General features: G+C 48.4%; 2 protein-coding genes across 2 annotated transcripts in view; both read right to left on the bottom strand.

Moving 5' to 3' along the window:
• POU2F3 (POU class 2 homeobox 3) overlaps positions 1-34,568 on the bottom strand; it is a 43,574-nt gene extending 9,006 nt beyond the window's left edge. Inside the window, exons 1-6 of the mRNA XM_062594639.1 lie at positions 34,283-34,568; positions 29,916-29,969; positions 29,031-29,099; positions 17,824-17,858; positions 4,150-4,254; positions 1,470-1,572 (exon numbers count right to left, since the gene is read on the bottom strand). Coding sequence (XP_062450623.1) covers positions 1,470-1,572; positions 4,150-4,254; positions 17,824-17,858; positions 29,031-29,099; positions 29,916-29,969; positions 34,283-34,568 — 652 coding nt within the window. The remainder of the gene's footprint in view (positions 1-1,469; positions 1,573-4,149; positions 4,255-17,823; positions 17,859-29,030; positions 29,100-29,915; positions 29,970-34,282) is intronic.
• A 4,395-nt stretch (positions 34,569-38,963) lies between these two features.
• OAF (out at first homolog) lies at positions 38,964-51,878 on the bottom strand. The gene is made up of 4 exons (XM_062594569.1): positions 51,651-51,878; positions 41,907-42,041; positions 41,162-41,342; positions 38,964-40,634 (listed from the first exon to the last, which is right to left on the bottom strand). Exons 1-4 carry the CDS (start codon positions 51,876-51,878, stop codon positions 40,360-40,362), a joined length of 819 nt encoding a protein of 272 aa, XP_062450553.1. The 3' UTR covers positions 38,964-40,359.
• Positions 51,879-70,844: the final 18,966 nt, after the last annotated feature.

The following is a 70,844-nucleotide window of genomic DNA, read 5'->3' as shown; positions in this document are numbered from 1 at the left end:
ACAGCACACGGCCATTAAAACTTGACAGTCATCTATTCAAATGGAAGCACTCTTGTACAAAGAGCTGGCTACTCTCCAGAATATCCATTCTTTATTAAGTCTGGAAGCAAAAAAGATTTTGTCCAAACAAGTGACCGTTTGTTGGAGGCATTATAACTACCAAAGGAAGTCACTTAGAAAAGAGTATAACTAAAAAAGGAAGTAAGTTCTGTTTTCTAGCATAATGTTTCCTATTACACATGAATAAACAAGGTGTTTAGCAATAGATTATCCTGACCGTGCCAGTTCAAAGAAGCTAAATCCTGGATTATTGTTAAATATATATCAAGTAGTTTCTTGATGCATGACTCAGCACCATTTGGCAGAGAGAAGAGTTTATGTATGTATGTCAATACATAATGGATTTTCCACTGAACTTGCCTAAATTATAGTGCTTTTCTTTCAGAACATATATACCATTGCATTCAAGGTGGAGATATTTTATTGTCTTAATTCTGAATTTTGGTCAGAATTTGGTCAGCAAGACCTTTGTCCCTGAACAAATCAAGGGCATGATCAAAGGACCCAAGTCCCTTTTCATCTATCAAGTTATGAGATCAAGATCTGGTTGTCCTACCACAAGCAGGCATAAAACTTCCTTAAGGGCATGCTTGTGTCTCAGTGGTTTGAGAAATACCATAAGAAATGTTACATGTAAAAACAGAAACATGAGGACTTTCTTTGACATGGGATTCAGTGTTCTCTACCCTCTTATCCTTTTCATGAAGCTGGTTATACTCCATTTCTAAAGTAGTTAAGCCTCTCATCCTCTTCAACCCCATGAATTGGTGTGAGATTTAAGAACAACCACTGGCAGTTTCAAACCTCTTGATTCATTCCCAACCCCAGGTTGCTCCTGGCTAGGTTAGACCTGTTGTTCTGGTGCTAGCACCATTCTTTCCCCTGAGCAGCTGAACTCCTTCCCTGGGTTTACTCTCCCTCTAAAGTACTTAGATCAACTCAACCACTCCTTAGCTGTCTGGAATAAATGAACATAGCGTTAACCTAATGAGGCTGGACCACTGGGCATGCTTCACCCACTCCCAAGGAGCAAGCTCCATGCTGGTTTGCTGAAACCCAGTTGGATACTGTCCTGAATTTCAGAGGTGGATGCCCTACCAGGCCTGCAAAGACTGGCCCCAAGGTGGCACTCTTGACATACATAAGCCACAAATGCCAGGAGCATCTCCGGAGCTGGATCTATCCTGCAGCATCTACTTGAGCAGGAGTTCATCCCAGGTTGAGGAACCAGCATAGGGAGAAGAATGGGGCGGGAGTGTGGAAATGGGTCTGGTAACAGCATAACAGACACAGTAATGCCAGGAAAATTGTAGCAAATCAGATTCAGAGCAACAGCCATGAATAAGGAGGTTCTTGCTAGATGCATATCTACTTATAATGATACCTCTTTCAGCTCTTATTGCTCTTACCTTGTTGCCCTGCTTGGGACTGAGAGAGAAGAAATTGGGGAACTGACTGCATATGACCAGGAAGTAATACAAGCTGCTGCAAGGTGTGAAGAGAGCTCATATCCTATAGGGAAAAGCAAAAGCAACAACAAAGCTCAAAAATGTCTGCTCTTTGCACAGCATTACCTCTCCAATAAAGTTCCCCTACTCCATTCTCTTTAATACCATCCCTGATCCCATTCCCACTTTTCCTTTAAACGCCAATAAACTGTGTATGTGTAATTTGTCCACTGGTGAGCTACAGACCCAGATTACTCCAGAATCAGTTTTCAGCTGTATATATATACATATATATATATGGAGAGCTGGGTGGAGAGGAACCTCAACAAGGGCAAGTGCAGAGTCCTGCACCTAGGGAGGAATAACCCTAGGCACCAGTACAAGCTGGGAGCTGACCTGCTAGAGAGCAGCTCTGCAGAGAAGGACCTGGGAGTGCTGGTGGATGACAAGATGACTGTGAGCCAGCAATGTGCCCTTGTGGCCAAGAAGGCCAATAGTATCCTTGGGTGCATTAGGAAGACTGTTGCCAGCAGGTCGAGGGAGGTGATCCCGTCCCTCTGCTCAGCCCTGGTGAGGCCTCATCTCGAGTACTGGGTCTGGTTCTGGGCTCCCCAGGACAAGAGAGACGTGGAGCTACTGGAGAGAGTCCAGTGTAGGGCTACGAGGATGATCAGAGGGCTGGAGCACCTGCCCTGCGAGGAACGGCTGTGAGAGCTGGGCCTGTTCAGCCTGGGGAAGAGAAGACTGAGGGGGGGATCTTATCAATGTCTACAAGTACCTGAAGGGAGGGTGTTGAGGGGATGGGGACAAGCTCTTTTCAGTTGCCTCATGTGACAGGACAAGAGGCAATGGGCAGAAATTGAAGCACAGGAAGTTCCGCCTGAGCGTGAGGGGGGAATTTCTTCCCTGTGAGAGTGACAGAGCACTGGCACAGGTTGCCCAGAGAGGTTGTGGAGTCTCCTTCTCTGGAGATCTTCAAGGCCTGCCTGGATGCAACCTTGTCTAACATGCTCTAGGTGACCCTGCTGAGCAGGGAGGTTGGACTAGATGATCTTCAGAGGTCCCTTCCAACCTTACTGATTCTATGATTCTATGATATATATATATATATATATATATATCATAGAATATATATGTATATATATATATGTAAATCTGTGCACACACAGACATCAACATGAAGAATTGTCTCATTTCATCTGAAATAAAAAGTTAATCCTTGAAAATGACATTTTTGATGGACTGGCAATCAAGATCTGGTTGTTGGAAATAAGAACAATATCACAGGTTTAGCTCAGTTGGTTAGAGAGTGGTGTTAACAATGCCAGGGTCGCGGGTTCGATCCCTGTACGGGCCACTCGTTTGAGGGTTGGACTAGATGATCTCCAGAGATCCCTTCCAACCTCAGTGATTCTATGATTCTATGGTCATTTGGATCTCAATTTCTTCAAGACAGACTGATTTTAGAGGGCAGAAATTAAACCGAAAAGATGCAGGTGACCTATCTTGCAAGCACTGAGAGACTGCTTTCTGCACAGTGCTGATTTTCCAGTTAGGGGTGTGCTGAGATAGGAAAGAAGCAAGGCCCATTAGCACCTGACTCTCTTCACCAGCAGCAAATGGGCTGCAGTGTACCCAGCCACCATCAAGTGGGTCCTAAATGGCAAGCATATCCAACACCTCTTGCTCTTCACCACGTAGTTGCCGAGAATTCCCCACTCTCAGTTCAGCAGTGCAGGCAATAGGTACTGAGAGACAAGGACTGCCTCCTAGCGCTCTTTCCCTTTACCGGAGATAACAGCCCTGGGTCTTTTGTTGGGGTTAAGGAATAACAGTTTGCATTCACTTGGGATGGACAGCAAAACGCCCCAATTAAACCCACTCTCTTTAGAGCTACTTTTTTTTATGGAGTTCATTACTCAGTTAGATGAGCTCTCTGAGCTTTTCAAGCAGTGTTGTGAAGCCTTGGGGAAGTTCAGCCATCCCTGCACTGTGTAAGGGATCTGAATACTCCATGCCAGAATGAAGGAAGGGATAAATGAGCATCCAAGTCTCACAGGAATTTAACAAGGCTTAGGTGCTAAACTCCAATTTTTTATATATAGTTAAAAAAAAAATCCTACGAGGAACAAATTTCTTCGCTGGTGTAACTCAGCTGAATCTAACAGAGTTAAGGATGGTTCAGATCAAGAGCTAATCTAGCCTAGGATGCTATCTCCAACAATGGCATTAATCAGACATTCAGGAAAGAGGAAGACCATGGCAAGCATATCCAACACCTCCAATTATTTCAGCTCAAGGGATTTCCTGACCATGGTGTGGTTTGCCTACTTAGTAGCCCTCAAAGAAAATCTCTTCCAAGGATGTGTCCAGTCTGCCTCTGAACCTATGTTAAACATTCTTCATCCAGTGGCAAGGCATTACACAAAGTCTACAGGCTGCTGAGGAGTTGTCTGACTTTTTGCAGTACAGATTCACCTTTTCTGATTTAGGGTCCATCATATCCTCAAGTCTCCTTTTGTCACTGTCAAAAGGTTTATTGACTGTAGCAAGTGTCTCTCAAAAACTACCTTTCATCTGGAGATTCATTGACCAGTGCCATTTAGGACTTCTGGATTCCTGGGTTTGCACCATCACTTACCCCTGCTATTTGGCTTCCAGGCATCATTGATGATCCCTGTACAAGATGACCTGACCTAGTGGGGATGGTAGGTTGCAAGGAGTCACTGAGGTCTTCAGTTTTAATCTGAAAAAGAGCAAAAAGTAATGTAGTGTTAGGGAACTGACAGAAAAAAGGAGATATGGGAAGTTGGGACAGTCTTAGAGGGTGGAAGAGAGAGACAACCCTTTTTAGCAAAATGTTAGAGGTCAGGGCTTGCTGAATCCATCTCTGGCTTTGCAGAAAGGCACAGGTCATTTGGGATTTCTGCTGCCTAGGCTATAATACGGGCATATTTTTTCTGCTCTGCCAAACCAAGAGAGAGCCTGCAGTTTGCTCAATTCAAGCATGTTAATTAAAGTTAATTAACCAAGTTCCAGTGACCTAAGAGCTTTTAATTTATGTATGTGAATGCTCTTCTCAGGCAACGCACTGACAATTCCACATTTTGTGGAAAGATAGAATGCAATTCACCTTTATAAATTACTATTTACATCCTGTGGTGGGGTTGATGACCTCTCATTTTGTTCAGTAGGTAAGTGAGGGATATAAGGGAATAGGAAAGGAAAGATCGTGAAGTAAAAGACCTCGAAAGGTAGCATAATATTCCAGACTTGGAAATGAACCACCCCATATTCTCTCAGCTTTTACCAGAAAATTACAAAAAATATGAAAACTAATTAAGTGTACTAATCTGGCAAGGAAAAATCTTTTTCCTTAGCTAGAAGGCTCTGTGGAGAAAAATTTGGTGAACTTTACAGGCATCAGTCCTTTGTCCAATGGCCACTTTGCCCTATTTTAATGTTCAAGAAAGATATCTCTCTACAAAAATCAGGATTTATGAGTCCACATTCTTAAGAGCAACACTTACCCAGAGATCAGAACTAAATCTTTGAATCTAGTTTATTTCATATTCTCCATGTTCATTTTTAACATTGCTGCTATGTAATAAACCTGTTATATCACTTTACACTAGCTAGTGTCTTGATAAAGATGACTGAAACAGGAGAGAGGGGTCAGGAAACCTGTCTGGGAGATTTTAAAAGCTTTTTAATCAGTTCAAGAAAATTCAAGAAACTGAAGAGTTTCTGTTCTCAGATGCCACTCAGGAGACAGAAAGGTCTTATGCATCTCTTCTAACAAGTCTTCTCTAAGAAAGGATCGAAGAAAACAATTTCCAGTCTTAGACTCAACTTATTCTCAAGCCTGAGAATGCCTGGAACAAGGTTTAAATCAGTGGTCCCACACCTAGTCTAAGCCTTTCCAGTGTGAGAAGATGGAACATCTTCAACCAACTGGAAAAAACAGGAAGGCACCAGAATGGACAGGTCTTAAAAATGCTGTCCATGGGCTCAGCATCAGTGACTCTTACTATCTGGACTAAACCTCAGCACCTCCCATCAAATAACTATCAAATAACAGAGTGCAGTATCCCCAGAGAGACCAGTGGCCCTATTTGCTGGTGTTTTGTGGTGCTGGTGTGGAGTTTAGGTCACACAGCCTCCTACCAGCAGAAGGGGACAAGAAATTCACCGATTAGAAATAATCAACCAAGTGAAAGTTATTGGCCAAAGGAGTTTTTATTTCAATTTGAGTAAAGCAAACAAAAGCAAAAGTCTCCACAAAGAGATATATGAAAGAAAGAAAGGGAGCATGAGAGGATCAGAGTTGCCATGCAAGGAGCTGGCCCTGTAAACATTAATCTCTGTGTTGCAGAAGGTGCTGTGCAGACAGAAGAGAATTACAACATCTCCTTTCATTACAGCTACAGCTCTGGACACTGCCGAAACTATTTTTGCAATAATACTAGCTCCTTGCAACAAGACTTATACATGCTATGAATTCCAGTTCTTTCCTACCTTTCACGTTGGTATGATCATCACTCTTAGCTTGATGAAAAAAAATCAGATGGAAAGAACTTCTTGATCACTATCAATGTGGATAGTGTTTAAGTTACTAAATGTTAGATGAACAGCTCAAGAAAAAACACCGTTACGCCTGAGCCATCCAATCACTGCTGACAAATGGTTTCATGCATACTTTTCTTTCCAGGGGTGCATCTAAAAAAAAGTCACCCAAGTCAAAAAGTAAAAATAAATAAATAAATTACCCTTGCTTGCAATTCATGTGTGTCTGCCTCATACAAAGCAGTCATCCAAGTCTAAACAGCCCCCCAAAGAAAAGATAACAGCATCTTAGAGAACAAGCTACTTGATCTCGCCTGAGTTAAGATCCCAATAGCAGCGGAGTGTTGAAGAAGCACGAGCCATTTCCAAACCGAAATCAATTTTTACAGCTGCCAAACAGAATGTTTTGGAAGCGTTCCAGGCTGAAAGGGGTGTGTAGCTAGATCCCAGCATCGCACAAAATGAGAACGAGAGGTGGGTTTGGCAAAGGACTGGTTCCCAATCTAAAAACAACAACATCTCCCATTGCTCCTTCCCCCGTTCCTGGAATTCTCTGGCTTTTGCTTGTGCAGTAGGCAGGAACCTGGATGTTCCCAACAAATCCTTCTCCTCTGCACATTTTTCTTTGGTTTTAGACACAAATATACTTCTCCCTCCTCTTCCTCTCCCCAAGAGGCCTGAAGCTGGCTAATTGTTCATTACTGTGAGTTCAGGATATACCCCAAACCCAACATTTGGGATGGTTAATGCAATTCCTACACTTTCATTTTTTCCCTGGCTAGACCAGCATTATTACCAACTGTATGTTAAAAAACCCAAAACTCACTCCCCCCCCCACCAAACAACACATATTGTGGGTGAGACTGCTTAGTATCATGAGACTACTTTAAAATAATGTAAATTACATATTAATAAAACAAGAGGAAAAGTTGCCTCCCTATTTCTCTGTGCATCTGAGTCACATTTGCAGGCAATTTCTACAAACGCAAGAGAAAATTTTCATTACAGACACCAAACAAGCTGAAACTGTCATAGAATGACCTCACATAGGTATATCATGAGACCCATGATAAAACCCTGCAAGTGAGCAAGAGTGATTTAGTTAACCAAATCCTACTGTCCAGGACCTTGGCTTTCACTCACAGCAGGAGAGAGGCACAGAGCCTATACTGTCAGCTGAAATTCTGCAGGCATCTGCCCCTTGCGCTGCAGGGCAGTCTCCAGGTAGGGTTGGGAGCAGTTTAAAGCTCCTCTTGAGGAGGTAACAGCAGGTGGCGGCACCAGAATGCAAAGCTACGGAGGGCTTCTCCGGGATAGAAAAGGAATCACACTGGCAAATCTCAGGTGGATGTTTCCACAGCCTTAAAATAGGGTTAGCTGCCCCCAAGCAAACAAAGTGAAAAACACTGGAAGGTTGACTGGAGAGGGAAATAGCATCCCTTGCTTCGTTGGCTAGAGCATCTGCTGGGCCTGGCCAGCGATGGATTGTTTCTTATCTATCTCTGGCCTAAAAACAAAAACAAAAAGCAAAACAAACTAAGAAACATATTGAGGGCGATGGAAAATGATCAAAGCTCTTCAGCTTACTTGCGTAACTGATTTGTGGAAGGTGTTTCATAAACATTTCATAAGAAGGAGAATTACGAAGAAAACATCTCCCAACCTGCCTGCAATTACTGCCCAAACTCTTCCTTACCAGTAGGAAGAAAGGGAGGAAAAAAAAGTACATCTGTTTTGTAACTGATCTGTGAACTTTTGGCAAACATTAGGCTCGTGAAAACATCCTGCAGACATATTGCAAAGCTGTGAAAAAACAGCATTACATGAGGAAGTTGGAAAAATTCATGTTAGCAGCTCCTATCTCACCATGTAGAAGGCTATACCCTTCTGAGACAGACCGACTGACTGGCCGACCGACCCACATTTGATCCAATGAACTGGCAGCTGGATGCCATTGGTCGGACAAGACTTTGGCTGCAACCTTCTTGAATCAACTCAGCTCCACTGCCTGGGTTGGCTTTAGGTACTTCGTGAACCGCCTATGTTTAAGAGATCAATGAGCAATTCAAGAAGTAAACCAAGTATCTCCAGCTGAATGGGTCACTACTCACTGGCAATCTAAATTGCTCTTTATTGGCTGTTAGACACCAAAGCTGGCAGCTTGAATACAGCCCCAAGCCACCTCCTTTAGATGAGCTCTTCTGATGTAATGTTAGCATCAATCTGTCATCCTTGTCATCCTCATCAAAGGTGGGACCAATCGACTGATCCAACACCCAACTTGGATGCTTTCTCCAAAGCTCGATAACAGTTTCCCCTACCCTGCCAGAGTGAGGCTATTAAAGCCATGTCAGCCTTTGCCCTTACCAGTTATTACATAGGATCTGTAACTATCCCTGCAAGGATGAACTCTGGGTACAGAAGACAATCATGCTTCTTGTGTAGTTTCTATTTAGATGGTAACTTCTTTGAAACAGATATTTATCTACCATCACATCTGGCTCATCTCACAGTCAGCAACTCACAATTGTTTAAGAATTTGACTTACTCATTTCCCTCCCGGTATGACTCTTTCACTGGATAGAAGAGAATCCAGTGCACAGAGAATTAAGAGGGTCTGAATTAATTTCCCCTCACCAAGAAAGAACAGCAGCGTTCTCACTTGGCTGAAATTGTTCCCAGAGTGCTATTTAACACAACAGGGTTGTCTGAAATTGTCCCAAAGTGATTTGCCTGGAGTCAAGGAAGGAAGTTTTATGATAGAAACAGGCTTCAGAACTGGATCCAAGGCTACTGCAGTTAACTAAGTCTTCCCAACTTCTAGTGAATTCTCTGTGAATTGCCTGCACATCCAGGCACCATAAAATAAAAAAATACACCAATAAGAAATTATAGAATAATAATAATAATGGGCTTGCAATTACTATATCCACATGTACTATCCTGCACGTACAGTAAGGCTTAATAGACATCCAGGAAAAAGGCAGAAACCCCTTATGTCAACACAATGAGGTTCACCTATAAATTTGATATCCTTTTACACTGAGGGGTGGGATTTTCAAAAACTGTCTGGATGACAGAAGTAGAAGTAATCCCACACTGAATGCCAAACAGACTACATCCAGCGCACTGAAAAATTAAAATGTAATCCCTAACCTCAACACACCTGCATCATAGCTTTATGAGCCCTTTGAGTTTATTAGTTGAGGCCTGCTCTGATATGCTTTATCCTCTGAGCTCCAGCCCAGGATGTTAACAGTTGTGCCTCAGCTCCAGCGAGAGTGGGGGTGGCAAATCAAAACTTTAAGTGCAACCGAGCTACATGCTTCACAAAGGAAAACAAACAGAACCACACTCGGCTTTGCAAACATAGGCTTTCTGATACAGCATTCCCCTGGTGTTTTTGCTTTGAAAAATACAACAGAAGAAAGAAAGAAGTCATTTCTCTCTCTAATGTACTGAATGACAAATCTAGAATAACCACATGTAGCCCAACAAGTTTCAAAAGCAGGAGCTGATCAAGAGAGAGAAGAAACAAAAATGGAGGTGTGGAGAACATCTGCTCCAAACGGCTATGCTCATGTTGAGTGAATGCTCAGATAGACACATTCTGACTAAGTGTGGCTCTGCACTGAAGACTGCCATGCCTGTCAGATCCTCACAGAAGCTAGCAAGAGCTTTCATATGGCAATCCATGTTCACAGAGCACAGAATTGGTGAAAAGATACTGAAAAACAACAATTTTCAGTATCTTCAGTGTTACTCTTTGTACTCAAGCATGTGGTACACTCTCTGCCGAGGTCTGTGGACATGCCAAATTGGAAATATTTAAAAAATGAGGAGGAAAAGATGCCATTTTCTTTGACAGATTGGTGAGAACGTCCAAACAAAGCATGAAAAACAATTTCACCACCACAAAGCCTCTGATTTCTCCCACAGCTCCATTGCAGGACTCTCCCTTCCCTAGCCGTCCCCAGCCTGGAGGTCCTGCCCTTCTGCCCCAGCCTTCTCGTATGTTGCAGTACTGCTTCCTGCATCTCTCAATTTCACTTGCCCAACTTCCAAAGCTCTCCAGAACTCCACCTCTGCCTACACCTTTGTGCTTATCTACTCTGCTCCCACCCTGGGCTGCATCCCTGCCCCTTTCCTTATCAATCCGATTTCACGCACAGTAGGCTTCATGGCTTCTCTTATACCTTCTTGCATGCTCGCACAGGTTCCTTGGAGCCTAATCATGTTCCTGTTGAAGTCAGCAGCAAAGCTGCCTTACTGAGCTTTGCTGGGGACAGGATCAGCCCCTTAAATGTTCTCCAAATTCCCAACATGAAGATTTTCCCCTTTCCATGGATCTCTGGGTAGCAGGAGCAGACTAGGCTTGCTCTGTGTTCTCTAAATACCTGGCACTGTCTCCTTGCTGCACAGTACCGATGTTCCTGGGTCAGTCATCCATGAGGAGGCAGAGTAGTGCCTGCCGGCAAGACACAGGAATCGCGGCGCAGGTACCCCTTGGTAGCAAGGCCCTTTCCACCACATCCCACATGGGAAAGGAATTAACTTGGAGTCAGTTGGCTCCCGTGACTGGGGCTGGCTTTCTCCCAGCTCTGCAAGTTTCTTTGATTGGTTCAGGGTAGTTTTGGCATCCATTGCCATGCCCCAGGGGACTGGGACACAAGAAGAGCAGCTAGAGGGTTTGCATTAAACACACGTAAGTAATATAATTTAAAAAGAAAGGGAGAGTGATAGAAAAGGAGTGAGAGAAGATCAACTTTGCTGGAGAATTTTGCATAGTCTTTCATTTCAAGTGGAGGGAATAAAGTCTAGTGATTGAGGGGAAGAGGGAGCTCAAATCCAGTTCTCAGCTTCCACCTCTGGCTCTGGGCAACTTCCATGTGCTGGGGAAGTAGGGCAAGAGGGTTTCTCATTAGGAAAAACCAATGTCTGCTTCCTAAGGGGATGGGCAGCTCTGGTTCAGCCCACTGCTTTCACATGGAGCACCAGCAGATTAGCACCTCTGGGAAGGGAGAAAGTGCACACTGATGTCAGGCTTCCAAAATTAGAGGCCTTGCTTGAAACCCCATCACCTTCACCTTTTTATGCTATGACTTGCCCTTCTGCAAAATGGGTGCAGGGCCCCACCCTTGCTGGGTGGTGCAGGCTTTTGATTGAATTCTTGGAGCTCACCAGATGAAAGGCCTTCAAGAATTCAGAGTTCTCTCCTTATTACCAATGAGCAATTCTCCAGTAGGCAGAGGAGTCATATCCATGCACTGCAGTTCATGAAACTCAGCACATAAAAAAGTGCCGATCACTCAAATAGTGGCTTGGCAGTGACAACCATGCCTTAAGCTGAGTTTTTATCGTGGAAACATTTGTTACATCCCCACAGATAGCTCCACAAAACCAGGGCTTGTCCCCTGCAAGCTCAGAAAACATTTAGCAGAACAACCTAGTTTGAAGAAGAGGTTCCTCTACATATCTGTCATAGGCAAAACAGTGCCATATACAGAGACAGAGGACTTCCTCAAGCCGGATAAATGACAGGAGGCCAGCTGGAGTAAGGAATTTGCATCCGCAAATGTGTCCTCTGGTGAGAGACCTGTCTGTCTCTCCATCATCTTTAAGACAGCTGTGAAACAGCTGGCTCCTGCGCAAGATATATTGCTACTGGACCAAGGCAGCAAGTGTAGGAAATAACTTAGAAATACAGGTTGATCTTTAGAAGCTTTCCTGAAGGAGGAAAGCGGGATTTTTTTCAATGGGCTGCAGTTGGATCTGGAAGAGTAGGTGGAATCCAGTCAACTCAGCAGTGATGCTGGTTTGTTGTCAACTGTTACCGGCTAACATAAAAATAATTCAGTCCATCAATTAGGATAAAAGCTCAAATCCTTCCTCCTACTTTAACCTCCCCCTCCCCTATTACCTACATCACAAACTCACTGATGTTATAGAATTTGTTCCCAGTAATCTTATCTGAGGCCCTCTGTAAGGCTCCAGAAAAAGCTAGCTTGAAAAAGAGGTTTCTCTACGTATCTGTCCTAAGCAAAACAGTGACATATGTAGAAACAGAGGACTTTCCCTCAAGCCAGAGCTTTCTCTGATGCTTTCCCAAAGAGCTGCATTTAAATGAAAAACCAATGCACAAAAACAAATTTATGCAATCAGCCTATCCCTAGGACAGAGCAAGGGAACTTCAGAAGGGAAAGGCCAATGAGGTGTTCAGCTTAGATCCAATGTCAGTCAAGGCAGATATGGACAGCTGGGCCTATTTCCAGTCAGTGAAGGCTCAAGAGATGAAAAGTAGATGCAAGATTTAGGCTGATACCTTGAGGCAAAGCAGAGAAGAAGAGAGAGCGAGATCTGAATTGATCCTGAGGGGAGAAGGAAGTAGGATGTGAACCTCTCCTTGAGAGGAGGGCAAAACAGGACTGCGATGGAAATCTGAGGGGCAAACTGAAGCCTGAGCTACCCACAGGGGAAAGTCAAGCAGGAATAGAAATGACATGGGGAACACATGAGATTAGGGGAGGTGGGAACACAAAATGGAATGAAAAACTATGAGAAAAGAACCCAGAGGGAAGGGAAGCCCTGACTGAGCAAAATTAAATCTGCAAGGAGTTTTGCATCCCAGATATTAATAATAAACTACCTAACGAGTCGGTCCCTTCTTTCCACCTTCAAAAGGATAGAGGGGAGGAAGAACTTGTCTGTGGTTGAGCACAAGACTATGAATCAGAGAATCTGAGTCCGTATCCCAGCTCTACCATGGAGCAAGTCCCAGGATTACAATATGCCTCAGTGTCCACAGGCAACTGTCCTATAAAGTGATTTTGACTGCAATCACAGTGCTCAGCATCTTTGGAAAAAGCCAGGCAGTCAGTCTCTACCTGCTTGATATGTAAGACACGGTTAAACACCTCCCTGCCTTCTGGAGTCACTGGGATGCTAAATTCATTAGCAAAATACCTTCAGACGTGTGGGTGGAAAGTACCAAACAAGGTCAAAGTGTTACTAATGACACTGAAAAATACCACTGGTGATTTTAGATCTCAGGTGCAGTTTGCCCATTTTCCTTTCTTGCATCTTATGTCTACTGACATCAACTAGGAAAACCTGAGACAGTTTTCACTCTCTCCCTCAAAACAACCAGTGAAAACCCCAAGTAAAACTCAAAAATCTAAGTTTCCTTGGACAATGACTCTGTCAGACATGAACAGGGCTGGGAGATGACCTGGGGGCTAACCAGCTCCTGAGGGAGCCTCCCCTTTGGCACTACTTGCAGGAGGCAGGGGATCCTAACATGCAGGATCCTTCACTCAGATTGAGAAAGGAGAAATTTTTCAGAAGCCCTAGCCTCTCACTGCTCTTTTGGGAAACAATAGCAGACACACTCAATTGGCCAGAAAATCTATGCACTTCCTACTGACATGGAGTCTTCAGCAGCTCAATTATTTACTGCTGACTGAGCGCTGGAACAGAGGAGTTTTGAAATGTGTCCCTTACAATCATATGCAACAGTTAGAAAGGCAATGTGCAGGTCCTGATGTGCACATTTAAGCATTGAGTTAATGTGTGTGTGAAATACCAGGCCACTTCTAACACAAACTGTGTTTCTCTGTTTTACTCTGTACACTTTCCTTTATTCTCTGAAGATCTTTCCTGCACCCGCAATACACCTCCAAGTCACCTCCTTTTCCCAGCTGAAGCTTCCCCCAAACCTATTTCTGGAAGGCTTGTAGGAAAGGGATACATCCTTATGACGTCCCTTGATGTGTGTGAAAGAAAATAAAGTGATAGGAGTAAAGAACCCACTGGAAAATTCAAGTTGTACTCAGTACTGGGCTGCTCAAGCACACTAATGCTCTGCTTGTCTGTCTTAAATACTGCAAGGTCTCACAGCAGGATCACATTTATATTGGTACAAATATCAAACCTGTCATTATCATTAAGCAAATGACAGCCTGTCTGCTGGATTTACCTTTTGCTGGAACAAAACTTCATGTCATACTTGCATACAGAGCATGCACAAACACTTCCAAGCCTTTCCTGCACTGGTCATGAAGAACCTTTTAGCCTTACATCAAAATGGGCTTATTCCCTCCTAGCACTACCATGCAGCTCAGTGCTTGAGAGCATGCAGGGGCTTGGAGAAGACCTCTCATTCCCTCCTCTGGAAGGAGAGGAGACCTAAGCCTTCATTCTACCTGGCACTCAGAGACTGCCTTGCTCTAAGGACTAACAGATGACAATCCTACACAACATTTTCCTCATGGTAAATAAATCAATGGTTCAGAATCTGAGTCTTTTCCTACTCTAGCTGTGGATCAATGCATAAGCATAGCACTGTATACTGGACTATGCGCCTACCAAGCACACAGCCACTGCTGTCTCCCCAAACCATCAGTCCTCACTCCGTGTGTGTATTCCAGAAAGCAGCAGTACCTCAAGAATTGACTCCAGACAAAAGGTGAATTACCTGGCTCTCTAGAACAGCTTTCTTTAGTGTGATCTATGAAAACAAACAATGCAGTATTTCCTTAAAGGCTCCACACAAAGTATACCCATGGGGAAATAAAACAAACAAGACCTCATAAGACTGTAGCAGCATCACCTGGTGAACATCACCACATTATACCAAGGAAAAGTCCTGATTTTGACATTTTCATTCATACCATTTACAGGCCTCACTTGATTCCCTTTTGTTGCAAGGTTCTGAAGCTGCATTTTCTGAGTTACTCACTTTTCTCCTTGACATGCTCTGGACAGAATCCTAAACCATCAAGAAGCTGATGTCCCTATCCAGGTTGCCAGTACTGAAGGTGAAAGTTTATTACTGTCTCTTTGCATTTCCCTTGATATAAACAGGAAACAACTGGCATTAGACTCGCTAAATAAAAAGCCAAACCAGATAGGCAAGGCAGAAGATGCTTCTTTTTCCATACACACCCTTTCCCCCTCATTCACATACAAATTACTCTTGCATCCAGGTGGGAGGAGAGTTTGAAGAGGGGAGAGGGGAAGAAGTGTTTGCCAAATAGGTTGAGGGATCAGAAGGCAGCTTTCTCATAAAGAACAGGGCTGACCCACAAACTGCAAGAAAACCTCAAACTCCACAAGAGTTTCCCTCCCCCCTGTTTTCAAGGTGAGAGCAGCTGCAGTAGGGAATTGGTAGGCAAGTAAGGGGTCTAACCAGGTCACTCCACCCTTCTCTTCCTGCCTGGAGCGTAACATGGGAGGTAAGCAGACCTGAAATGTAGGCCATCTACAAAGACTGGGAGAGAGGCTTAAATGATGTGAGATTTATGATCTTCAAAGTGATTAGCACCCAGCACTCCAAATAAAGTCAAAAAGAGCTCAGCAGCTTTTGCATTCAGTCACCAGTTTGGTTTCAAACTGTGCTTCTCTGGCTTCGGTTTGAGAACTTGAACAGCAAGGTAACAAAAAAAGAAAAAAACCCCAAACCCCAAGCCAAAATTAAAAACCTGTCAACCTCCACCCCTAATGAAGAAGCTCAGCTCCTGATTTTACGTGAAAACATTTTGATATTTACATATCTCTGCTCTTCCTTCTTCTTGTCATTTCAAATGTATTTGCTGAACTGAAGATAAATTCACCAATAGCTGAGGTCAGCCGGAAACCTGAGTGCATCATCTGCATGCATTTGGGCTTATTATCATTTAAATAATACTACTAATAATAATAATACAAGTAAACACATGGGCTAGCCAAGAGAGGGAGACAAAGAGCCACGCTCCCTTCAGGCCTGTTTACATGTACCTATGTCCACTCACATGAAGCTGTTATAACCCCACCACTGACATCACCATAAGACACTTTCTGTGGACACTACTGATGTTCTGGGGAATCAGCACAGCTTTAAAAAAACTATTAAAATGTGCTTGCTCCCAGACTTCTGCTTTTTAAACCTTGATCAGTTCCCAGTCAGATTTGCTATGCAGCTACATGTATAGATAGATGTGTTGGCATAAACAAAAGGAACTTACCACAGTGGAAAGAGAAAAACAAGAGGGGGAAGTGAATGTGGCAAAAGACTATCATAAAAGCCCAGTCTCTGTGGGAGGAGGACATCTCTATCAAGCAGACTCTGGCTGAAATCCTATAGACTTCAAGGCTATCTGTCCCCAAAAGTTTACCAGCATCCTCTCATTCAGTGGCATGCAGAGGACGAGGATCTTAGCGATAACGAGTCAAATCATCAGCTGATTAAAGCAGCACTGCTTCACTAGTCAATAATGTTTCCTTGATTGACCTCAGCCGAGGATCCAGTTCTAACATCTTTGTGGTGTTGCCATAGGAAAAGTTTGCAACATGTAGCAATCGCATATGTTCATAGCTTATTTCTATGTATCTTGAGGGAATTTTCTTTTATCACTAGTTATGAGCAGATTGGATTCTTCTCCTGGCATGCAGAAAGCCTGTGCTTTGAGCTCTGCAATCCACAGAGCTGGAGACACAAGACTTTTTGTTTTCAGCTGGGTTTTCCAAAAACCTGGAAGATGGCTGAGCATGTTAAGACATCTTGGATAGGAAGTTACGACCCACCCAAAAGCAGAGCAGCCAAACCAAACAAACAAACAGGAGCCTGCTGACATCTGTCAGACAAAGAGCCACCAAGGCAAACTTGGAGGACAGAAAAGTCACAGGGAGAGGCTTCAGCTGCCCACCTGCTGTCAGCAGGAAGCCTTTGCAAAGGATCACAACCCTTGAACCCGAGGAAAGTAAAACTGGAAGCAGGAAGGCTGCTGAACTGTTAAGAGTGCGAACATCTGCTTTAAACACTGGTGCTTGCCCATGGAGTTACAGCCCTCTTTGCTTTCCTCGCTCTAGCTCCTTGGCCATACCCCAGAGCCCTGTGGCAGGTCAGCTGGCTAGCACTCTGGGCATCCCCCTTCTGTTTACAAGGTCTCAGTCCAACACCACCGATGGCCACAGCAACCCTTAGTCCAGGGCTCAGAACATTTTCTCATGCTTCTGCATAGACTCAAGATCAATACTCTCTGGAGTACACTAGCCTCCTCCTGCAATTCTGGTTTAAGCTCCAAAAACATCCAGGCAGTTAGTAAGATAGGAACTGCTTTTAGCTGCAAAAAGTAGAGGAGGATAGAGACCAGCTAACACAGCAAAGACAGCAGTTCTTCAGATTATTCATTTGTAACTGGGGCTATGCTCCCCTTGTTTTCAGAAACACTTGCATTTATCTACTGTCCCTTTCCCCACTGTCTTGCAAAGAGGAATCTGCCGTTGCAGGCAGGCCTGGTCTTGACCCAGGCACTCCAAGACCTCAAACCACCTCATCTTCAGTCCTTGCTGATACTCCTGTGAGTCAGCCTTGTGCTCTCAGTCTTGCATACTGCAGTGCTTTCAGTGCCAGTGTCACATGCAGTAGAAATGCATGGAGCTTTGGGGTGAGATTTGCATGTTCCGCAGTGTAACTGAGGTCCCTTTTAAAATTAAAAAGCCAGAAAAAGCCTCCAGCAAATGGTGATTTATTAAAGAAACTATAATCAGCCAAACATCAAGGAAATAGGAAGGCCTGGAAACCAGAAGTACAATGTGTCATTCTGTCCCATAGGGGGAATTGTGAAGGACTTATGTGGTCTATTTAACGGTAGCTTATTACCTAACACTTTATCTCCTAGCAGTAGCTCCTCGGGACTCATCAAGACAAGGAATTAAAACACTGTAACTCAAGAAAGCAGAAGGATACCTGGTAACCCAGGGAGACTCTTACCTGCCTGTTAAATTCCAGCCCATTCTGCTCATTTCCTACAACGAAACAAACAGAAAGAGATCTCAGTATTAATGACAGTCGTCATCGATCTAGACTCTACAGAACTCAGGACAACATAACTGAAGACATGCTGCTAGCCCAGCTAAGCTTACTGTAAGAGTATGGAAAAGAGCAGGAAGGTGAAAGCAACGTGAATGCAGTAATGGATGCACAAAGGCAGCTTTTGCAACCTTTCGTGATACCAGCTCTTTGCAGAAATAAACAGAACTACTTCTGCCTAGAGATACTTGGCCAAGGAGCAAGGGTGGGGGAGAGCTTAACTGATTGGAAGGGAGATACCAGTGGAGGTAAGCTGGAGGACGTTACAAACCTCCACAGAAATCCAGGAGCAAGGTGTTATACGTAAAGCAAAAGCTAACCGTGCGAGAGGCTAGTGAGAAGGTGGCCGAGGCTGTTAACCAGGGAGCTTCAGGTACCCTTGTGGCACCGAGTAACTCTGGGATATCTCAAGGAACAGAGGGTGCCGTGGGGTTGTGCTAAAGAGGCGTCTCCTTGATTCCAAAAGAGATTGGCAGACACAGGGGGAAAATCAGACAGGTTTCAGCCTGAAGGTACCTCACAGGTCCTCACTCATTCCCCTTTGATGATAAACACTTCCCCCCCCCCCATCACACCTGCCAAATTCATCAAGAACATCACAGAGGAAAGGCTATATAGTACAGATATGAATGTTTTAAGGGATTCCACGAAGCCTTTTTAGTTGCAAAGGCAACCCCAAGAAACCCCTTCTCTTCCCTTTGCAATACATTCCCTAAGTCATTCTCCTCCAGCCCAACTGAATTTGTGGTAAATAATCTTAAATTGTTCATATCCCCCGGCACAAACCCCTGAGGCCTCCTCCTCCTGTTTCTTCCAGTATAACGTTTCTCATAAAGCATAGCCCATGCCTTGTGATCTGATCAAGCTTCAACACATCATGTTTTTCACGAGCTCAATTCTCTCTCTTGCAAAAAGTCGGGAAGGGGGTAAGACAGGCTGTGCAGGCAGAAGTACAGACCCAACTCTTCCACTGACGTGCTTTTGACTGAACAAGCCTCTACCCTAATTTAGTGCACAGCTTTTCTGCTTGCAACATACACCTAATATTCCCAGGTGAATCAGTATGTTTCTCTGAGATCTTCAGCAGCAGTGTGCTTGGTACAATTATTCATAGATGGCAAAATACCTGTAGAGTCAGTATAAGAAAACCTCTTAACAATTTCATGGCACTTTGTCCTCTGTTATCTAGACACTTTTCTTAAGATTTTATCTGCCACATGCTAATAGCTTGACGATGGAAACTAAAGTGCCTTTGTCGCCCTTGTTTGGCAGAGCTGTAGGTCTTTGTTACTGGACAATACCAGGGTGCTACTTCTTAGTGCAAGGTGTTGCTGCTGACCTGCTCTGATGGCTTCGTTGTGCTTCCTCTTTATGCCTTGACATCTCCCTGATTTTTCTCTCATCTCCTGCAACTCAGCCCCAATCCAGCCTTGGATCTTTCCCTCATCCTGCCTGCATTTCTGCTGTGCTAGAACCTGCCCTCACTTCCTGTCTTCCTTCCAACCCGCTTTTCAAAGCTTTTTCTCTTCCCAATCTCAGCTCTTCATCTTCTCCGTTTAATTCCCCACTCCTGCTACAACCTCCAATTTGCCACGTGCTTCCATGCCCCCCATTCCTCTTGCTGTAACAATCCCTGACCACCTCTCTCCAGCTGCTCCTGCCTGAGGAATTTGTTCATTCATTGCGTTCCAACACTAAGCCCCAAGAGCCAACGACTTCATATTTAAATGATGGAAATGCTGATAGTGTTAATAGATGATCACAATCTGTATCAACACACCTGAGCAGGACTGTGTGATGATCTTCAAGGCCTGCTCTTTCTGCCTTTGAAACCCACAGGGGATTGATGTGATATAAAGGCAGTAGCTGAAGGGAAGAAAGGCAAGAAGGAGAGAAGAGGGAAATGAAATTCCTAGTTGCCAGAATAGAACAGGAAATAAAAGGTAATCTGATTTCTTGGAGGAGTTTTGTTCATGTTCAAATGCAACATTTTGTTGAAGCAGGATTCAAAGACCTGGAGGGAAATCCCTAAGTTCCAGTGATGATGGGTCTGAGTCACCCACCATACACCCAACACTTGGAACTCAAGATCCACAGCTGGAACAGCATTTCACTCCATACATCTCTACCATGGCTGGAGCCAAAGTTTCCAAACAGAACTGCCAAAAACAAAGTGGGTTCAAAATACTCAGGTCTAAATTCTTCAACACATTCTTCCTTCCTTTTCTAAGCTTCCTGTCTTTTAATTTTCACTCCTTGCATAATCAAATGCAGATGATGATAGACGCTCATCTTTCATTTTCTCTACTGCTTCTCCTACAAGGCTTGACACAGCTTCCTCAAAGTCCTAAGCTCTATTCTCTTGCACTACCCACCCCAAATCAGGGGATGTCTGAGAACACCTCAGCCAGGTATTTTGTGACAATCGAACATGCTGGAAATATGCATGAGAGACTGACATTAAATAAGTCATATCTTGGGTGTCTAAGTCGAAGCTAATTTCCCCAGGCTGTCTTGGTAGACAAGGAAGAGCAATAGGCACCTCCAGAGGCCATTCATCTGATCTATCTTAGGGTGAGATGAACAGCCCTCTGGAGATGACCGTTTCTCTTCATTGCCTACAAAGGGGCCCAGGGGCAGATGGTTAAGGCTTACATGTTCAGTAGCAAGATATTTAAAATTCACCAAGGTGATTTCTACTCCCAGTGGTTATGTAAATGGGAACTGGATACACAAATCTCTTCAACTTTTCAGCAGGACCAGTGAGTATTTATGCACAGATTGATTTGCAAACAATTCTCATCTTTTTCTATTTCAGTAAAAGCTTGTATGTCAAGTAGAATTAAGATAATTTCAGCTGTAAGCCATGGTTTGAATGTGATAAGGACAACAACTCTCTTCTTCAGTTCAATCAATAACTTTCCTACAAGTATTTTAAAAATAGAATCAGTTTCCTCTCCGTTTCTATCAACATTAAACTCACACCAAAGTAGTCATTTTTCTTCTTAAATGAATGGTTTGTTCAAACAGAAAGGATTTGCACTTAAATTTTTTTTTTTTTTTTTTTTTTTTTTTTTTTTTTTTTTTTTTTAGCTCCAGGAGCTAAAAAGCAAGGCAAGTGTAGGTGGCAGGAGATTCTCAGCTGCTGAAAACTGCCAGTGTTACCAAAAACCAGAACTCCATTAATTTTAGTGGAGCTTCATGCCAGCCAGCTTGCCTCTTGCTATCTTGCTACACCACCCAGACACAATGGGATCTAAACTCTCCAGAGACTGCAGACACAGTCCTCCTCTCCTTAAATTGCATCAAACAAGGGAAGCCCTGGGATTTAAATGGAGAAAGTTTGCTTTGAGCCCCTTGCTCTACACTTCCAGGGAGCTTCCCCCTCAAACAGGCCTTCATTCCCCACATTGTGGAAGTTCTGGACAGAGGGAATAAGGCAGTGATAAGCTCAACTGGCTCCTGGCAGCACAGCAGACAAGGACTATGCTCCTCTCCTTGGTTCACCTGGCAGCTGCTTTGCATAGCACTGGCATCAGATCTGGTGCGAGTTTGCCTGGGGAGGTTTCTCTGGGGATGGGAGCAGCAGAGCAGTTCCGGATGGATTTCCCCCTACCCCCTGTTATTCCCCCTGCCTGGAATGCTTTGTTTACTATTAAAACCGAATACAGACACTCTATCAGAATGACACGTTTCCCACTGAAAGCTGCCGAGCCAGTCCAGCACTTGAGGATAAAAGCAGCATAATGGGAGAAAATAAAATCAAGATTGCAGCACACCTTTATCTTAGCAAAACAAACACATGCAGTAACATGCAGGTGTCACCTACGGGGAGTGACAGGCACCCATGGATTCCCGCCTGATAACAGAAACAGGGCCACAGCCAGAACGCTCACTTTATTCCTCTTTCCACCGAACTACATACTTAATTCAACTCACAGTTTGATCTTGGCTGCGAGGAAGGACAGGGATTTAGAAAGTGATTTTAGTCTTCAACAGGTGTTGGGAAATTCCCACAGGGAATCAGTTTTTTACAGTATGCATTTGGGAGGGAAATTCAGAACAACTGAACGATGATGGAGGAAGAATGCCAGGCAGACACTAGGCAGGGGATTCAGCTGCCTGGGCTTAAGAGTCTGACTTTTAAGTGTCTAATTCTAAGCCAGTTGCTCTAGGCTCCCTGTACAGCCAAGGAAAGGAAGCAGGCGCTTCCAGAGGGCAACTCAGCTCACCCCCAGAATAGACAGCAGGGACATGAATCACCTCCTGGAAATACCAATTTGCATCATTGACTTTACAAAGTACCTGGGATGAGTAGATCAGGCTTCAGCATCAAAGTATTGTGTGTCTAAAATTAAGATTAATCTCACCTATCCCAAAGTATTTTAGCACTTCTGCTGATAAAGCACAATGCTGTTAGAGATTGACAAGGCAGGATAGCCGCAGAATTCCTTCCAGCGTGCCTTTGCTAGAAGCTGAGAAATTCATTCATTACCATTAACTGATACAAGAATCAACTCTCTCACCTCAAACAATACGGAAAGTTGAAAGATCACCCAAGAGTGGGTAAAGAAAAAAAGTGGCAGTAATTCATCATAACTACAGAAAATACTTGACACTCAGGCTGTAAATGACACAAAATGCTAACTTGTACTGAAAAGGATGTGGTTCTACTAAGCAGAAAATATATTCAACGTCAAATGAATTCCTCAGTATTTCAATTCACTTTGGAGACCCAAGTGAATATCAAGTCATGAATATCACTATGCTGTTCCTAACACTTAGAGCAGCAACTTTTGCAGAACTTGTAGGCAAAGCCCTGGGTGGTACAAACTCTCCTTCCATGAACCCCACTTAAACTGCCTGATTTCATTGCAGTAGCTAACCCTAATTCCCTCCGCTTGCATCCAGCTGCGCTGGAGAGCAGAAGCTGGAGCAGAGCAGACACTGGTGCCTTCCCTACGTGCCATGCTGTGATGCTCACTGCTGCCAAGGCTTACTTCAAGAAGTGTTTTTTGAAGGAAGCAGTGGAAAGAGTAAAGCAGACAGGGAGCTTTCAAGGCACTCAACTAGGGCTGCAATTTTCATGCCAAACGTTAACACTGAAAGCACAGACAAAACCAAGCATCTCCACAGGAAAGCTGTGGCCACCTAGCAAGGAAAGTGAATCTGTCCTGACTCAGTTAGATGGCTACAAAGACTTCAGAGGAAACTTTCACTGAAGGCTCAAAATGTTTCATTTGGGTGGCTACCCCTTCGTTACAAATATACCTTTCCTTCATCAGCAAGGCCTCAAAGAAATCACATCTTCTAGTTCCACGACAGCTCTGAACGTGATATACCCTTCATGTAGGGTGGGGACTGAGGGGAGAAAACAGGACAGGGAGTGTGGGAGACTCGGGCAACTTTCAGAAGGAAACCTGAAGGCACCAGTTGTTCCCACAGAAAACATTTCACCTGCAGGTGTTGGGAGAGGGCAAGTCTCTTCCCTTAGACCAGAGGCAAGAGGCAGATCAGACCAGCTCTTCCTTTGCCCTTCTAATTCAAGTCAAACCAGCCTTTTGTGCCTCTTTCCCCTCCCTATCCTTTTTCATCCTCTTCCATAATAGGATGTTTAAGAAAAAAAAAATAAAGTAACTCAACCTCAAACCCTAATCACCTTCATTTGAATTTCAAATATCCCCCTCTTGGCCTCCCCCACACCCCAACTGACTTGGAGCTGGGAATATGGAAATTTCTCCCGCTTGCCTTAAATGTGGCTATGCTATGAAAATCATCAGCCTTATGCAAATCATGAGCAGGCCCAATTGCCATAGCAACCAGCTGTTTCCAGCCTGACTGCTGCTGCTTTTATTTATTTGGGACTTGTCCTGGGGTTGTTCATGGCTGGAGGGGAAAAAGACAAGAGAAATCCTGGAGGCTTTGAGGGAAATTTCACGAGGGAGAGCTAGCCTCGGAGAGCAAAGGCGTAGCCAAGGCCGAGGCTCAGCACGGCGCTGGGGCACATCAAGTTTCCTCAAAAGACTTTGGCCTGACAGTCTGCTTCCAGCCAGATCTGAAGAGGCAGCAACAAAAGGCAGGAGAGAAAAGCTCACTGCTTGCACCTTGCTTAGTTCACCTGCCGAATCTGCCAAGGAGGGCCCATCTGCACTAAGCAGCATAACCCAAGTGCCTACCGCCTCCCTTCACACAAGCCATCGCGCTGCTCAGGATAACGCAGTGCAGGCGCCTTTGCTTTGGCCTGAGCTACAAGCTGATGCAGAGGTGAAAGGCCCCATACTCTATTCAAGCCCGAGCCAAAGAGTTTAAAAGAAACCCTAACCAGAAAGCTTAAAAACCTACAACCGGAATATGCTAAACAACAGAGCCCCCAGACCCCTGCGGATAGCAGACCCCCACTCTGCTGAGCGCTGCACCCATCTCCAGGGAGAGCAGCACCCACCCTAAACTGCTCACACTCTGACAAGGAGCTAGGAGAGGAGACGAGGACTTCCACTTTGCAGCTGAGGAACAAAAACTGACTGATTAAGTATGTCCAGGTAGCGTGCAGCAGGGAGACGCACGGAGACAAGGGCTCTGCCACCCTGGTATGGGCTTGATGCCACCCGCACTGGCACTGCAGACAGCAGTGGGGGTACCGGAGGGGTCTAGTGCTTGGGTGGGAGATTCTGGTGGCCAGTTCCAGAGCTGCTCTTGCTTTCTTGCCTTCACTGCCAGGGGACCGTGGGTGTCTTTCCACGGCTGTGGATGAAGATGCTCGTCTCTTGCTGACGCCTTGGCACAGTCATAAGCTGGGTGAAGGTGAGGATTCAGGCAGTGACACTCAAGGGAAAGGAAGGACACTCTGCGAGGCCCCGGCAGCAGACGCATCAGAGCTCCTTACCACCGTGACGAGTGCTGCCGGTTGAGTGGAACAGGTCTTTCTTAGCTTCAGAGAGATGTCTGCTCTCTTGCTTCCTCAGGCAGCAGAGGAGCTTTCCAAGCCATGAGGGTTAGATAACCATAATCAAATCACCACCAGAGCCCAGCCGCCGCGTCCTGGGGCGGGTGGGAGCTGCTCGCGCGGCGGGGACAGCTCCACGGGGCTCCCCTGCGCTGCACTTGCCCGTGTCCCCGCCGCGGCACCCTGCACGTGCCCCCCGGGCTGCCGTCCGGTTCCCCGCCGTGCCGGGCGGCGAGGGAAGGTGCTCCGAGCGCTCGCGGCTATTCAGTTACCCGTGGTTGCGTTTGAAGAGCTTCCCTATCGCCCTTTCGTCGGAGCTTTGGCTTCCCCCCCCGTAGCCTCAGCAGATGAAATCAAAGGGAAGTAGCTTTGCTTGGTGTAACCTGTTTGATCAGGCAGATAAACGGGGAACAAGTGTCTGACACAGACAGACAGACAGAGGCAAGTCCCACCTCAGCGTTTTGTTGCATCAGATACCGACGGCTCAGAGAAACCACAAGAAGGGGGAGATCGCTGCCTCTCGGCGGCAAGACCAGGGGCGACACTCGGCAGTGCCAAGCCCCCACAGTTCCCATAAAAAAAAAAAAAAGAAAAAAAAAAAAACAACCCAGAACTTGCTGGCGTGGCTTTCATCAGTTCAAAAAAGATGAAAAGAGCTCACAGCCAAGCACCGAGCCCTCGTGCTCACCCTTACCCCCCATGGAGGCAGGGGCCTGCCGACCAGCACCGCGCGGCCACCGAACGGGCCAGGGGACTGGGCTCGCGCGCCGGCAGCGAGGCGCCGGCGGAGCCGAGGGTGGCACGGCCCGGCCGGCCCCTGCTCGGTCCTCTGCCCCCTCTCTCGCCTGCTCTGGGAAGAGGGGCAGAGCTAAGGGGGGCACAAGGTACACGGGACTGGGGAGGGGGTGGCTGCTTAGAAAGACATTTTTTTTTTTTTTGATGTTTAAATAATAGCTTTTTCCAAAATGGGAAAATTTCACTGCAGCTAGGAGACATGGGGGGAAAATAAATCAAATATTTTTGCTGGAGAAAATGTTACCAAAAGTTTTAAAATATTTTCTATGAAATTGACGTGGATGAGAAATAAAAACAAGCCTAGCTTTCCAAATCTCCTATGAAAGATGAAAAATATTAACAATTTCGAAAGAAAAATCAAGAAGAATAGAGCAGTGAAAAGAGTGGAAAAGGAAAAGAAGAGAAAAAAGAAAGTGGGGGAAAAGAAAGCATGGGAGAAAGAAAAAAGCGAGGGAAAAAAGAGGTGGAAAAAGAGGCAGAAAAAAAGAGGTGGATAAAAAGAGGTGGAAAAAGGAAAATGATTATTTTAAACACTTACAAAGTGCCCCGATTTACCTTTTTTGCCTGTAAGCCTAGAACTGGCAGAGAAATGAAAGGCTGAGATTATGGTTCTTCTAATGACACTTCCCATCAGATCTTTAGGCATCAGTTTTAGATCAAGGGCTTGGTCTATGAAAGCATCTTGGCATCTAACTTTACCAAGACTTTTTTTTTTTTTTTTTTTTTTAATTCTGTTCTTGGAGCCAGTCTGCATCGTTTGGTGATCAAAAGCCTTTGTAAATCCACACCTAAAACTTTTTCCGTTCTTTGTAAGCTATAATATAGGTACTTTGGTAACTGTCCTGTCCTCTTGAGGGGACCAGAGTCCTGGGGAACTGTTTGGATTGGATCAGTTCATTAGGGAAATGGGTCTTCAGTTAATGAGTCATTAGAAAACAAAATTTCCTGCATAAATCTGGTAAATAAAATGCCTAACTATTTGGCACTGCAGTAAATACTCCTCTGACAATGTATATCAGGGAAAATAAAAACTTTCAGGGAAGTTCAGGACGAAGTGCTTTGTTGTTTATAAACAGAACAGGCAGAAAGAGAGCAAAAATAAAAATACAAAGATTTGTCAAGGTTTTAGGTAAACATTCAGGCAGACCCTCAGCGGGCTTGGCTGGTTGTGGCTGTCCGTTGGGCCGATCTTGACAAATGTCGCCACTTCCCAGGTATTTACCTGCTCCGAAACACCATGTGTACGGCTGCTCTGAGCAGCCTCTGCTTTTGGAGTCCTGCAGGGGAGCCAGGACTGCTGCCTTGAGGAGAGCTTTTGAGCTGGTGCTAGAGAGGACGCACAAGTCCCACAGGCAGCTGCTCGCTCACAGCTATGTCTCTTGCCACAGCTACCTCTAATGTGGCGATTTCTGAGGGTCCTGAACAGATCGACCTGTTCTGGGAACTGTGTTAGATATAGAGCGCTTTAAACAGGTTCCTTGTATCGGGCTGCAGGGAAGCGTCACTCCTGTAGCTGAAGGAGATTTACTTGTTCTGCTTTCCCTGCTTGATTTGAAGGCTGACATAACAGAGCTAATCCATTTGCAAATATTTTTCCGGTTTTAAAACAAACTGACTTCACTTCTCTGCATTCTTTTCTCAGTTTCCACTAGAAAGAGGTGCCACAGCTAACACTACTGGCTATCTAAGAAGCGTGTATTGAAAAGCATGTCTTATCCGATCAGCCGTGATGCCAGCTTGTCATCCGTTTAACACTACTCACTGCAATATTAGCAGTGAGAGTAGCCCACTACATTTAGCAAAAACAAAACAAAAAAAATCCCAACTCAATTAATAGGCCAGTCTTTCCAAATCTTGAATCAGCTACGCTATCCATCAGCTCTGTGTGCTAAGACCCATGACACATTTCAGGAGAATCTGACTCCTCTTTAAGGCCCTGTAGCAATTACCAGGATTTGTAAAAGAGCTCAGGAATTTGGGGACACGTTTGTTGTTAGGCAGCTTTGAGGCACTTATCTCAGAAACTACCTCGGGATCAACTGAAAGCCAGGAGCAGAAGTCTGACCTTACCAGAGTCAGTAGGAGTTCATGGCCATGAATAGAACCGGATTTTATCTCTGCTTTAGATTATGTCAGAGAACCCAACCTAATAACTGAGAGCACAGAAGGTTTCTAGTCCTCAATGTATGATGTAAATAAAGGGGTAGTTTGAGTCCCATTAAAACATACCCAGGGTTGCCTGGCTTTACTGAGAGCTCATTTTGTCTAGTTCCTTTCAGTTGACACAAGCAAAGGAGAAATGGTAGAATCATTACATTTAAGGCTTCAATCTGCTTTTACAAATCCTCCTCTCCTCCCACCACCCGAGTTAAGGGTTCTTCATTACTCAAAGAGCAAAGATTTTTTGACAGTTTCTCTAAGAGATTTAGGTTTGAAAAGTTTTTATTTCTAAGCCTGTAGATGAGTCTCACATCTTCAGGCAATATGCATTTGTTAACAAAATAACTAATGAATGCTAAAAATGTTTATTTTTCTTACTGCAGTTTATTTGCCTAAAAATGAACCTGACCCTGACTTTTTGTGGCGTTACATCCTTGAGGTCCTGCACTACAAGCAGCAGCAGTCAGAAGTAACAATGAAAACTGCTGTGCGTGGTGTGGATGACACTCCGCGGCACTGCCGGCCTTGGTGGCTAAACTGGCAGGGATCGACACTCATGCCAGTGCTGAACCCTCAGAGGAACACCCTGTTCTTCAGCTTTTCAGATTCAAGGAAAACCAGGGCTTCTAATCGCAGCACAGCCAGAGTCTGAACGGCTGTCAGGTAGCTGTAGCGGAGATGAGAAACCCAATCAAATTTTAAGATGAAGAGTGATAAATTTTTGCTGGAACTACCTAGTTGTGTTTGATTATTCCAGAAGTCCCTCCCAATTCCATATTTCTACATGTATGCAGCAAAAAAGGCTTAGTCTCTGCGAGTTTTGGCTAAGGAAACATTGCTGACATGAACCCTGCATACAATGAAGTTTGTGTTAAACCGAACAGACCAAGAATACTTCAATGGCATTATTCTTTTGGCAAGACATGAGCCTATTTCCATGCTGAAACCACCAAGGACATTACTAAGACATGAACTGATTCATTCACTGCTGTTACAGAGGGATCTTGCACACTGATTAAGATACGAATGCAAAGCTAGCTCAGAGCACATTCTTGATGAACTCCCAAGCTGGGTGGAAGAGCGCAGGGTAGCAGCAGCAGGAGACCAGCAGAGCACAGACAGGAACTTTCAGCACCCAAGTCCCCCCCCTTCTCTGTCCCCTCTCTTGTCATGGCTTCCCTGGTTGTCCCCATGTCCTGGCTCTCCTTACCTGGCTCCACCTGGTCGGGTTCGTGTCGACTGTCTGTGGAGTCTGCCGCATCACTGCTCATCTTGATCTCTGGAAAAGGAGGCACAACTGATTTTAATAACAGGTCGCAGTCCCAGGCAACAGGCACATGTGGCTTCCACTAAATAGCACAAATGAACGTGCAATTATAATAAACCATCAGACTTTCAAATTTCTGATTCCTCAACATAGTCACTAGAATATTCATCAGCTCTGAGGGTGCACTTTCCTCCTGTTGCTCTTCGCATCCCCCTCACTCCTTTTCCCACTGCCTCAATTTGCTGTTGTGTTCCTCACCTTTTGCATCATTCATTTCTCATGCAGAGTCCAAGGGGAATGAGCACTGGGAGCCCTCCTAGACTCCCTGACTTCTCCTCAGGGCTTTCAGCAGGCTTACCCAACCAGCTAGCTGGTGTGGCTCCCAGTTTTAGGCTTAATCAGGACACTGTCCCCCACTGCTACACCTTCAGGAGCTGGGAAGCCCTCCCAGCTTTCCTGGTCTCCCATGTCCTTTCCTATGGCTTAGTGGTGGCTCAGCCAGGACAATGAGTTGGGTGTGGTAGAAGCGCACACCATAAAGGCTGTCCTCAGAGAGGCAGGGGCAGAATGAGATGTCCTCAGGGGAGGAAGCAAGGTCTCATCCGTCTTCCCTCAGTCCCTTTCAAACTCAGCTGTTTCTTCCAATACGCCCGATCCCTATTTGCAGACTATTTACCCTGCTCTCTCCCTCAAGTCTGTGCTCCCACCCCTTTCCAATCGTGAAGAAGCTAGAGCACTGTCTCCAGCCCAGGAACAAGCAGTGCACCCTGCCACCAAGTGCCAGCATATCTTCTTCCAACCTTATCAATGCCAAAAAACGTCATTTACCCTTGAAGTGATGGCTGCCACCACACCCGGGGCCATGCTCACCTTCAGGGACAGCTGCAAGAAAAGGGTGGGAATAGTCAACTTTACACAGATTGCTCCTCTCCTTCATAAAAGAGGCAAAGTACACACTCAGATAAAGAAAGAAGAATATTCAAATTTAGATGGACACCCCTTCACCCTTTTCTCCCCTTTGCGTGGGGACCTTTAACTCTTTCCAGTCTATTTGTAGAAAAAAAATTAATAGTATATTTTTTTTTATATAAAGAACCAACTGACTGATTTGCATGTGCTTCCTGCAGCCAATCGCTGCCACAGAAGTCATCCGGTTTGCATTGATAATAACAACAGTGTAGAAGCTGCGCGAGTGTTTGCTGTGGTTTTACTGGGGCAGAAAAAGCAGGTGGAAGCCTTCTTAAAGGCATCATGCAAACCTTTTCCTCTTTCCAACATGCACTTCGTATTATTTCCACGCACCAAAAAGGGAGAGAAATCTGTAGGTTATTACAGCTAATTCCCTCTGTTGCTCATACTAAAGCAGGCAGACCGTGTTTTTTTCTTATTGAAACTTCCAGTGTGCAAATGAAAATTCCCCTATTCTTTGGTCTGAACTGAATAACTTTGATGAGTTTGAAGATTGAAACTTTTTCCCCAGCAGATGAGTCAAAAAAGAAATTTTATACCAAAGAAGGAGTGCAGAAACATTCATACTTTAGAAACTTTCTTTCTTTAAATTATATAAAGAAGGGAGGAAAAAAGGAGAAAGAAAACAGTTTCTTTTGAAGTAATCCCTCTCCAATTAAGAAACGAGCATTTAATGGGGCTTCTAAGCACTTCTACTATAGTAAAGAGTTGTTATCATCAGCTATAAACATCTAATTATCTTGTAATACTGCCAAAGGACCCTAACCTAGGCAGTCTACAAAGCACAAAGCTTTGCTTGTTGCCAAAAAGAATCTCAAAAAAAGCCAGGTTCTCATAAAACACAAAAGTCTTGAGCGCTACAGAAGTTTGGTGTTTGCTTTAGTCAGAAAGCCTGCAAGATTAAAAGAATTTTATATAGATTTCATTGTGGGCACACGAATCAATGAATGAATGTATACGTTATTAAAAAAGCACATCATGAATAGTTTTTAACCAAATTCCCCAAACCAGCGAGTGTCTTACAGGCACCAAGCAAGACACGGAGTGGTCCAACCAGCGGCTGCTGGAAAAGGGAAGAGAGCAAAAGCAAGCAGCAAGGCGCTTTCTCCCTGGCGGACGGCTCGCGCCGGGGACGGGTAGGAGCAGCCCACGCTCCCGTGGTGGTCCGGAGCCCGGGTCCAGCCTGCGGAGCGGCCGGGGAGAGGTGCTACGGGCAAGCGGGCTCCGGGGGGCCCTGCCAGCCTGCACGGAGGGCTCCGTCCCTCGCTGGCCGCTTCGGGAGGGAAGCGACCTCCTTTCACACCATCAGAGCCAGGGCTTGACCATGGCCCGTCAACCTTGGCAGCAGAAGCAGGCCATCAGCCCCTCTGCTCGTTATAACCTGAGCAGGGAGGAGAGGGGCAACCACAGCTGCAGCTTGATTGCACATCATATGCTACCCGTGGGCTCCTAAATTCCTTGCTCCTGGAGCCAGGAGCTAATGAAAACCACCGAGATTCTCTCATACACATAAAGTGAGATAACATAGCACAGGGGAAGAGCTTCATCTTCAGAAATCCCCTCCCACTAAACATACACAAGTTATTATAGCTTAAATAGCCTGTATTTTCAAAAAAATAGGAGGAAAATGAAATCCCTTTTGATCAAACCCTATTGGGCTGACCAGCTTCTGAACACTTACAGATAGCAAACTGCAGCAGTCATCCTTGAGAGTCCCTGAGAACAAGGAACAGATGCATGAGGGTATACGAGGGTGATGTGATATAAAGCCAACCAAGATAAAGCAAACACCTTTTTTTTTTTTTTTTTTTTTTTTTTTGGCACTGAAGGTCCTCCTCTAAAAATCAGGGAGAGTGATAAAGCACAGCTGGGTCTGAACCCCTGCATCCAACAACTTCCCCAGCCAAAACAGGCTGCGAGACTTCAAGTCCACCTGAATGCAGGCTCCTACCACACAGCTTTGCAAGGCAGCCAACATACAGAGAATAAACAGGCTAATAAAAAAAACCTCTTTGGGAAAAATAATGCAACTTAGGTCTGCCTAACACCCAACCACAGACATATTAGGAGCTGCCACTGTGGCCTAGTTCATATTAAATATGTGCCGCCGTAGCTGGAATAAAGATAGTCTGGTTTCTTCACCCAGACCAAAGAAACTATACCAGTGCAGACACTTCTCTGGGGATATATCTGCATCTGTATTTTGCTGAAATGAATGGTGTCAGCAAATAAAGCTTTCCCAAGCCCTTATTCCTACTAGTTGTTCTGACATGGGCACTGAGGTAAACCAGCCTGCTGACTTCAAAAAGAAAAACCAGTGGCGGTAGCGGGGAGAAATCAGGTTTGCTGAGAGCACGACACGGACCCTGCTGAATTTTGCTGCGTTCTCCGTGCCTGAGCCCTCCGAGGGCTGCAGGAAGCTGGAACGTCCTGGGTGCCTGGGGAGGAGGCGGTGGTAGATGCCGGGAAAGCAGTGCTGCTGGAGGCGCTCTTGCCGGGGAGGAGCGCTGCAGAGCCCGAAGCGGCCGCCTTGGCTCGGCGCGGCCGGCGGAGGAACGGCCGTGCCGTCGCAAGCCCCCCGGAGCGCCCACCGCCCGGGGAGCCCACGGCCGAGCTGCCCACGGCCAAGCGTTACTCCGGCCTCAGCAATGGAAAACAGCCCTGGATTGGGCTCCCCGCCTGCCAAAAAGACCGATTAAAGTTTGAGCTTTTCTGGCACGTGGCAGGGTGGGGTGGCTGGGGGGAAGCCAGCGCGGTGTGCGCCCAGCTCGGTGCTGCTCCTGGGCAGAGCCGCTCCGGGCGCGCTGCCCCTGCCTTTGACAGAGAGCCCGGTATCGATCTGGGGAATCTGCTCATGAAGAAAGAGTCACCCACAAGCCAAGCAGATGGGCGGATAGGAGCCTGCGGGGGACGCGTCCCTCAGAGGCACCGCACACAAGCACGCCCATCGCAGGTGCTCAGACTAGTCGGGCTCACACGCCGAGCCAGCCCCAGACGAGTCTCGCACCTCCCCGGCGCCCCGCGCGGACGGCTGCCCGCCGGCCGTGGATGGAGCAGGGCAGAGGCTGCAACACGGCCACGAAGCTCAGGGTTTGGCCATCTCAGCAGGCCCGGTGCAGGCTGCCACTGCCTTCAGTGGCACTGTTGCAAATTCTGCTTGCCCCGGAGGCGAGCCAGTCTGCATGGGCACAGCAAGGAGCAGAAAGCACCGGGCCTGTGCCCCCGGGTCTCCCCACACAGCAGGACCACAAAACCCCTGAAGTTCATTCAGATACACAAAGGGAATAACTCTGGGGCCGATCAATGGATGTGTCCTTCCCCTTGCCCTGCATGGCCAGGGGACAGCACGCATCACCTCCATGCACGGGTCCCTACCCGGCTACCAGGACCCAGATGCACCATGTGGCAGTGCAGGATCTGGTCTTCACTGCAGCTGTCACTGTGGTCGTCCCCCTGCATCACCCTCAGCCCACAGCATGGTCCCTCCCCTCCAGCGCAGGGCCCAAGCACAGGGCAGAAGCTAAATCCCCGCTGTCAGGGCCAGCCTGAGCTCAGCATGGCTCCAAGAGGTTTGGCAGCAACTGCTCTGGTTCCCCAGCTCTTCGTGGAGGGGAAGTATGCTTGGAGAAGATGTAGGACCATCTGAGCTGTGTGTCTGTGTCCCACCTGCTGGAAAGCATCCCTCTCTTCCTGAGTATCCGTGTCCATTCATTCCCCACGCAACCCGTCCTCCTACAGCCCTCTCCTCATTCATTCCTCCCTCCTTCTCCCCCTTTGTCGATAACTTTTTCCTCTTGTCGCACGCCCCGTCTCTCCCTCGCACGCCCTCCACCCTTCCTGCATCCCTCCATGCGCTCATCCCCTCGCCATCCTCCCAGCTCTAGCCTAGTGACCAGCCCCACAGCTTAGGCACCACCTGCGATTTTCCAGGTACCCAGGAGACGTTCATTCCCTGCTCCCCAGCCCACGTTAGGGCTGGCAGTGTGCATCGTGCTCCCGCAGCGTGAGCGGGGCTCTGCGGGCCCCGAACGCCGTTGGGGCTGCGTCCATCCCCAAGTGGGAGCGCGGGCTCCGAACTCGGCACTGGCCACCGCAGCCGACTCCGTGGGAAAGGGAAAGGAGGGGAAACGTTCACGGGACTCGGAGCAACCCCTTTCCCTGCCCGAGCCCCCGAGCTCAGCCACGCGAGGGGCCCCGAGCCCGACCCTCCCTCCGGTGCCCTTTACCTGTGTGCACTGACTCCAGGTTCACCATCCTGCTGGCGGGGGGGAATCCGCGGTGCGCCCAGCCTCCTGCCGTCAGCCCCAGGTTGCCAGGGGCTGCCAGTTTGCCCTCCCTCCTCGGCCACCGGCTGCCGCTCGAACCGGGCGTGGGTCCGCTCCCCACGGGACCTAGAGCTCCATTGCCTGTTGCCGCGCGGGGCCAGGCGAGCATGCGGCGCCGCACCACGCCTCGCCCCACCTCCGGCTCCCGCGGGTGCCCTGACACCCAGCAGCCTGGCGCCCGGCCCATGCAAAAGCGCCCATTTGCATATTAGTAACTCGGGAATGGATGAGTCCCTGCAGCGCTACCAGGGCGTGCGGTGGGGTGGGAAGGCGGGAGGGAGGAAGGCAGGCGGCTCGCCCGCCCTCGCCGCCCCGGCTGCACGGATGCGCCCCGCGGCACCTGCCTCCCAGGCCGCGGGCGGGGGGCTCCGAGGGCAGTGCCGGAGCTCGGCCACCCCGGGTAAGACAGGGCAAGAGCAGCACCCAGGCAGGAGAGCGGCCGGAGGGGAAGGCTCCCGAGCTGCGGTCCCACCAAACCAGCTTTTGCCTTGTTCCTGGCCGCTTTGCTCACCTCTGGGCTCTGCGCAGATCGAGCCCGTGAGAGCGGCCTGTGCTGATCAGACTTTGAATCCCACACGTCTAAGTCAAACAGTGAATGATCCTAGAGGAGCCCATCAGTTCAAGCAAGGAAGGCGAGAGCAGAAGGGTAACACAGCTTCGCTAAAGACAGAGCTAGGGCCAAGACACGGGATGACAGTTCCTGACTTGTGCTCTGCACAGTGAGTCACCCAAGAAGGAGAAGGAGAGGGCAGACAGCCTCTTCTTCCTTCTCCACATTGTTTAAAGCTACAGCATTTAACTGACTTCCAAGGAAGCCATGGGGAAAAACAAAACCAAACTCATGTAGGCTTCTGCTGCAGGCAGCTGCCAGAGGCAAGGTCCACCACCAACTCTGTGGTGTGGCAGGGACCAAGCCAACCCGACGGCCCTGGGCACTGTGTTTGCTCCCCATCCCTCCCGTGCACTACCCTGATGACCACTCGCTGCAGCTCAAGGTAGCAGGAAGCCTGCGTGAAACTCCCCAGCTCTGGCGCTGCTCAATCCTATCCTGAAAGCGTTAACACGCTCCATTGGTAGCTGCCAGGTACAAGCTATCACACATTCATCTCTCCCTGGCTAATTCACGTTCCAGGGCTCTCGGCTTTCCCACATGCTGCTCTCCCTCCCTGGAAAGACAGGTTTCTCTGAAGAGATGGGTGGGCGGGCAGGCAGGCTCTCCAGGCCTAACCTCCAACCCAGTCTGATGTTACGGCCTTGAAGTGCGTTCCCTTGGCTTCCACGGTCAGAAAGGAAATCCTCTGAGAGGGAGACGCTGGGAAGAAAGGATAGAAATGCTAAGAGAAAGTCTGCCAAGAAACAGGAGGAGGAAGGTGGAGGGGGAGATGGAAGGGGGGAAGCAGAGAGGAGGGGAAGTTCCTGAGAGCGCCTGGGGTCACACGGACGTTTGCAGGATGGGGAATGGAAGGGAGATTTCTAGGGCTGTGTTTAGAGCTTCTCCAGGAAGCAGAAATGTGACATGGGGTGGTTTGCACAGGCATCTTGTTTCGAGCTGCTAGAGGGGCTGGACTCCTGCCACTGGTGCTGTGGCAGAGCCCAGCCAGGCAGGCCTGAACCGTGGGGCACACCGGGGCAGCTGCTGGGCGGTTTCAGCGTGATCCCCTACATCTGCGGTTTTCCCATGTTGAGCGATGGTGAGGTCAGGTGTCCTCACTGCATCAGACATGGATTTAGTAGCGGCTCCCAGCCAGCCCGAAGGACCTCTGGGGCACAGGAGAGAGCGAAAAGCCCTAGAAAGGCTGGGGGGCTACGAGAGCCTCCCGTCGCCCCAGTCGGGGCACTTTTGCACATGCTGGCTGGCAGTTTCACTTGATCTGCTCCTTCAGCTCCCTGATGCTCCTCCCTTGCTGTGGAGACATGTCCAAGCACCAGGGGTCCAAGCTTGTGCTGGACAGGGATCTCCTGGACATCCTCTGGCCGGGATGCTGGCCTGGCAGATAGGCAGGGATGCGCTGCCCTCTCCTGGCCCTGCGGGTGCCTCCAAAAAGCAACTGGGAATCCTCCAGTATGCCCAGTCCTACTCTGAAGCTGGATTGATCTGCTTTTTCTGACTATTATTTTGTGGTCAATGGAGGAGGGAAAAAAGAGAAAAGAAAAAAAGAAAGGTTCAACAGTTTGTTCCCAAAGAGCTGTGGGAGTAAAGCCCTTCGTGGGGGTATCCTTGGCTTCAGCACTCTTTCACACAAGCAGGTGAGACTACATCTCCTAATCCACCTGAAACACCACTGCTACCATCAGAGAGAAAATATAGGGGAGGTACCAGAGCATCAGCAGTCGTTTCTGCTGTTGAAATAAGAGCATCTTTTCCAGGCAAAGGCAGATTACTTTAACTCTGCCCTGAGACAATCTTTCCTGGATGTCAGCAGATATGCTGCTGCCAGAAGTCAGCTGATCTTATTTTTTCCTCCCCACAGGCATCAATGAATGACCCATATACTCTCATCCTCATTATATGTGGGTGTTACTCTGTATTTGTCACCAGAGTTTATTCCCCTCTTGGAGGAAGATAAGCTCTGCAGATAGAATTTAATTTATGGAGTGCGGCCTTTTGGGTGGGCTCTGAAAGCACAAACTGCAGAAAGATGTTACAAAATCTCCTACAGCTTTTCCTAACAGCAAGGATTTACACCAGTGCTCCTGGCCCACTGCAATATCCTTCTCTGCCAGGAGGTTCCTCTGTCTCCACCTGCAACAGCTGCTTTGCAAGGGTGTTGTTTATGTGCATCAAGAAGAAGGATTTTCCCTTAGAAAGGCAAATGTACTGCAGTGCAGTTCTCTTCTTGCAAGGATGGGGAGATAATGGGATCTTTCTGGGACTAACATACCTAGCTGTAATTTGGGGTGTGACACACATACATCCCTAAATCCTGGAGCTGTGCATCACCTTCACTGCCTTTTCCAGTCTGCAGAAAGATCTACCATGAGTGCTTTCCCCCAGGGACCTCACCAGCGTTTTACTTTCAAGCACAGAAATGATCCAGCAGCACCCACTTGTGGAGGACGGGAAATCTGCACTGCTTCTGGCAGCAGCTCCGGAAATTCAAGGCGCTGCTAGGGACCTCGCCAAGGGCCAGGGCAGCCTCAGGCCAGGTAGAGAGCATTAGCTTCGGGAGGGCGGAGGCACCAGCTGCCTCCCGCGCTCAGGACCTCAGGACGGCAGCACACCGCGGGGATGTGCCCTGGCTGCTCGCCTCCTCTCAAAGCCCAGCTCATCTGGAGCACGCCCCACGAATCCAAAAATGGCTATTGAGTTGAGCTCAATATATGCTGCCTGGAGTTACTTAGCATCCTTCACTTACCTGGCACAGGTAAGACCTCCACGACGTGCTGCCGGCCCTGCCGCTGGCAGAGAGATCAAAACACCCGCTAACCTGCACTGCTGAACACAGGCCCAGCTCATGAAAGGCTCCTCTATTGCCCACAGAGCCAAGGAAGCAGTTTGGTATGGTCCTTTAGCCTCCTTAGAGTATCAAGGAGATGCTCTGTCCCCTCATAAGGGCTGTGCACGATCCAGGCAGCCCAGAGCCTCACCATCACACAGGGAACACCTCCAGCCCTCTGGGACGTGACCCAACTGCTCCCAGCCCTCACCACCTCCTTGCTGCAGTCCGGGCAGGAGAAAACTGGCAAAAAAGGCCTACACAGGGGTCCTGGCAGAAGAGTACACAGGCCCACTGCAGCTCCTCTCCCTCATTGCTCACAGCTTACCTAAGCCAGCAGTTGGATTTAACTGGGGCTAGCAGAGACCAAGTCCCAGTGTCCTGCAAAACAAGGCAGGAGCTGAGTCAGTAGAGAACAACCTGCTGTAAGTGCTGACTACATAAGCAAACAACTCAAAGCTTCTCCAAAAAAATCACTCTGAAAGAAGAAAGCTGCTCTGGCAGCTTGAGTGCAGAACAGGCATGGTTGTGAAAGCCCTCGTCTCTGCACTCACCTCACTAGAGGGAATCAGCACTCCACGTTTCTCCTTTGAGCAGTAACTGAGCTGCAGAGCTTTGAGATGGCCAAAAATTCCGAAGCTGTCATCTCTCCTCCACTATAGCAGTAGAGGGATAACGAGAGGATACTTCTTTGATGCTGTTGCTCCTACAAGCCTCCAGACACAAACTGCAGCTGCACATCTTCATGATGTCCCCTTGCAGGACCCCATCATCACTAGGAGAGAAAAAGAAGGCATCCACCTGCCACTCCCAGGACCACCTTCTCCATCCACTGCCAGCCTCTTATCTCACTGGGGTTGAGGCTCAGAGCTTTCACAGGTGCTTGAGATGAGCCAAAGTTGGTTTCCCATTAAGAGGTCTGTGCCAGGTATGCTTGAGAAACACATGGAGGAGCGGGGTCACACTGAATAGCAGGATGCTTCCCTCACCACCCCATACATAGGTCTTTACTGTCCTGGGCACAAGCTTGAGACCTACCCATAAGAAAACAGCTCTTAATCAAGAACCCAAACAACTGGATTGCACTCAGATTGACCAAAAAAAAAAAAAAAAAAAAAAAAAAAAAGAGTCTTTTAGGCAAAGGATGCTTTAAAAAAATCAGTTTATTTACCTTACAAATGATAAATAATTTGCTTTAGAAAAAAATTATTTCAAGTGTGTTTTACTTCATGTCACAATATTAAAATACCTTTCCCTTCTCCCCCTCCCCCCCCCATCAGGGGATCAATACAAAAATATTTGTGACCCAATGTAAGATTTTTTTTTTGTCAAATTCCTGGATATTAGGCAAAAAGGCACACAGTGAAGGCTTTTCACCATGAGGTACCAGGGTTCAAAATAACCCCAATAGCCTCTTTCTCACCTCCCTGGCTGTTCTAACTCGAGTGAAAGAGGACACAGGAATTAGGCAGTAATCCAGCAGCGCTCTTTATCTGGTGCCCTCCAGGTGCATAACAGAGCCAAGGTCAGCTTCAGTGTCATCCCCAATTTACATATAGGGGAAACCAAGGCACAGCAAAGCAGTACAATATCTAAGAGCTTATTGTGAGTAATTGGCAGAGTAAGACGTAGACCTGAGGAGTTCTGGCCCTTGGTCCTCTGCTCTAAGTCAGGCAGATCAACGCTGTCTTCTTCAAAATAATGGTGCAAACTCCACCTGGGATCATCCTCCCCCCACCCGCAACCACAACGTTATGATGGCAGTCACCAGTTTCTGGACTTTTCTTTCTTAGTGGGAGAGTCACAGGACCAACACAAGAAGTTGGGCCTTAACTAGTCTACATAGGGTTAAGTAGAGCCCTCATTATCAGCCCTTTAAGTGTGTAAGTGATTGCTGGGATATATCCCCTTATTCTATCTTCTAGCCACAGGAGGGATAACAGCCAGTCAGATACTACAAAAAGCTACAGGCAGGCTCTTGCTTTGGGTAGGTTTCGTACCATTGTTGTTTGAGTATGTGGTCCCATAAATTAGCTATTTTTCCCATTGGGAAATGCTGTTATGTCACCAGGAGGTGGCAAAATCAGTGAAAGGGCTTCTTCAGTGGCAGGGATGTTTGACAATTATTCATGTTGTCAAGACCACTTCTCTCCCTGCTCTGACCACCCTAAGGATGCTCAAGGCTGATGACTGTTACCAGAGCTGCTAAATCCAGAGCAGGGCAAAACACATCCCTCCCAGTCCTTCACTCCAGAAGGACAGAACTTGCTTCTTCCTGGAGGCAGCATCACCTGGCAACTGGCAGGAGAGCATTAACATGCAGTTTGCTGAGCCCACTTATCACAGTATGAGGCAGTGATAGGTGGGGAGAAGGTTGCAGGGGGCCAGAAGGAAAGGCACACACAAAGCTCTCCTCATACAAGGCACCTCTGTGGACCATATTCCTTCTTTGGAGCAGCCGACTCCAGGATGCCCTTAACATCATAAGAGAGGGGCAGGAGGAAGATGAGCTACCCCTTGAAAAGGCCTTGCCTGGCGCTGCTAGGTCTCCTCGTCCCACAGACATAGCTGCTTCTGCGGCACATAATAATCGAAGGTGTACCCCTTTTGGCAGCTGCGGATGCCACACTTGTAAGAAGAAACTTTGCCCCCAGCATCCCGAGTCTTGCAGTACTTCAGCATGCACGGGTACCACTCGATGTTCAGTGAGTAGCTGCAGATGCAGGGTTTCCAGCGGTCCGCGCACAGCTTGCAGCGCTGTAGATCGGGGAGGTCTGATGTCTGGGGCAGGACCTCAAACATGGAGCCATCTACCCCTGTAGGAAGAAGCACAGACATTGCTCAGGGTGCTGCTGCTGAAAGACAAGGCCAAGGGAGAGAGCCTCCAAGGCAAGTGCTGCTCTTGCTACAGTCTCCAGGACTGTCACACAGAGTAAGGCTGGAGATAGTTTAGTTGCAGGGTTTGTGTGAATAGACTTAATTCTGGATAGAAACCATTGGAGAACACGGGACTCATTGGAAGAATGAGCCAAAATGCACAGAGAGATGGTAAAGAATGTCTGTCTGTGGGGGTGCTAAGCCAGGTGAAGGGTTGCCTTGAAAGTACCTGCCTAATTGTGTTCACTAGGAGAGCAATATGGAAGACAGATATGTCAAAGAATAGATCCTACCACAGTGTGATGTGCGAGCAATTTGCACACATGCATTATTCACCACTACTGCAGCTGCTGAACAGGAGGCTGAAGGGATCTGTGCTGATCACCAGTAGTCTGGCAGGAGAGATCCCAACACTCTGTCAATCTGTTGACAGAGGCAGTTCCCACCAAATCAAAGAAATTTTTACCTTTCTCCAGCCAAAATTTGACATCTTCCTCTCGGGTGTAAATTGCTTCTTTGGCCTCTGCACAGACATTGTGAATGTGGGAGCTCAGCTGAGCACCTTTGCTGAAGTTCACAGCTACATCCATACTGAGATGTTCGAGGCCTCGGACCTCCTCAGCCTGTCGCACTGTCCTGGGATTTTTCTAGAGAGGACAAAAAAAAAAAAAATTTTTTTGAATCCTGGTTGCAATAAATTTTCCCATCTAGAATATCATGATTTCATGCCAATGTAAGGTGTGCAAATGGATGTTCCTGGGCAAATAAACTTGCATCCTGTTTGGACAGAAGGCACTTATACAACTTCTCGGTGATGCTGAATGACAACCATTTTGCCTGTGATCATTTATCGATGCTTTGTCCTAATGGATGATGCCAAATTACTACTTATTTCATTAGGTAATCTGCAGCAGGGTTTTTTATGGCAATTGCTCCAGCCATCTACTTCCCCTTTTATATAGTCTAGGCTGAACTAAATCACACCTTCACCTACTTTATTAGTGGATTATGATCAATATTATTAATGAAATTAGTTTAATACTGAATCCCTTAAACAGTAGGGGTGATCAAAGGCTGGTCCAGTGAACAGCTGAGCAATTAAGCAGCTGTCTGGGAAAGATATACAGGTAGGACAGCATAAGACCTAGGAAACCGTGGATGGACTAGAGGACAGAGTTTGCACTGAAGCCTGTTGCAGGGCTGTCTCTTACCTGCCGCAGCTTTGCCATAGACTCGCTGGGGATGATCTCGTTGCGGTGAAGCCGCGTGATGAAGCAGAGAGCTTGGAATTGGCTCTGGCCCCTCTCCAGCTCCCCTAAGATTAAGGCACGGAATATCTTCACCTCCTGAAAAAGAAATGAATATCACTACGTTTGTTAAACGACCAAACCTTTGGCATCAGTAGGGGAAACAGACTTCAGGGTCACTGAGAACAGCTCCATCTAAAAGAACAAAGTTAAAGGTCTCATACTTCTGCTACTTGAACAAAAGGGTGTAGGTTCAATCTCACCCAACCCTGCAGCATAATTACTGCTGTCTGTAAAGAAGTAAAGGTTTTCGCAATCCCACTGTGTCAGGGACAGGGCTGCCAGGACACATTCCATGTCCATGGTTCCCACAAACAACGGCTGGTGGTTGTCTGTCCTTTACAAGGAGAGACAGGAATCATTCCCTCTTTCAAGAGGAAATGCTTTCCATCAAATTGACCATTTAGGGCTCTCCTATCAATGCAGGGAAGTCTACCATGTGTCTAGACTTTGCTCAAAGGCTACTCCTTTGCCTTTCAGTCAGCAAATGTCCTGTTGTGACCACACATTCCTCCAGGAGAAAAGCCCTGGACCTCCTAGTTGAGCTGGGATGAATGCAACACCCAGGGTTTCACTTAGCCAGGCTACAACGGCCTGCAAGGGAAGGAGAAATTTAAATCCACCTCTCTACAGGAAACTGTCTTTTAGTGTTTCACTTTCAACCACCTAAGAAATAAAACATGTTGATGCAGCAGCCGAAGCATGCATACTTCCCCTCCTTCCCACAGAGGTAGAGTTATTATCAGGGGTAGTAACAGGGTTATTGCTCTTACTGTAACACAGCTCATCCTGCTAGGGGCCAATGTGTGACCAGAAGGCAAAGGGGAGACAGAGGGCTGGAGAAAGCATAAGCACAGGCAAGAGGATGAGGGCAGAATGAGTGAAAGGAAGACATAACTGCAGTCCAAAAATCTCACTGTATCACAGTACTAGAACCACTGGGACCGGATGTCTGTTCCTCCTAGGAATAGCTAGCTAGAGGGACCAAAACTGCTGAAACCATATCCGAATGCACGTTACATACCACACGAGGCCCCTTTTTTTCCTCCAGGTTGCTATCTTTGAGTTGTAATTGAAGCCCTGTGAGGGCAGCTGGTCACAGCTTCCATACGCCATCAACTAAAAATATCACAAGCCTTTATTACAGCAAAACTCCTCATCTCACCAGTGAGCTATTAACAAGCTGGGATTGCACACCGTCAAAATCTGCACCTATTTTTGTTAAACAAATGTCACATAGCCATTATCTCCATGCATTACTTAGGGCCAGCAGTCCCAACTCTCCTCTGCTACCTTCCCTAGCTTGCTTCCAAGTAACTGGTATTCTGGCAAGTAAATTACTCATTTCTGGACCCAACAGCATGTGGAACAGAAATGAAAGTCATAAATTGCTAAAGCCTGAAGGAACCCATTATGATCAGCTGCAGCTGACCTTCTTTTCTGCCTTGGCTAACAATTTTGTCATCTTATAAATATAGCTTCTGATATGGATTCTAGCACATCCCTAAACCCAGCTTGGCAGCTGTAGTTACTAAAAATGCTAGTGAAACTACTACTGGGTTATTATTTTTTGACAGTTCTAGTGAGAAGAATTCCCACCCAGACATGGACAATCCTAGAACAATCCACATTCGCATCTACATTTAGTCCTGCTGCCTTCTAATTGAGCCATTCTGCTTTGAGCTCCCCGAAAAGCCAAAGCCTAAGGGGGAGTAGATCAAAACCAATGGCCAACCCAGGCATAGCTTTTAACTGTGGATTTAATTTTAATTTGCTTTACACAATCAGAGTTCAGTCTAGGAAAAAAAAAAAAGCAAACGTGGACAGCCATGTTTTTGCATTAGGACTGAAAAAATCTCAGCAACCTGCAGGAGATTAAAAACAGTGCAGTACTTCCCAGATTGAAGGCAATTTTTGTAAAATGAGTACATGCTGAGCAAGTGATTAATCCTTCTGATCTATCAATCCACAATTAAACTTCAGATTCCCAGCTCTGTTTCCTTTTCATGGGATATCCACAGCTCTCTCCCTACCCCTAGCGAATGGTTCAAAGCTCTCACGTAATCCCATACAAGTGCAGGCCCCTCACGCCAGCTCCAGTGCTCAGAGCCCAGCTGCCCCAGGTAGCACTGCAGAGTCTGGAGAGGGAGATGCTCCTTCCAAGCAGGCTCAGGTCTGAGGGCGCCACTTCCACTGTGTACAAAGGGCTCCTCAATTCAGGGGCTCTTTTCAGTGATGAATACAGACAGAAATGCTCCAAGTATTTCTGAGTTCTAACCACATGCGAGAGGAAGGACCAAATCTGATCTCTTGGCAATGCACCAATGGAGCAAAATAGCTCTTGGGGCCATTGAGACAAGGCAGTCCCCAGGAACAAATACAAGGACAGCATAGGGTCACCAGTCACTGCCATATTTCCCTCAGAGAAGCTTACTGTATTCCCTTGTTCCCATCTCACCAGGGAATGACCCAGTGCTGCTGCTAAGCTAATCTAAATATTTATCTACTCACCTCTGTGTGCTTGCTGATTTATAGGCTGAGTCCATGCAACCTCTGGTCAAGATGCCTGCAAACATATTCACTCGAATTGCTCATTGGAAGGGTATGGAGAGAGGAAGAGAAATAATGGGGAAGGGTGATCTTGCAGGGAGGGAGGTACAGATGGAGAAAGAGCCAGTAGAAGGAAATCTGGTAGTAAAAATCAGTAGTGAGTTACAGAGGCTGGAGGGGGAGCAGTGCGCAGAGTAGAGTCCCACCTCACAACCCTGTCTACCTTTGCCAGTAGCTGATCTCCTTAGGTCTTTCCCCTGCCCATCCTGGCAGAAGTCTTGCAGTCAGACAAACATCCAGGCAGTCTTCCTCTCCCCACCTCCCCACCCCAGGTCCCAGAGCAGAGCCAGAAGCCTCTGCGCCTGGCTGCCTCCACTGGTACATTAAACAAAGCCAGATCTTTATCTAAGTCTACCGATACACTAGCCCTGCTGACCTGACATTGCTACCTGGGGGAGCAACTGGAGCAACTGCCCCACGCTGCCGTCCTCACGGCTTGCAAACCCAGAAGAATGCCAGGCTCACAACCCATAATGAAGCTTCACTTCTCCATCTCCCCCTGCCCCAGTGTTTCTGGTCCACATCCCTTTCCCTGCAGCTCTGCTCTAATGGCTCCCTGGAAACACGATGGTCAGGTACAGGCTGCTCAGATTGAAGTGAACTTGCTGGCCAAGGCTAGTCCCTTGCTGCCATCATTTTGGGGGTCTCCACAAGTCAGTGATTCTGGGCAAAGGAGATAATGCTCAGGCAACTTGTCTTAAAAGCGCGAGTGTCCCCACACGTGCAGAGTGAACCTAAGCGCCTGTTGTCCATCCCCATCACCTTGCTGTACAACCCGCCGGCCTGCGGTGCTGCACTGACCCAGTGTGTTGGTCCACATCCCCGTGCAGGGGGCCACTAGACTACAGCTACACTGAGATTCAAGTCTTGCTGCACAACAGCAAAAGAAAGCAGCTCTGCCTGGTGGGCAGAGAGCTCTGGTGCTGCCTGAACCCCAGGAATCAGGCAGTGCGTGCCCACCCCGGAGTCAGGGATCGCCAGCACATTTGTTGGTGTGGAGGGAGGTGCTCAGGGAATAGCTGGAAGGCTCTGGGTTTGCCAGGACTGGTGCAGTCACTGAGCCAGTGAACAGCTTTAATTAAGATGTTTTGTTCGAGAAACTGGCTCCTATAGCATATACTGTTCTAAAGAGAGAAATTCCACCTTCATTTGCTCCAAGCAAATCCAAAGGACCAGAGAAAAGCCCTGCTCCAGCAATCCTTACTGTGGATATCAGCTAGCCTGTAACTGTGCCACACATGGCTCATTTTTCCCAGAGTGAAGAACCTGCAGTGACTGCTCTCTCTCGATAAAGAAGAAATAAGTCTCATCTTCTCCCCAGCTCTTCTTCACCCTTCTTTCTCCAGGCCTTGCCCAGCTCTTCCTCACCTTCCCTGTCTCCCTTGCCCTGGCTATGCAACCATAAGTAGAACAGAAATTAAGCTTGTCCCACCAGGAATCTGTCATGCTTCTCGCATGGAAAAAGCTACCCAGCTTTCTCCTACTCTGAGAGCCTTTCCCTCCCTAGCCACCTCACCTCTTTCCCACCAGAAGAAGCAGAATGAATCAGTGCCAAGGTGGTACCTGACCAAGGCAACAACAGGCACCTTTAGTTCTGGGTTTCTACAAAATTTCCCATCAGGGAACAAGTCTCAACAGAACATTGCCTTTGCAAGGTGGGGACTCCCCAGCTGAACGCATCACGGGGGGGGGGGGGGGGGGTGCTGAGAATCCCTGGCCCTGACTGGTGCTTGTGTGGCAGGTACAATTACAGCTATTGTTTAGGTTTGGACAACAGGATGCTTGGTGTAATAGGGAACAACCAGTTCTGCAGCTATGCTCTAACTGTGGCACTGGGCTTCCAGAGCACGGAAAAAGCAGTTTTTCTTTTGTGTGAGGGAAAAGGGAACTCAGTACCCCAGAGCTCACATCAGCCCAGGTTGCCCTTACCTACCAAATGGACTTCCAGCAAAACACTAGCCGGCACGGAGGAGCAGAGAGGTCATTCAGCTTCCCCCCTCCTCATGCTGTCCTCAGCCAGCTCTTTCAGGGACTGCTATCTGGGGTGCAAGAACAGTTCAGCCTCCATTCCTAAGCTTTAGCCAGTGGAGACTTCTAAGCCTGTGTGGTCTAGATCTGAGCTCAGCCTCTCGACTTCACATTGTGTGAAGCAAAACAGTTCCCAGGGAAATAAATTATTTCAGTGCCTTCTTGCCCCCAACTTACTCAGCTTTCCTGCCAAATTTCTCTTCCCCAACAACATCAGTGCTGCTGTGGGACCCACTTTCATCTTTGCTGTTGCTCAGAGTAGGGGCGGTATGTTGCAAAGAGAAGCAGTTGTCTGGGGTACTCTGTTGCTCTAGCATTCCTGGGCCCCCTTCCTCACACTGTCACCAGCCTTCACTGCCACCCTGGTCTGCCTGTACCCCCTCTGAGGGAACAGCTACTGTTGGCCAGGAAATTGTTCTTGCTTGTACACCATACCGCATGGAGCATGTATTATTGCATCCACACCAGGGATCTAGCCAGTTGAGCTGTACTGTATAGGAGGGGTTTTTTTTAAAATGTCTCTCCTACTGGAAATGGCCAGACCAAAGGGTGTTTGGTGCATAGCCTCTTAGCTTCCCCTTGCCTCAGTTCCCCAGCCACAGCAAGGAGCCAGGAGAACCCTTCGGCCTTCCACTGTGCTCTCAGATACTTGGAAAATCATCCCCTAGTTAAGCATCTTCAAGCTCAGCACTTACAAACTGAGGCATGCCAAAAAGTAACTGGCAGAGGCCACATTTGAAACTGGAGCCTACCTAAGTGAATTGCCCAAGGCCATGGAGCGAGCAAAGAGGAGCTGTGGCTGGCAAGGCCATTCTGCCCTCTAGGCCTACGTGCAGCTCAGCAGGCCATGGCCCTACCTTTGCATTTGATACAACTGTTAATTACCAACACTTGAGTGATCAGTTCAATTAAAAGCCAGCATTTTTAGATCCCTCACTTCACCAGAGTAACAAACACCACAATATTTTAAAAAATTCACCCCATCCCTTCCATCCTCCCAAGCAAAACCAAATCCCTAGAAAATGCAAGCCTGAATAATACAGCATTAAATTTTCTAACGTTTAACGCCACCAAGGAGACCTGCGGAGCACTTCACTCACCATTCACAGCATGCTTGCTTCTTTCCCCCAAATTGTGCAATCCCTCCCAGGGAGAGAGTTCAAAAGATTTCTATTATCTCACAGTAACTTCTGGCAAACTGGTGTCATCTGTTCCAGGAGAGCGCCTTTTAGCACTGCTAGCAAATCTTTGAGAAGCATGCCATGGTACAGCACAGCTCTGAAACTCTGTTCGCCTGAAAATCTGCTTTCCATGGAGCCTGCTTGCACAGATCTCCCTGTTGTCTTTAGCTCATGTCAGGGAGAAAGAATCACTCCAACCTGTGAGCCTCACTCTGATGAAGTCTGGGGTTCTGGGTGCCACCTTGCAGAGAAGCACTGTTGGGATCATCATCCAAGCAAGGGTTCTTGCTATGGACCATTCAGTCCAACAGGTGGCTGGTGGACATGGAACATCTCACTGCTACACCTGGCTCCTGAACACATTCAACACACTTTCCTAGGAAAGAGAGGAATTAAAAGGTGCCAGGTCCCTCTTGACATCCTATTCCTACGAGCAGCTGGCATCAGGTACTTCAGAGCAAAGAGTGAAGCACAGCAGCAGACTTGGGAAAACCTCTTCAGATCATAGCATATCACCTTGATTAGGCAGTCCCACTCCTACAGGTGGGTGCTGAATAACTCTCCTTTTCTATTTCGGGCATGTCTACACTGGAGAAAAGGCTGCTTTCAGAATTTCACAGATAACATCTTGGGGCAGATGCTTTCTTATATTCTCTGGTCATTTAGCACCTAACATGGTGGACCCTGCCATAAGGCCTCAAAACACTGACCCAGACTATTAAGGAACTTCAGCCTTACTATCAAGGGAAGTTGAAAGGACTGGCAATGCATGCATTAATAGGTCAGCAGCCATAGCTTCTCCCCTGCATTTCCAACACAATTTTTGCAATAAAGGGAAAAAGAAACATTCCATCTTTGTACTGACCTTGGACTAAAACCACCCACTTTGTTTTCAGGCCACTGTTAAACAACCGAACAGACTGTGCTACTCAAATTAGACACAACATTTATGATTCTTCTCCCCTCTCACTCCTTTCTGCAATATATTTTATGCCTGACAATACTACACAGGGAACAGACAAGTCATCACATTCTTTCAATCCATGACAAAGAAATAGTCTTCACTATCTCACAATCCAGAAAATATCACGTCCTAGTTTGGGACGCTGCGCTAGGGAATGAGGAAAAAACTAATAGGCTCTAAGGACATGACAGATATCCTCCTCTTGCCCCACGGAGCCTGGGTTGCTGCAGTGATTTGTCTTGTAGGACACAGGTTCCATGAGAAGGCATGGGGCTCCTCTATTTTAGTTGTATCACGGTCCCTGCCTTGCTAGCCCTTTTCTCCCACACATACAGCCACCCCAGAGGTTGCTCCAAAAAGCTACTCACGCTAGCTTTTGCCCTGGGAAGGGGCATTTCCTGGACCCAGCACATCTACCTTGCATAGCTTTCAGGGGCCGAGAAGGATCTGATACACATCTCTAGTGAGTGGAGGGCAAACAGCAACAGCATAGCAATTGGGTTTCTAAAGCTCCTTCAGGTTCAGGTCAGGTGGTGGCAGAGTATGAAGGCAAAGGTGGAAAAAAAAAATCAAAATCCCACCTCTGTCCAAAGCCCTAAATACTGGCTCATCTTCCACCTCCTCTCCTCTCCAGCTGCTCTAGCAGTAGCCCCTCATTAGCAAAGGGAATTAAAAAAAATGCTTTTGGACTAAACCCCTGCAGTTTAAGCCAGAGAAGTGGAAAAATCATTGTGTGAAAACCCAGCATCCTGGCCACAGCATGACCACACAATCTAGCTTGGGAAACCCAGATCAACAACCCCAGCTGCTTTTCCAGAGGCTGAGAGCCTCGGGACCTTCCTCTGGAGAGCAGAAGTTGTGTAATGTTAGAGATGAGCACCAGAGTAAAACAGGGAAATGCCTGCGCGCAGCCAGAGAAGCAGGTCAAAAGAGGAACCCTGGCCAGGCAGCTGCCTGCTCACATCATTACTCACAGTACTGCAAATTCATCTCCTCAGTGCTTTATGTTTCTCTGTTTTTTCTTCAGTCATATTTCAGCAGAGACACGAAACAAAGAGCCAGCAGCCCAACCGTTAGCAAACTGAAGGCCAAGAATGACTCCTTGCAAAGCTTTCCAAGGACTGTCTCCTGATGCATTTCCATCGGGATACGAGGGCACGCATGGAGCTAATGATTTAACATAATGAAGTGAGAGATATCTTTAGAGAAACCTGTGACCAGAAGCAGCACAATTATAAGAGGATAGGACCAAGAAAAGAGCTATCACACTCAGCTGGGTTTGGAGACAAGACACGAGGCAAGGGCTTTGAAGAGCCTAAGTGAAAAATTTTGGAAGGATCAACAGCTCAGGACAACAGAAGTCCCCAAGCTGCATGCCAGGCTCCCATATGGTCTACCTAGAGGATCCATGAAGTGCCTGGATTTCCTGTGGTCAGGAACATGCCATGGTATGCAATTCAAAATCTGTAGATTTGAGAACCCTCCCCCCAACCCAATTCTCCTGGTGTTTCCTGCCTTCTTGGAATTTGTCTTTTTACAGGAATTACAGGACCATTTCCCTACATGTGTGCTGGAATACATGGAGCACACTAAGCTCCAAAATACAACTTCTAGCATCTACTAGCATCTCAGGAAGGGGTGAGCTTGAACCTACACTCTCCAGAGCTCTAGCTGGAGAAGAGCCATCTGAGAGGCTGCAAGGACACTGGGCCCAAAGGGTGTACCAAGAGGGGGAAGAGGCATCAAAACAGCCCTTGGAGGAAGGCTCCAAGGTTCACAACAGGTTGGGACACGATACTCTCCTACCTATGGGTTTGAGCTTCCTCTTGCGGCAAGCCAAAGTCCACCTGAACAAACAGGCTAAACAGAGGGTTGGAACAAGATAACAGTTGCCCTGCCACCCACATGGCAGAGAGCAGCTCTTCCCTGTGCAGCCGAGAACTCACTGCATCCGGCTTGCTTGGCACGCTCTGAAAAATGCCATGCTGGCCCAAAAGCTCCTGTCTCCTGCTGAGGAGTGTGGGTCTCAGGCTTAGCTCAGAAAACATCCTGTCCCTGCAGAGAGGTCACTTCTCACCCACCGGCTCTGGGACAGGGTCAAAGAAAAGCTCCCCTTACAGGAGAGCTGTTTCCAGTCCCAGAGACAGCTGTCAATCAGACACTTCCCACTGAGGAACTCTATGCACACGTGTTCCCAAAGACAGCAGAAAACCAAGAAACTAACTGCATCCCACTTGCATCAGAAGTGCAGATGCCCTTGGGACGGAGAACAAACACCTTCGTTCAGGAGGCAGGACCTTGAGCTCTCCCCTGCACACTGAGACTCTCCAGCCTTGGCCGCATTTGTCACCCCACGCTATGCCGAGCGGCTGCTGCACCCTGCACTCAGGGCTACGCTACCTCCGAACTCAAAGACCCGCTAAGACCCGTCAGGTCCAGCTAGAGCTGCCCGGGCTCGCGGTAGGCTTTGCAGCCCATCCTGCAGGGACCTTTACCACGCCGTTTCACCACGGAGGCGGCCCGGGTTACAGGTGTAACACCAGCGGCAGCAGCCTGCCCGGGCGGCGCGGAGCTGTACGCCCGGGAAGGGCTGCACGCAGGCTGCAGACAAAGACCCCAGCAACGCCCGAGGCTGACTTCTCCTCCAGCGGCGCACGAGACCCCCCTCTCCAAATCCCCAGAAACGGCTCCGGCTTCTGGACCCTCCACCAAGGTTTTCCCCCAGCTCCACGCCGGCCCCGAGGACCTCGCACACCCGCGCCCCCGCCCTCCCGCCCCGCTCCAGAGCCCGGCCCGAGCCCGGCGCGGAGCGCGGCGAGAACCGCGGAGCTCGCGCGGCTCGGCACGGAAGGGCAGCGGCCGTACCTGCCTGAAGTCGGCCGTGAGGGTGACCAGGGCGCCGTCGGCTTCGCGCAGCTCCAGGCTGATGCAGTCGGCGCCGCTGTCGGCGTGCAGGCTCTCCTCGGCCACCTGCCCGCCGGGCAGCCGCACCCGCACCCGCAGCTCGGCCCGCGCCGCGGGGCCCGGCAGCGGCGCCAGCCACAGCCACAGCAGCGCGGGCAGCGCCGGCAGCCGGCGCCGCGGGCCGCGCATCCCGCCGCCTGGGCGCAGCGCCGGCTCCGCGCTGCCCCCGGCCCGCCGGGGCGCCGCGCAGCCCGGCGCCGCCCGCCTCGCTCCGCCGCCCCCGTTCATCCAGCCGCGGCTCGCTCGTCCCCCCCCCGCCCGTCACTTCCTTCCCCAAATCCAGAGACCTGCCTTAAAGAGACAGCGCGCTGCCCGCCTCCAGCTGCGCCCCAGCTGCGCCCGGCGGGGCGGAGGGGAAAAACTGGAAAAGTAAAAAAAAATAAAATAAACAAAAAGGCAGCTTCGGTAAAGGGACCCAAAGCCAAGCTCTGCGCCGCACACGCGCCCTGCTCCCCTCTCATCCGCCCTCGGGCGAGCGGCAGGACGAGGCTCGGGCTGCAGGGAGACCTCTCCTCCAGCAGCAGCCTTCTCTCTGGGGCTGCCCTCTCCCGCGCTCCTTCTCCCCCCACCCCTCCTTGGAATAAATAACTATTTACAATCTACAGTTGGAAAGGGGAAAGGAGATCGGCCTTAGCGACAAACCCCTTCTCTGCTGTCTGCACGGAATACACAAATCCCTTCTCTAAACACGCCGCTGTCGTGAACCAAACATCTGCACGATTGCTCAAGCTCTCACCATCTACAGGAGACCCTCATGGGTCTGTGCTGATGCACACGGGGTGTATTTCTGCCCCCAAGGGGATATAGGGTGGGCCACTTAAGGTCCCCCTCCCACTTTTTTATTTTTTTAATTTTATAAAGGAATGTAGACTTATGTCACTTCAGAATCTGCAGTCAAAAGGCTCCAAATCCGCCCTTCACCCCACTGAAGTCTGCGATCACTTCCAGATGGACAGATGCTCATGAAGGGCCCCTTTGATTTCAAAAGGTCTCTCTGCAAACACAAAGGTCATTGTGGCAGCAGGATCAGGGCCTCAGAGAAAGATCCTTACAAGAAGCAGCACAGAAATAAATAGAAACAACTGTTTAAACCACACTTCCAGAGGGCAAGATCACTCTTGTCTCTAAGTAGTCCTTTCACAGTCAGTGGGACCTCATTTAAGTAAGATTTGGCCCTACGTCTTCACAGCCTCTCTCAAACAAGTTTTATCCTTGAAATGCTTTTTGAGACAATAGTAGTGTGAAAAATAAGAGCAGAGGAGGAGAGAAAGTTAAGAGGTGTAAGCAGGGGAGAAGGGAGGGTTCACTTCAGACATAAAAAGAGAAGGGTTGACAAAGCAGAAGCACACTGGAAGCTTGTTCCCAACGACAAAAGCTGCAAACGAGAAGGCCCCACTCACACAGTCTATTTATTTGGAGGAGATTATGCAAAAAGACAGGAGGACCCTAGCAGGGCTGGAAGGGAAGAAAAGTTCCATGAGGTCAGTGGGCACAAATAGCCCTTGGAAGATTTCCCATCTGAAGGGTCATACTCGCTTCTCAGCCCAAACCCAGAATTAATGTCCCTGGTGCACTAGGGTTATTTCATGTTCACCGACTTGCACCCGAGACCCTACGCTCCGCTGTGCCCATGCTGCAGGAGAAAGGGAAGCCTGGCTGCACCCCCAGCATGAGCATACCCTCCCGGGCTGCAGGTTTTGGCAGGTCCTCTGTACCCACCGCACACCTGGATCCCGGAGCACAAGGGGCAGTTTAGGTCTCTCTCCTTCACTGTGTCATCAAGCTAGTAAAGCTGGCTTAGGGTAAATGGTATTTTTTTTTCTGCCGGTGACTTCCAGAGCAAGGGAAATCAAAAAGGATACAGTCTCAGGGGGCTCTTTCCAAGACTCAGCACCTTGCCAGGGATGCTGTAGTCCTGCAGATTGCAGTCTGAGCAAGGCAGAACTGAACACTGATTGAATCAGGTCTGGGAAGGGCAGATTTGATCCACGTCCCCAGATGAGCGGGCACAGAGACAAGCGACACAACGTGTGGCTAGAAATACAGAGGGCGCTGGGAGGGGGTCAGAACAGCAGCACGCAGCAGAATGCAAGAGCAAATGATAGCAGAGAACAGAAAAACAGGCAAGGAGCACAGAAGAAATCTACTGTTTGGATGAGGTCTGGACTAGGCAGAAAGCTGACTGGCTCAAGGGCAACAGAGCCTGGTAGTCAACTTCACAGCGCCCAACTTTTGAGCCCATTAGTGGCGGGTGGGGAATTACCAGCTACTAAGGGTAGCTGGAGATGAGGAAGAGGCTCAGACACTTGGGAGACAGATCCAAGTGGCCAAAGCAATTCTTCACTGGTGTCAGACAGTGTCTTCTACCTTTACAGTTTATGTGTGCGAAGAGCTTGTCAGTATTTGCGATTTCTTTTCTGAATTATAGGAGAGGGAACCAATCGTTATAGTAGAATATTCCCATTGCAGGATCACTTGCTAAGATGCATACAATTTTACTGAAGGCTAATGGCTTGCGCCAGGAGTTTGTTATAGGTGCCTGCTGAAGTCTTTTTACTGGAAGGAAATTTCCATTAAAATACCTCAGCTGTGTTTTAGAACAAGATTAGGGGAAATCATGCTGTTAAAAGAAAACATTCTGTACTTTGTTGTGAAGTTCCAGTGGGGCCATGCGTGGGAGCAGGGGATTACAATTCGACATGGGGTTTGCCTGGGTGTCTTAGATATGCCCTTTGCCATCCCTGTGACAAACACTAATATTTGGCCAAGCTGCAAATCTTCGTGCCCTCTTCCTCACCTAAAAATTTTGTTCGCCTAAGTTCAGTGTTACAGCAGCACCTTGGAAAACCAGGAAGGGATTAGTGCCCATTAAGATCTGGACTCAAAGAAGATAGCCCTTGCTTGCAAAAGCTCAGAGCCTTAACAGGCAGGAGAGAAATAGAAGTAGAGAGTGTGAGAAGTCCTCCAGCATCCCACACAAGGCTGTGGATGAACAGCTTGCCAGAGCCTATTCCTCCTTGCCTTTCCCACATGCAAACATACCAGGCAAACAAAAATGTTTGCAGTCACCCCATCCTCATAATTTACCACCCACTTGCTATTATTTGCATGCTGTCAAGCTGGATGATGCACAAATATCTGCACCATCTTCCCCCTTCATCCATTTTAAGAATATATCTGCCCTGTCTCTCTCTCACACCAAAAATACCCATCTCCTCTTATTCCAAAAATCCATCTGTGACATCCACTTTTTTTTTTTTTAATACGGTCTAGGATGCCTTTTTCCCAGCTAGTTGAAATCAGATCAAAGCCAATGACCCTTTCCCATTGCTGTTTCACCCCAAAGTGAGTAATCAGTCAATACCGTAGCAGCCATTAGCATCTGACATTTACCCTCCCATGGCAGGGAGCACAATAATTATTGCTACTTTCTCATCTACTTACAGTAAAGCTCTGCGGCCAGTTTCTTCATTATGAGCATGAAACCAAGGTATTTAAAACACCACAACAGCAGTACCACCAACACATCAAAGAGCAAGGATGCTCGTTATGAATGAGCAGCTTTTTTTCTAGGAAACCATCTCAGTAACTCAGTGGGGACCAAGGCCATGCTGGGGCAGGGCAGTGAGGAAGAGCAGCTTGCTGAGAACCGCTCCGCTGCCAGCGCTTGCTCTGCATCCCTCCTATTTGCAGGAGCAAAAACTAGACCTGTGGCCTCCCCTCTACTAGCAATAAGGAAGCAGGCCCAGCTTGGGCCAGGTAACTGAACGCTGCAGGGGATTTCCAGCACCACACCTCTTTCACGGCCTGGCTAGTCTTAGTCCCACGCTATTCTGCCATTGCGGAAACAAGCTGCATTATTGCCAACGTAGTTCCCTCAAACTGCTGAATCAACCACCACAGCGATTCCCAAGAAGCGCTAGGTCTTCCACATCACATCTCTGGCTTCTCAAAAAGGCGTCAGCTGCGTATGTTCTTTTTCCCCTCCTCTCACTTGTTATTTCAAGTCGTCTTTGCCTCTAGTATCACGCACTTTGTTGAACAGAAATTCAGCATAAGAGCCAAGTAGGAACTACAAAGCCCAGGCTGTGAGGAACAGCACACATCTGTGCCAGGCACCCTCACAAGGCTTATGCCATACTTAAGCACCAGGGCCCTGAAAGCATAAACAGGCCTTCCGTGCCCAGCATTTAAGCCAGCATCTAGCCACAACACCCTGCCCCCAGTCCCTGCTGCTCTATTTAAACCCAGACCTGGGTCCCCAGCCATTACCTGAGCTACACTGTGGTTGTGTACCCTTCTAGAGCTTAATTTATTGACTGATCTTGGCTTGATCTTGGACCTGCTTCATCATCTTGCACTTTTCTGATCATTACTGCACCTTCAGTTGAACCCATTAAGACTTTTAACCCCACTCTGCTCACCGTACTCAGGACTGCACCCTTGCTGTTGAGGATGCTGCCTCGCCTCTGTTGTGGTTACTCTTGGCTTGTCTTCTCTAGCATGGCAGCCCCACCCCAGCTGCCTCCCAGCAATCTGCTCAGGAAGGGGTTTTAGGTGGTTTGGGGCTGAGCTTACATGTTGTGATGGGGCCAGTAGGTAGAGGGTGAGTGGGTCAAGGCCTGGGTGGGGCTCATCAGGGCAATTCCTACCTGCTGGTGCATTCAGTGTTCCACCACCAGGTCCTTATCAAACCAGAGCTCAAATAAAGCACTACTGTCAAACCATATCTCCTTCAAGGTGAGTTATTAGGCTGTGCCTAATGAACTGTGTACAGTACCTTTGCCCTTGCTTGGGCAAAGCATGGAGAAGATAGATGGTGTGGGCACCACAGCTGTTGCAAACATCTATTTTGTCAGCCTAAGAGGTCTAAGACTAGATTACAGTTACTTATAAAGGATGACACAAGCTCAAGAACCGAGGTGGGAAAATGGAAGAACCTGGCTCCACCCACTTTCAAGCTGAGCAGAAGGATGTGCTTTTGGATGGAGGCTGAGCAGGGGCTGAGCTGGCTTCCCCATGCTCCTGGGCTGATGTGTTTCTCTGGGCATTAACACTCAGAACCTGCAGGCTCTTTCAGCAGAGAAAGTACGGCAGAGCCAGATCGTTTCTGGGGCTGCAAAGCTCAGCAGAGCCCTGGGAAATGTCCTGTCACCCAAACCCCAGGCCTCGTACCCTGATCAGATTGCTAATCCAGCTAGCAGATCCCGAGAGCCAGCCTCTCTCCCAGCCTGTGCTGGCAGCCTGCCTGGGGTATACCAAGGCTTTCCGCCCCCTGCCCTGGCCTCATCAGGTTTATTTCCCCTGCTGGACTGAGGAGAGCCCCGTGTACACATACTGAAAGCCAGGCAGATTTTTCTTTCCAGCACTTTGGCTAACTGGTTGCATGGACAGAGTTCAGGAAAGTAATGCAAAGGCAAGGGAAAAGAAAAACAGGCTTTTGGTTGTGCTCTGAATATCTCTCCTTCATTTGTTCAGAACAGCCTCGGAGATACAAGTCTTCAAAATACTAATCAACCAAGAGCATACTTTTTTCTGCCTGTTCAATCCGTGAGATTCTAGTCTAATTTGTGCTGGTGTTAATCTCAGCTAAAATTGATGTAACTGAGGACAGGGATCACACCCAAATGTTCTGCCTTGACCTATTTAGTTTTCCATCCTTAACTCTTCATTTTCATGCCAAACTCTGCTTTTAAAGCCACATGAAAGAAACACCAGTGCTTTTCGAATGATTCAAACAGGGCAACTCTTCTTCAGGGGTCTGAACACATATAAATCTGCTTTTTACTAGTGCTCACAGCACCACAAAACTCATAGAGCTCTGGGAAAGTTAACCGGACCTTGTTTTTAGCTCTCAGTCCCCAAATTACTAAGTAAATTCCAGCCATTATTGCAGATGTTACTACAGAGGACCTGTGGCTTGATGTGCAGCTCTGGGAGAAGATTTGGAGCTGTGGTGTTCAGCAGAGATCTTACTGTTACAGAAGTGAATCAGGCTTCAAGTCATTTTTCATTAATTAAAAACTATTCAGCATCCCTTTTGAGTGTTCCCTGCTGCCCCTCCTGAATGCCCTCCTTTGCTCAGCAATTACATAAAATGAGCTCCTGAATGGTGTTTAAAAACACCATTAACTGGCTTAAAACAATGCCCAGCATCTACTCTTTCCGACCTGTTTACCACCCTATTGTCTGTCTTGGGCAATTAAAAGGTTGAAGAGTGCAGCAGCCAGGGCGCAATTAAAAGCATGGGCCCCAGTGGCAAAGTGCTGCGAGGTTAACTGCGTGCTTAAACCTCCACAGCCTGGGTCTCAGATCCAGCCTTTCTTCCTGAGATACTGGCATCCTGATTAGATGCACATTAATTGAGAAACCGTGCTCATTTATGACGATGCTGCGTGCAGCTGCAGGGAGCATGAGAGAGGCGAAGGAAAGGGGAAGGCGAGAGCAGTCAGAGCAGTGCTTGGGGCGTGCAGGGGGCACTTCTGCCCCTTTCGGCCTGAGTAAAGTCCCTGGAAAAGACTAAAGAGCATGGACCTGCTCCTGCTGTGGTCAGCACGGTCTAGTCCACAGCGAGGGTAGAGTAGGACAAATGCCACAGAAATGACGCTTTTGAAGCCACAGGTGAGGATCCCTCACAGGGGACTGAACTATTACGAGGTCTGAGGTCCTACGTGAGAAATCCTGACCTGTGGGAGCCTGTGGGCCCATCCACTAAGGTAGGCGAGATCTGGGCTGCTCTTCTGTAGACAGGCCATGAGAACTGGAAGTACCACGTGGAAAAGCGTAGCCTCTCTACAGGAGATTTCAGAGTTCACACTGGGGGTGCGGATTTGGGAGTTACTGGGAAATGCTTTCAAAACCTCCCTTGTGGTCAAGACTGTCCTGTAACTCCCTACATGAGTAATAGCTGCTTCTGGGAAGCAGATTTGTGACTAAGCATTGGCTGTGGATACCTCTGCAGAAGGCTGCTCTTGGTGTGGGCCAAGCTACACCCCACTTAAGAGCAGGATTTAGCGTTTTCTGTGGGTCACTTCTTCTCATGGGAGAAAGATCTGGGCAGGCTTCCCTCTCAGTCCAGTTTCTGTCCTGTGCTTGGGGATCAAACAGAAGTTGTTACCTGCGGAGTCCAATTCACATCCCTTTTCTGTGTTTAACTGGTCTGACTGGGAGAGCAGGCTTGCTGCTGTACACTTTCTCCTGCTCCAGCCTTTTTCTGTCCCACTTATGCAACTCTGCCTGTTCCCTTAACATCTGGATCCAACTACCAAACAACAGGCTTTCTGTAACACATTCCTCGCCTCCCTCGCTGCTTCATGCCTCGCAGGGTCCGTCCTCCTTCACGGAGGGAATAAAAGCAAAGGGGAGCAGGGCAGGGTGGGTGCAGAAAACAGCACGGGGCGAACGGGTACGCAGGGGCGAAACAGTCGTTCTTTCTTCTTTCCTAAACACAGCGCTTGGCCCCGGGGTGTCTGGGGACCGGGTCTTGACTAGAATTTCGTGTCCTGCAAGACCTCAGCTCAAAATGATGAGAGGAGGGGTTGTGATCAGCATTGCACGGCCTCCCCTTGGACAGAGGGTGAGTGCCTGCTCCCCCTCGAACAAAACCTTGGGACACCAGCAAGTGGGAAATGCTGGTGGGAAATGGAGGAGATGCCACTCTGTCTGGGATTACCAGCTCTGAGCTCTCCTTAACATGGATACTTGAGTATCCTCCTGGGCAAAGGGAAGTGGAGAAGGCAGTGCTACTGCTCCCTGAACATCCAGTTGCTTCAGGATTAGGGCCTCACTTGGACAGAGAAAACTCTATTTGGGGCCTTTGCCAGTCAGCTGGACACTGACCCTGCAGTCTGGCATCCTGGGAGAGTGCACTCCTGGTTCCCACCACCCGGAGAGCGTGTGCTGAGCTTCCTGGGATGGCACTACACTCAGCGTGTAGGGAGGAAAGGAGTAAAAATGGTATCTCACCGGCTGGACTCCTCAGACTCCTTACCAGTGAGAGTCCTGATCTCCTCTGCATTCATACTGGTGCTGACTTGGAAGAAATTAATTTTAATCAGCACAGTTTATGCTGAAATAATCCCAGTGGAAACACGAATTAAAAAACAGGTGGTGAGTTCTGTGAGTTCTTGCTCAATATATCTAATTGGGATGCTGACCAAAGTCTAGGTAGAGCAACATATTACTGTTGAGTTAAGCAGTATCCTTTAAAACAAAAAGATGTGAATCTCCCATGCAAGACAAGCCCAGTAGAAGCAATATTATAAATCTAAGTGAAGTCCTTAAAGTCTAAAGGGATATAAATCTAATTAAAGTGATATAAATCTGACTGAAGAAATACATTGTAAATCCAGTCAAAATGATATCCATCAAAAGAAAGCAATGCAAATGCATTAGAAGCACTATAAATAAAATCAAAGCAATATATAAGATGTAATGAAAGCAATCTGAAACCTAAATCAAGCAATGTAAATATAACAGAGTGATATAAAACTAATTAAAGTGATTTACAAAATGGACATTTTAAAAAGAATCACAGCCCACAAAGGATGAGAATAGCTGAAGAGAGGGACTGGGATAGGTTTATGAGCAATAAAAACACCTGCAGCTACAAAGAATAAAACAAGGTTAATGAGGTGCTGTGCTCCGGGGCGCTCTCCAGTTGCAGAAGGGGTCAGGAAGGTTCCTCTTCCGTGAGTGTAACTTTGAGTCACAGTCACACACATTACACCAGTGGCACGAAAGCAAAGTGGGGAAACTCGCACAGGGTAAACGTAGTGCAGGTAACAAGAGTGTTGCTCAGGAGTACCCAGGAGGTTTACAGCTCAGGGTCTCAGGACCAGTTTCCTAACGCCCGTGGGCTCCTGGGGGACACCTGGGTATGCAGGATTTGTGGGAACGAGCGTAATCCTCTGCACGGCTGACTGCACACATCGAACTCCATCAAGCCTCATGCAGCAATGCTGGCCGCGAGAGTCAGCCCCATGCTTCGGGTCAGCTCTCATAGCAGTTGAGAGGCATCTGAATCCACTTAAGCCTGAAGCAAAAGGTCAGGCACATTTTTGTCATACTATGCAGTATGCAGATAACCCTGCTAGATAGCCCAGGTGAGCAGCGCGCTAGTCCCACTAACACAGGCTCAAGTGATTAAAAGTAGTTTAAGTCTGCAGTGGCAGTGCTCTGACCTCAAAAGGTGCCCAGCACCTCCGCAGGCGCGGAGGACAGACAGCACAGTCTCATCCGAAATTCTCTCACAGAAAGTCGTCATTCCCTGGGGAAGAAAAGTGGCTTCATATAGATAGGCTCATTTCCATTTAAAACTTTCCTGCTTACGGGAAGAAGAAACCCTTCTTCTTTCCTCCCCATCCCCCTGCCCCACATTTAAAGGCAAAACTGTCCCAAATCTTCAGTATTTTCAGAGGGAAGTGGTGGTTAATATTTTTCTCTTAGAACTGGAAAATTCTGGTTGGTAATTTCCATTTTCATCTATACTTTTCACAGAAAATAAAATCCTATGAAGCTTTTTGTTCTCATTCAAGTGATTTATTAATTGACCTAGTATGACCACAATACAAATAAGTAATAAGGCTGCTGCTTGTCTTTGGAAAAAAAATCAATTGCAGAAAATGCTCAGATCTGCTCAAAATTCTCTCTTTATCTAGCTGAAAGAAAGCTCTTTCCATTCTGAACAATAAAAAGTCCTTAGTTCAGCTTTACAATCAAGCCTTTCCCTTTCAATCTTACTCCAAAGAAAAGCAATGGTGCCATATGGTATATACTTAAGATTTCAAATTTTCCTCATGTTGAAAATCATTTGGCATTTGAGAAACCTGCAGTGGTCTGAATTTGATTTTTCCAGAGTAAAGAAAAACATCTATTTTGTGGAAACTTACTGAAAAGGATGAAATCCCCTCCAAAGCCCTAACCCCAACAATCTAGGTTAGAAACCAGCCTGGAAGGAAGCACAAATATTTTTCTTGCACATTTAGCTGGAAATGCTTCTTATGCTTTCATGGAGCATTAATGCAAAATTAGGCAGTCTGGTGGATTGACAGGCCTATTGAATCAAATAGTTTTTAGGAAAACAAGACAACAGAAAGTCCTCTCCACACTTTGTTTGGACAGATGCACTGCATTCTGTATCACCTAATCTTCCATGGTCTTAAAGCTCTTCAGAAATAGTCATTACATAAACTTCCCAGTAACGCCATGTGGGGATTTAACCAGGGGACCAGTCTGAAACTGGACTAAGCGGCTGCGGATGTCCAGGCTAAGTGGGAGCAATTAAATAAGCCACCATTTGCACCAAACCTCCGTTTAAAGGTGCATACACCAAAACCTCACCGGCCTGATTATCAGTGGGCCTGGGTAGGCAGGACGACAGCTGGAATCATGGAAGCGTCTCTGAAATGCAAGCCTGACTTACCCCAGGCTGGAAGCAATGAGACATGACTTGGAATTAGTGAATGCCTTGGAAACTGGAAAATAGGTCTCGTGACTAACAGCTACAAGTCACACACCAAACCCAGAACGGACACCCGAGAGTTCTGGTTCCCAGAGCCTCACTTCAGTGCTTCCTTCTTTGCTTTGGCTTAGGCTGACCCCAAGACTTTAAAAGCAGTGATAAACCTCAGCTATGCTCTCTGTCAGGATGGTTAAATCGTACAGGTCAGGAGAGCTGCCCTTCTGTACTTGATTCTTACAATTTTACACTGAGAAGGATTTTGCTTCTGCAATTAATCCTATAGAAATCCCATGCAAAGGACAGTGCTAGTACCTGTGAGCAAGGGGGGTCAGAATCCAGCTCTGTGGATTTCACATAGTGCAAATGCAAGCTAAATCCAGCCCAGAGACTTAGTGGGGATTCACAGCCAAGCTGTTTCTCATCCTGCTCTTTTGCTGAGGTAGGTGCAATCGGCATTGAATAGAGATGCTGAAACAGTTACTGAGATACAACCAGCAGACAAAAGGCCAGAAGCCACGAAGCACCCACTCTATACTGTCATTAAAACTTTTTCAGTTGGCTGCAGAATGACCAGTGCATTTTGGTGGGAGTTTGATGGGACATGCTCTCTGCTGTTCTCCAGGCTCAGTCCAAAACACAGTGCGGGCTGCCCCGGCTCAGTAATGACACCCACACGCATTTTGGCCTCCCTGCCGAGCAGGCAGCAGAGATGCTCAGTGAGAAATCTCTACACTATGCAGTGACTAAATATTTTAATAGTTTCCTGTGGATAAGTTCTAGGAAGCTTATTGATTGCCCAGCTGTGGATTCGGATCAGCCCCACACAAGGTGAAAGCCAGGATCTGGAGCCTTGGTTGTGGAGGGTGCCTCAGTGCATCTTGGGCCACACATGCAGACATGAAAAAGCGCATGATCACCTAGCGAGAGAAGGCCACAGAGTCACAAGATGAATACACAGATGAAACACTAATATTAGTATCTAGCGCCCGCAAATAGGGTTGGATTCCTAGTCCTCAGCTGCTGTACTGTCAGGTGATACTATGAGAACAGCTCCTTGCTTTTTTATGGTCACCACTAACTCCTGCCCCTGCCTAAAGATCCGTGTGCTCCACCGCTGACCTCCCTCCTGAGCCAATGCCCAGACACAGTGAAAAAAATCCCAGCAGCAAGAAGATGTAGGCAAGGATTGTGTTTCAGGGCTTGTGAGACCTTGCTGGCTTGGAGACTAGTTCCCAGCAGCTGGGAGTGGGGGTCCTGGATGGGGGTCAGAGCTGGGCAACTGTGTCTCAGCATGTGTTGGGAAATGATGGGGCCTGAGTTAGGTTAGGGAATGTTACTGTTCTTTAGAGCAGGGTGGAGGATGGGTTTGTGAGGACTCCAGCGATGCCTATTCAGGGACGTGGGCGATACAGAAACTAGTCAGCAATTTGACAGACAAAAAAGATTTGGCTCAAGGTTGAGTAATTCCAAGGTAGAGGCTCTCTCTCTGTGCTGCCTGTTGACAGCACCTAGCCAGTGAGATCCTGGCACTTACCTGGGAAGTCCAGGTCTCGTGGCAACAGAAGCAGTAAGTGATGAAATGATTATCTGTCCTGGAGTGATGGATTTAATGAGACAAGATTAAGTTTGTTAAACGCGGTGCTATGTCAAGAAAGGAACCCGAAACTCGCAAGGTAGGCGCGATGTGTCCAAAGCCAGTAGCTCTTACTCCCATGAAAGACCTTGGGGTGATGGCTGGCCCTAGGCATCAGCGTGCTGTGGCTTTTAGAGGAGCCTCTTGAAGCGGGGGTAAGGGATATGATTGGGAAAGGGAGCAGATGACCTTGGCTACACAGGGAGCCCGGCTGTGATAGCTACTACAGGCACCTTCAGCTTCCTTCCTTCGTGCAGACCCATCACCTTTAAAAGCGTGAGGACCTCCTTCGGGTGACATCTGCGTTGACAGCCTGTGCTGCTAGTGGCAAACAGGCTCTCCAGCCAGGTCCCCAGCCCAGCACTGCAAGGGGGCGAGCTGCTGTGCGCCCTGCCCGAGCTGTATGGTCCAGCTCGGGGCCTGGGGAGGGAGGAGCAGCGCAGGGTAAGTGAGAGCAATGCTGAGGCTGCTCTACCGTATGGAGGGCGCTCCGTGCCTGCTTGGGAAGGCAGATGAAGATTAAAGGTTGCTTCCCCTCCTCCCCAGTGAAGGCTGCAAGCTCCCGTGCAGCAGGGCTGGAGCAAGAGGCCTGCGGGTGCCCAGGAGGGCAGTGGCCCCTCTCCCCCAGCTTTCCGAAGTGAAGCGGGGAGCGAGCACCAGACGCTAAATGCACAAGAGGGAGGGGTAGGGCTGCTTCAGTTCCAGGCCACGGTGCTAGCTTTACCCATTGACCACAGCTCTTGGCTAACGCTTGCTATAAATCTTTGCCGGTTGCTGCTAACAAGCCAGAAACCGGAGATGATGGAAAAAAAATCCCCCACGAGCCAGTCCCTTCGGCGCTCCCGCTCTGCTGTGTTGGCTCCTGCTTCTCAGTGCCTCCATCCCCACGTGTGGCTCCTGGAACCAGCCTGCCCTCTCTCATCTCCGTCTCTCCTAGCTCAAGGTCCTGCTGCCTCGCATCCCTGCAGACAGGGAGATGGAGGCTGGCCAAGGGACAATCTGTTCCTCATTGAAGTCATCCTGCAGTTTGCAGCTTGCTGCTGATGTGGCATTTTGGGGCTGGGGGGATGGACCAAAAAAGAAAAATCTCTCTTCCATGCTGCCTGCCTGTGGTCTCAGTGCTCTTGGGGGACTGGGAAAGTGTGAGAAGCACAGGGCCAGCAAAGGAAACCCTAACTCTTCCAGGTAACCCCATAGGCCACCCCTGTCTCGCCCCTCGCTTCCAGACAGCGGTTAAAAAACAGGGTAACTTACCATCTGGGCCCAGCGCCAGGATTTTGGAGGACTATTTCCCTTCCCCCAGCCAGTCTCTCCAAAGCCCTTTTCTGTCTGCTGCCTCCCCCATCCCCAGATATTGCAGAGAAGGACACTCCCCTGCCCCATGCCCGCGGGGCCCCTCCACCAGGAGACCTCCCCTCCCTGCAGCCCAGCAGAGCTGCTGTGTCATTTTAATGGCCCTACTTTATTAAGTGCAGCTGTTGATTCCAGGTCAGCTTCTCGAATTCTGGTGAAAAATCACAGCTGTCTGAGAGCTTCCTGTTGCTTTGGCTCCCCCCCCAACAGCCCCCTTAAGGAGGTGAGGGAAGTCAGGAATGTAAAGGCTGGAAAGTCTTCAGAGATGGGAAGTTTCTTCTTCCCTTCAGCGCATCAAAGGCAAGATGCCTCTGTCTTCCCTCCCCGTGGGAGGAATCAGTGGCATCTTTTGCACAGCTACCTGTTCCCAAATCCCAGCGCCCCCAACTCTCCCTCATGAAAGAGCTGGGAATGTCAAACGCTCCAGAGTCTAAGGAGGTTTGGCTCATTTCTGCCTCAGACTGATCTTCTGAAATTGGGGGAGGGGGAGGTGCATTACAGTCACACTACCGTGTAAAACCTAAGCTCAACCCATTAACTAAGTGCTACATGGAAGCAGGGAAGCATGAAGAAAAACAGAAAGGAGGCACGAGAGCCAGAGCAAGCCAGAGCTCCTGCTGGGAAGACAGGGTAGTCTCCACTATTTGCCCAAGGCACTGTGGCATGAAGCTCAGAGACTGGCTAAGGACAGAACAAGGTGGTCCTGCTCGCAGCTGACCGCTTCCCCCCGGGCAGTCTGCACGCACCGAGAGGGCCAGGCCTGATAAAATACACTGTGCCATTCGGGGGCACCGCTGCCGGGAAGTCCGCAGCAGAACTAACTGAGAGGCTCCGAGCTCTGCAGGAGAAATCACATTTTATTCTTTTCGCAGCTCTTGGGGCAGGGCTGAGAGAGACTGAGAATCCCCGATTGTGGGACGGAGCCGCAAAAGGGGCAGGGCAGACTTCTCGTTGTCTGTGTTAGAGAGAACAGAGATGCCTCTCGCAGGAGATAAGAGGCCCTAGCCACAGCAGGAGGGAAGCACAGCCTGGCACTTTATGCAGAGAGAAGGCTGGATTAGTGGGGAACTCAGTGGATGCATGCTGGACCGCGGGGAGAGGGTGCACAGACCGGCTGGGGGCTCTGGGGGCATGCTCCGGAAAGGGTTTTGCAAGAGCAGGCTGGATTGGCGGGGAAAGCTGGCAGCACCAGGGATGCTGAACAGGCTTGCGACACCAGAAGGTCTACCAGGAGATGAGGGTTGGCCCCTATTCCCCAGTGCCAGGAAACCATCGCGCCAGTTTATGATTCACGGTTAGTGGAGTGTGCAGCACGGTACGTGCACACAGCCTCTCACGGGCCAGCCACAGCCGGGGCGGACGGGGATGGCGGAGGCAGCAAGGGTAGGGTGATGAATTCCCATTGCCTGATCCGGAGGCAAGATATGCAGGCAGCCAGCTGAGTCAGTGTGGGGCCAGACAGGCTGCGATTCCTCCAGCAACCGGCTTCTAGCTTGGTGCCTTCCCGCCACCCGCTTCTGCCCGGCGCAGGAACCACGTGTGCAAGGGGAGCCGGCTTCTCCCTTTGCATCTCGCTCTCCGCAGCCGCAGCCTTTCCCCTCAGTCACGTGGGAACGTGGCTCCGTTTCAAGGGACAAAGTGCAGGAGTTTCTCATTAACGGAGAATGAAAACTGCCTGCTGTGATCCAGCTGCAGTAACTCCAGTGGAGGAGGGAGGAGAGGCAGAGAGCAAGGGGGGGAAGGAGGCAGAAGATGCAACCAGACAAGCACCACGGCCTTGCAAACCCTGCGCCCCGCGCTCTGAGCCGTGTGATGTTGCCCCCGCACTCCTTCCCCCACGCACCCCCGCTGGCCAGAGCACATCACGGTTCAGAGGACTTTGTCTGCTTCCCAGCTCCCTGGGCCTCTCGGGGAACGCAGCTGCAATGACCTTGATTTCAGCTAACACCCAGCAAAACCTCTCTGGACGCACAACATGCAGCAGAGTTTTTTCCTGCCTTGCTCAGACCCCTGCAGCCTACCCCAGGGTGCTGGGGGCAGGGACAAGCAAACACAAAACGCACTGCCTTCCCGGGGTGTCTAGGAGCAGGGAATTGAACTAAGAGGAGGAGCATGAAAAAGGGAAGCGGCTGCTGCAGTGTCTATATCCCCCTGCCCCATTCTTTCCCCATCAAGAAGAAACTGAGGTTTGATTTCCCTGAGGCAGCTCTCAAAGAAATTACCCGTCTTTCAAAAGAAAATGCCTTTCTTCCCACCTACAAACTTGGCTGCTGAACCAGCGTCTCAGTCTACAAGAGGAAAAACACCCACATTGTTAGTGAAAGCCCACCCGTGCCAAACAGACAGACCCGCGTGGGCCGGGGCAGGGAGCAGGAGTAAGACAGGGGGGGAATAAAGTGGTCCTTTATCTTGCCCCCGCACTGCCTGGGTTGGTGATACATGGTTAGCATAGCTGGAAATGTCAAGTTTCATAACAGCTTGAAAGGGGGCATCGTACTTCTGGGTGAGCTGGGAGGGGAAGCAGGAGGAGCGGCTGATAAGCATCCACCTCGGAGCAAACAGCCAGCCAGCAGCACGGGGACGGGAGTCGCGTGGCCTGACTTCCCCAGCTCAGTCAACAGTGAGGAGGATAAGGAGAGAGTTAGAGGGTGGCTGAAGCTAAAGCTGATGGTCTGAGTCCGTCCCCCCCCCCATCTCCCTCAAGTAGTTCCTTTGGAGATAACTTCTGCCGACAGGTCCCCAAGGTACCCCTTCCCACCCCCTAAATGCACTGGGGGCAGTGGCAGTGGGGTGATGTTGACAGATATTTAATCTAGGTTAATACCAGAGGGGTCTTGCATGCAGCTTTTTCATAGCGCAGGGAAAAGGGAGTATTACAGTAGGACATGCTGTATTCATTGCACAGCCTTGCAGAGGGTTGGAGAGCAACCCTCATCACTTGCTTTGGCAGCAGCAGATTCCCATGGGAGAAAGAAAAAAAGAGGGTAGATGAGAGTTTAATTAGATGGAGAAAGGTTTGTGAGGAAGGAGAAGGTGGAGCAGAAGCTCCACAGCAGAAGCTGTGAGCATAGTGCAGGAGTGGGGGAAGGAAGAGCACAGCCACAGCGTGGAAAGCCCATGCAGCAAGCAGAGCAACGGGACTGAACAGACTGGAGCCACGGAGGTGAGGGAGCAGACAGGGCAGAGATGGAAAGGAGGAGGAGCTGCTGGGGAACTGGCTGGCTGTGGGAGAGATGAGGTGCCAGCACTCGGTGGAAGGTGAAGAGATGAGTTTGGGAAACATTGTTTTCCTTCCACCACACTGGCTGAACACCAAAGAAATCCCATCCCAGGAGACTGTTTGAGTGTTTACCATAGTAGCAGAGCCATGTCGCCCACTGTCCTACTGGAAAGCGCAGAGCCTAGCTCCTGCTTCTCCCTGCTCAGAGGTGCTGGTATTGGCCAGGGTGGCATACCATTCCCTTCCCACCTCCTGCTTGAACCTCTTGTTGTGGGTGAAGGGCAGGTTGCAAGAGACAAAGCCCTGATCCTATTGCCATGGAGATGTTAATTCAAGCTGAGTTCAAAGGAAATTATTCCAGTTAAAGCTAACAAGCCTGGCAGGAAAGAGCTGCTGTCAGTTGAAAGAGGCCAGCTTCTTGTAAAAGGGGAAGGAAGGTGGGATCAGAAAGAAGGGGCTCTGTTTAAAAAAACAAGCTCCAAACAGATCCAGTCCTATTCCCTGGCTTTGGGTAAAAACTCCCCCCTCCTAACTTCCACCAAAGCCTCATGTCAGCAGCTGCGAGGCACAGCAATGCGTTTATGGAAAATGGTGATGATAATTACGTGCACGGGTCCCAGGCAAGACCAGCTCCCTGTGCCAGGCACAAGGCAAGCTTAGAGGAGAGGGAAGGGAATCAGTGACACTGGTGGCAGAGCTCCTGCTGTTTGCCCTGCTGCAACGTGAGCACTAAATGGCACATGTGATAACCCACACTTTCCTCGTGAGGCTGCAAGGGACTGCTCAAGGGCAGGGCAGTGGAGCTAGTCAGGCTTTTGCCTAGCATGTCTTTGAAGTCACTAAGGTTTTTATATAGCCAATTCTGTCGATGCAATTTCAGGTTGTGGTGGAAGCATTACATTTGGTTTAATGATTAATCCTGATGGCTGAGACTTGTTGGCCAGTGTAAAACCTCATGTTAGCGCCTGGCATTTAGGGAAGGCTTTATCTCTGAGTGCTGGTGGTGAATATTCATGACTTCCTTGAGGATGGCTGGGACTGGCTTGGTTGTTATTTGGCATTGTCAGAGGGCGTAAAAGGCCTGTGGCAGAGCATCTGGAGAGAAGACAGACCTGCTGTCCTAGACAAGAACCTCCTTAAAGCAACACTGAGTGAAGAGGCAGAGGCCATGATCCTGGGGTGGGCAGGACAGACCATGGAGCTGTAACATCACTAAACAGCTTTCAAAGAGGTCATGAAGCAAAGAGCTGCCAGCCCCTACCTTGCCCTGCAGCAGTACTTTGAACATCTCCCCTGAGTTCGAGCAGGAGTGGGCTTGCTTAGCACGAGATGCAAAGAGAACTGTGAGTGGCCCAGGTTAGTCTTAGAGCCATTAACTGTGGTTTACAAAAAGCAGAAACAAACCTCAAACTCAGAATAGACTCCTCCATTTGAACTAACATATCTTCCCCTCTGCTTCCTTGGTGCCAAGATGAGAAACAGGGACTGGAGTCAAAGTGCCTCCTCCTAGCAAGAGCCGTTTGAGGAAGAAGTTTTTGCCTGTACCAGCCAGCCTTGGAGAAAGCCCTGGCTGGCAAAGAAAGGCCCTGAAGGGATCCTCTGCAGGCCCGTGGGACTTGCAGGACATGGCTGGCAGCCCATCATCATCCCTGCCTTCTCTGGCAAACTCTGCCCACTGCTGGGCCCAAAGCTACTGTTAGGAAAGTGGCAGAGCAGTAAGAAAGCGCTGACAGCCAGTTATTTCTGCGGGTTTCACGTTGCGTTGGTTTAGCAAGACTTGGGCCCTCTCCCCCTTCTTCCAGGCTGTAGCTCAAGGCTGCAGCAGCTGCAAGTATAGAACAAATTTGCTAAGGGACAGCACAGGAGAGGTTTCCCATCCCACCCGAACACAAAGGGATATATTTCGTCTCTTATTTTTAACTTTTGGCTTCTTCTATCATCAGGCCAGCCTCTCTTTCCTGCCACCTCTCCCTTTCTCTGCCTGCTTTTTTCCCCTGGCTTATTTCCTCCTTCATTACTGCCGAGAGCATGAGGGGCTCCCCACCAAAGCACCACTGACTTTTGGCTTGCTCAGCAACATGCCTGAGGAGGAGGAGAGAAAGTAAGGAAAAGGGGAAAGATAGAATCCAGTTACTGTGAGCTCTTAGGGCAATAAAAGGGAGAGAGCAGTGAAACGGAGGAGGAGTCCGGAATAAGCTACAGAAATAATTGCAATGATACTTGGCATCTCCCTAGCCTTGTTTGTCTTCACACTGTAATCTCATGTGGACATGGGGTGTAGAGATGGGGTCACACCTGTGCACGGTCACACAGCACAGCAGTGGGAGAGCCAGGAGGAGTACTAGAAACCAGACACTTGGTCTCAACTCCCTCTTCAATGTCATAATTAGTAAATCTTCACCGAAGGGCATTCCTGCCTTCGGTGAC

This window comes from Rhea pennata, chromosome 24 (assembly GCF_028389875.1).
Source record: "Rhea pennata isolate bPtePen1 chromosome 24, bPtePen1.pri, whole genome shotgun sequence".
In the NCBI taxonomy this organism is placed as follows: Eukaryota; Metazoa; Chordata; class Aves; order Rheiformes; family Rheidae; genus Rhea; species Rhea pennata.
The sequence above is the reverse complement of the archived record's forward strand: the minus strand, read 5'-3'. Positions and strand labels throughout refer to the sequence as shown.

Coding starts and splice junctions, on each gene's coding strand:
- OAF (XM_062594569.1), bottom strand. CDS start 51,878: ATGCGCGGCCCGCGGCGCCGGCTGCCGGCGCTGCCCGCGCTGCTGTGG. Junction 41,343..41,906: donor CTATGGCAAAGCTGCGGCAG/GTAAGAGACAGC, acceptor TGTCCTCTCTAG/AAAAATCCCAGGACAGTGCG. Junction 40,635..41,161: donor CAAATTTTGGCTGGAGAAAG/GTAAAAATTTCT, acceptor TTCTTCCTACAG/GGGTAGATGGCTCCATGTTT.